The 72,089-nt window shown below is 45.3% G+C and overlaps 1 protein-coding gene across 1 annotated transcript; it reads right to left on the minus strand.

Moving 5' to 3' along the window:
* Positions 1-2,943: 2,943 nt before the first annotated feature.
* LOC117368888 (BPI fold-containing family B member 4-like) lies at positions 2,944-58,608 on the minus strand. Its single transcript, XM_033962629.1, has 14 exons — positions 58,497-58,608; positions 55,586-55,897; positions 55,330-55,489; positions 49,622-49,726; positions 47,647-47,790; positions 47,236-47,299; positions 43,150-43,210; positions 36,943-37,034; positions 33,077-33,262; positions 24,728-24,781; positions 21,165-21,335; positions 17,170-17,237; positions 12,153-12,195; positions 2,944-3,096 (listed from the first exon to the last, which is right to left on the minus strand). The coding sequence occupies exons 1-14, from the start codon at positions 58,606-58,608 to the stop codon at positions 2,944-2,946; spliced, it is 1,725 nt and encodes a 574-aa protein (XP_033818520.1).
* Positions 58,609-72,089: the final 13,481 nt, after the last annotated feature.

The raw sequence follows: 72,089 nt of genomic DNA on the forward strand, positions 1-72,089 counted from the left end.
GCAGGCACCATAGAAAACAGCACCTACCGAATGTCAATCAAATTAAGGCATCCAGTGGAATGGTAAGGGGGGTGTTGTCCACCCTGAGCGCCAAGATGATGCGGGCGCTGGCACCTCTCCGCCCCGCCCTGCCTCACCATGCCGCCCTCGCGCCATTCCTCCCCCGCCCCATACGTCCGTATTATCTTCGCTAGCACGAGCAACTTCTGCCTGTTGCTCGCGCCAGCCTGGTTTACCCTCTGAATCACTTCCGGGTCATGGGGCCAGAAAGTGACGTCAGAGGGGAAAATCCAACGGTGGTGCGAGGAGCATGCTTACGGAAGCCAATTGCGCTGGCGAAGATTAAGAGGTACAGAGGGGAGGGAAAGTGCAAGTGTGGAATGGGGGGCGGGAAGGAGTAGGAGCGCGGGGGTGCAGGGGGGAGCCAGAGGGCACCACCCCCTCCGGGCGCCTCCTACCCTTACTATGCCACTGAAGGCACCGTTTATAGAACTGCGCCTAGCGGTATCTAACTTGACTTAGGTATCAGTAGGCATCATTATAAGGTCCTTTTACTAAGGTGTGTTAACTGATTTAGCGTGCACACGTCTTACTAAAAGGACCCCTATGTTTGATGCCGGTATATTAGACCAAGATTTTCATGGCCTAATTTATCAGTGCCTAACCCAGATGCCTACCTGCACTTAAGTCATTCCATGCCCAAACTCTGTCCCTAATCCTGCCCACTTTTCACGTAGGCATGGGTAGGCACCTCATTGTAGGCATGCTGTGGTATTCAGCCTTTGCTTGCTAGGTGTGTCCCCAGAGCAGTGCAGAAACCTGGAGCAAAGGCACTAGAAATAGCTCATTTTAAACCCCAAACTAACCATTTGGGGGACTTTTCTTTTTTGGACTCTAGAGGGAGCAAGAGAGCAGATTTGCCTGTTCCACAACTCCCACACAGCTCTAGTTTAGTTCCCAGCAGTCACATGCAGGCTGGAGGCAGAACCAGCCAGAAAGCCTTTTTACCTGAGAGTTTGGGGCGTGGCTGCAGGCTATTACATCAGAGAGCAAAACTGCTAGAGAGGCAGAAGGAAAAGCAGGAGGAACAAAGAAGGCAGGGAGGCTCAGGACCGAGAGCTCTGGATGGCAGTGAACAGCCTGAATGTATGGAGCTGACAGAGGCTGATCTGGAGCCACCAAACTTAATGCCCCAGGATTTTCAAACCATGGAGCTGGAGCTGAACTGCTGTACTGAAGGCAAGTGAATTAAACTGCCTAAATGTTTGACTAGGATACTGTTTGGTTAAGCTTACTAAATGCCTTTTGTTGAGTAACCCTGAAGAAGGTGTGGTGCTTGGGGGTACCTGTAAGAACTTTAAAGAACTGTTTTTGGATTTGGGGGGTTCTTTCCCTCTGGGTGGGGGAAGAGCTGTTACCAGTCCCAGGAAGTAGGGACTGCTCTGTGTCTTCTGTGGTGGGTTTGAGGGCATATCATTTGCAAATTGTGACCATACAGAGCACACTCCCTGGCCAGCAAGTCAGATGCTGGGGCCTAGTGCCATAGCACTAGCACAGGCTGAGGTAGTGATATCAGCCCAAAACACTGTTTTTTTAATATTTGAAAGTTTTGAATCATTAATCTGCTGGAGAACCAGTGGCAGCTTTGAAATCCTGAATTGTGAGTTTTTCAATTTGATTATGTTCCCAATACTGAGGGAAAGGGTTTCCAAGAACTTTATTGACTGGCACTAATCGAGGGACTGTTTGGAATTAGTTTGTTTGCTTTGGACTATACTATATATTTTTGAACATCCTGACAAGATTGATTTTCTTTCTTCCAATGTGGAACTGTTGAACTTTAGGCAAGTTGGTTGGTTTGAATGGGTTTGGGGGTTTTTTGTGAATAAACCCAGACCTTGCTTGAGGCTACACACTTACCTGGTGTTTTGGTATTCTCTTTTCGTGGCCTATTTTTTCCTTGTGCATCCCATAGCAGGTCACGGGAGTTTTCTTTTGTTACTAGTGCCCTAGGACCCATTGCCCTGAGGCTGCCGGTGACAAAGTGGAACTTAAATTAATCATTTTTAATTGGCTTTTAATGGCGTTTTCAATTAGCACCAAGAGTAGAGCTGCACAAAATCCCCAAAATTGAATAATCGTATTTGCTATGCAAATAATGTCAATAAACTGTATAATGTTCACTGTACAACCTGGCAGTGGATTTATGCATGAAAAGAGAGAAAAAGACCTCAGATGCCATATTACTTGAGTGGAACTGTCAATGAAATATCAGACGCTCTATCAAATCAATCATCATAACTTCAAAACCTCTAGAACAGTGTCTCGCAAACTTTGCTGAGCCGCAGCACACTAAACATAGTGGTTGCAGCTCGAGACATCCAGAAGTGCGCGGATGCCAATGAGATGACGTCACACGAATGCAGGACATCGTCATGTCAACATCCGCGCAAAGGCCCTCCAGACAAACCTGAGCCACCAATGGGGGGAGTGCCGACAGGGAAGACGGAGAGGCGCTGACGCCAGCTGATTGCTTACAGGATGTGCATCTTGTGGCGAAAGGCACGATCAATCAGCAGTCAGCTGGCACCGGTGCCTATCCTCCTCCCTGGTGGCTCACGGCACACAGTTTGTGACAGTGGCGTAGTAAGCGAGGGGGGCGGTCCTCCCTAGGCGACATGTTGTGCACCCTTCTTCCCTTCCCCCAATACCTCTAGTTGTTCACCGTCACAAGTAATAACATCAACACATTCCTTGTGACTGCGTCAGCTCTCCTGCTGATGTCACATCCAGGTGCCACGCATAGAAAGGTGGCATCAGAGCGAGAGCCTCTGGGGTCGCGAGGGGCACAGTGGTTTGCGATGCACTGTTCTAGAGGAGGGCGGAAATGAAGGGGGGAAAGGGCGTTACCACCCCGGACACCACATACCCTCACTTTACTTTCTAAAAGGTAGTGCTGTTCTCTGAAATTCCACTAATAGCAGAAAACTCATGATCTGTTTCGTAGACTGATAATAAGAAATGTTCCTTACTATTTATTGAGGTTACCAAGCCCGCCTTCGCAATAGTTTGAACCAGTTGCTGTAAAATCGAGGTCTGGGTGGAAGAAAAAAAACGAATCAAAGAATTCTGCTTTTCTCACAGCTATGAAAGATCACCCTGCCTGTTTCTGTGCACAGTAGACTCTCAGTTAACCGGCTCACTCAACCAACCAGAAGAAAAAATGTTTTCCCGTGTTCCTCAGACAACATCCAAAGTCGTGCTCCTGACCAAACCCCCCCCATTCCCCCTCCCTCCAGCCCCAGAAGCAGCAGCAGCAGACAGGAAAGGCCCTGCCGGGGTTGGCCAGGAGCCGCCTGTATACTGGTGCTTCCTCTGCTCGCCGGCTGCTGCTACTTGCTTCAGGTAGGTGTGAGAGGGAGGGGGAGGGAGTTTGTCAGGACCATCTCTGCTGCTTCAGAAACGGAGGGAGGGGGGATTGTCAGGGCTGGCTCTGCTGCTTCGGGAATGGAGAAGGGGGAAGAGAAAGTAAGAGGGAAGGGTAGCGAGAAAGTGGGATAGAAAGTGACCTATATTTCAATCACTAAAGGGAAAGGGATTGGGTCTTTTTGCAGTTATACGACCACACTCAAAGCGGTTTCCATGCAGGTAATTCAAGCATTTCCCTCTCTGTTCTGGTGGGCTCACAATCTCTCTAATGTACCTGGGGCAGTGGAAGATTAAGTGACTTGCCCAGGGTCACAGGGAGCAGCGTGGGGTTTGAACCCACAACCTCAGGGTGCTGAGACTGTAGCTCTAACCACCGCGCCACACTCTCCATTGATTTGGCCCCAAACTCTCAGCTTATATTCAAGTTTGATTTTGGTTTTGTATTTTAAGACTACATATCGTGACCTTAGAATTACAGGGTTCTAAGTGACAATTTTCAGTATTTTTAACTCCGATCACTTCCGGATTCTATCTGACATGTAGATGTTACAACACTCACGAGGATTTATTGGAGAAACTCTGTTCTGGTGTTAAATCCTATATAATAAAATCTTACCTGCGCATGCGCTTTTAAAACTGCGTGATCCCTGCCGCTGTGATTTCTGATCCGTGGCCGTGTTCCATTTTAGAACGCGGCGGCAGGGATCACTCTAGCCACTCCCCTCGAACATAGAGATACAGCACAGCTGGCGACTCCCCCCTCCCGCCCTCACTCACCGCCAAAACCAGCTACTTTTAAGCCTCCTCCTTCTCGCCGGCTCACCTGAGTTTAAATTCAGAGAAAAGTGCTGCACCACACTACCGCTGGCCGTGCCATCTTCTGTCCACTGTGGCCCGCCCTCTCTGACTACTTCCTGTTTCCGCTAGGGTTGGCCACAGTGGATAGAAGACGCCAAAGCCAGCGGTAGCGCGGTGCAGCGCTTTTTTCTGAATTTAAATGCGGCAGCTGGGAAGGGGGTGGCGGGAAATGCTGCTGCACAGGGAAGGCCGGGAAATGCTGCTGCTGCACAGGAAAGGCCAGGAAATGCTGCTGCTGCACAGGGAAGTGTGTGTGTGGGGGGGGGAATGCTGCTGCACAGGGACAGGGCCGCCATCAGGGCAGTACTACCAGTCCTGCATTCAGGGGCCCGGAGCTAACAGGGGGCCCGGGCCAGTAGCGTACCTAGGGGGTGCGGTGCGCCCCGGATGCACGCCCCAAGGGGGTGCGCAGGAGAGAGAGCTGAACGGGGACGATGGGGGACCCGCGGGGTTAAATATAACTCAAGCCGCGAGGCTCGTCTTCTACTCCGACTGCCCTGCCGCTCACACAGCCAATCGGAAGTATTCCCCGATGTCAGCGCTGACGTCGGAGGGAGGGCTTAAGCAAAGCCCGCCCTCCGACAGCGCTGAAGTCGGGGAAGACTTCTGGTCGGCTATGTGTGCGCGGCGGGACAGGCAGGAAATAGAAGACAAGCCTACAAGGCTCGAGCTACATTTTGCTGAGAAAGTTGCTAAGATGGGCTGGGAGGCAAACGGGAAACACAAAAGGGGGAGGGAGTGCGTTTTGGACACAAGGCATGAACTTGGGAGAGAGGAAGGGAGGGAAAGAGATGCTGAGGTGGGGGAGGGAATGCATTTTTGGACACAGAAGGCATGGACTTGGGAGAGAGGAAGGGAGGGAAAGAGATGCTGAGGTGGAGGAGGGAATGGGTTTTTGGACACAGAAGGCATGGACTTGGGAGAGAGGAAGGGAGGGAAAGAGATGCTGAGGTGGGGGAGGGAATGCATTTTTGGACACAGAAGGCATGAACTTGGGAGAGAGGAAGGGAGGGAAAGAGATGCTGAGGTGGGGGAGGGAATGGGTTTTTGGACACAGAAGGCATGGACTTGGGAGAGAGGAAGGGAGGGAAAGAGATGCTGAGGTGGGGGAGGGAATGTGTTTTTGGACACAGAAGGCATGAACTTGGGAGAGAGGAAGGGAGGGAAAGAGATGGTTGTGTACACGGGGAATAGAAGAAAGAATTTTTGTTCATAGCGAGGGAGTGAGGTACAGACAGTGGCATACCAAGGTGGGGGTGGGGGCGGTCTGCCCCGGGTTTACACCCCAAGGGGGTGCACAGCTGGCCACCCTCCAGTGTTCTCCCTAGGCTGGCAAACTGCGTCTCTTTAGCCACTTGAGTGCCACCGCCGCCTTTGGGAACAGGCCGGTGCCAAGTTCTCCCTGCTTTTCCCTGTGGGGCCGACCAACTCTCGCCACCCGCATCAATTCTGACATCGGAGAGGACGTTCTGGGCCAGCCAATCGCTGCCTGGCTGGCCCAGAACGTCCTCTCCGATGTTAGAATTGACATCGAGTGGCGAGAGTTGGTCGGCCCTGCGGGGAAGAGAAGCAAGGCGAACTCGGCGCCGGCCTGTTCCCGATAGCGGCAGTGGCAGCCTATTCCCCAGTGGCGGTGGCAGCATTTTCCCAATGATGGTGGAATAGGGGAGGGCAAGGAGAAAGAAAGAAAGGGGGGGACAGGGAGCCAGAAAAAAAGAAAGAGGGCTGGGTGAAACAAAGAAAAATGGGGCACGGAGAGAGAGAGAAAGACAGACAAACAGAATGAAAGGGGGTATGGAGAGAGAGAAAAAGAAAGAAGGGGGCAGGGTGAAACAAAGAAAAAGTTTGGGGAGGGAATGAGGTCTGGAGGAGAGGAAGCATACAGGAGGCTGAAAAAAGGGAAGAAATATTGGATGCATAGTCAGAAGAATAAAGTGCAACCAGAGAGTGATGAAATTACCAAAGGTAGGAAAATGATTTTATTTTCAATTTAGTGATCAAAATGTGTCCGTTTTGAGAATTTATATATGCTGTCTATATTTTACACTATGGCCCCCTTTTACTAAATCGCAATAGCGTTTTTTAGCGCAGGGAGCCTATGAGCTTCAAGAGCAGCGTGGGGCATTCAGTGCAGGTCCCTGCGCTAAAAACCACTATCGCGGTTTAGTAAAAAGGGAGGGGGAATATTTGTCTATTTTTGTATAGTTGTTACTGAGGTGACATTGCATAAAGTCATCTGCCTTGACCTCTTTGAAAACCCGCGGAATATAAATGATAATTAACATTTTCTCTGCGTACAGCGTGCTTTGTGTTTTTTAAATTTTATTGTTGGTAGATCATTTTGACTTGGCCACAAAGGTAAGGGGGAGGGAGGGGAGCTGCTGAAAGAGTCTAACTTGACGTGGTTGCAGGCTTACAAATCTTTTGGTCAAAGAGTGCGGCGACAGAGAAAAGTATGTGTGTATTCGGCCCATGGAAGAAGGGGGGGTCGGGGGGCTGGGAAAGGTGTGCTTGGGGGGCCCAATAGGATTGCTCTGTAAGGGGCCCAGAAATTTCTGATGGCGGCCCTGCACAAGGAAGTGTGTGTGGGGGAAATGCTGCTGCTGTACAGGGAAGGCTGGGAAATGCTGCTGCTGCACAGGGAAGTGTGTGTGTGTGGGGGGGGGGAAATGCTGCTGCTGCACAGGGAAGAGCGGGAAATGCTGCTGCTGCACAGGGAAGGGTGGGAGGGAAATGCTGCTGCTGTGCACAGGGAAGTGGAGGGGACGGAGAGGGAAAGAGAGCCTGGAAGCAATCTTGGTATGCTTTGGGGGAGGGGGCCATGAAGAGACAGAAAGACAGGCAAGGAGGCAGCGCATTAAAACGAAAGACAGACACACAGAAAGACAGCGGGCAGGGAGAGAGACAGAAAGAAAGAAAGACAGACAGATAGGGTGCTAGAGAGAGAACTAGAAAGAAAGAAGGACAGACAGCGGGAGGGAGAAAGACAGAAAGAAAGGAAGAGAGAGACAGGGGCAGGGAGAGACACAGAAAGAAAGAAAGACAGACAGACATATATTCTAGCACCCGTTAATGTAACGGACTTAAACACTAGTTAATAAATAAATCCGCACATGTCATTGAACACCAAATTGCCCCACAAACCTCCACTTCAAATTACTGAGAATGACGGTACGGTTAGAACCATGTAATTCTAAGGTCGCGATATGTTTAATATCTGAGGGGTCACTGAAAAGTTCTCAGCCCAACCAACAAAGTTGGGGTTGTGTCCATCGAGGGTTACATGTAATTGGTCCAGTGATTTTTTCCACTTTTTTTGTTCTGTATTTGTCCAACGGAATGAGAAAAAGTGGAAAATCACTGGACTAAGGCCCCTTTTATCTAGCCATGTTAAGGTGTTTATATCGCCAGCTGCTGCGGTAAAATTTCTGACATTCATAGAGATTCTATGAGCGTTGGGGCGTGTACTGTAGAAGCTGGTGATAAACCCTAACGCGGCTTGATAAAAGGAGGCCTAAGTGAATAGCCCTCGATGGAGACTGACTCAACTTTGTTGGTTGGGCTGAGAACTTTCCAGTGACCCCCTCGTAGTACTATTGGACAGAGTGGTTTATCAATATTTTAAATAAAACATATATCTGAGAATCACAGCTAAATTAGCAGTAATACATAATAAACATTATTTTTAAAGGACCATCATATATAAATTGAACAGAAGGCAATTAGCATCTCTAATTAACTCATCATATTATTTATAATCATCAGTCTATAACATTTAGAGGGGCATAATCGAAAGGAATGTCTAAGTCCGTTTTCGTCTAATCCGCAAGTCGTCCAAAGTAAAAAAAAAAACAGCTTAGGACACATTTTCGAAAAGTACATACAAGTTTTTTTTTTCGTTTTGAAATCGTCTAAGTTTACGTCTTGCCAATCTGATCGTCCAAGTCGCTAAATCGTCCATCTTTATACCACATTTTCGTCCAACTTTTCGTCCAAGTCAAAAACGTCTAGAACAAGCCCTCTTGGACGTGGGAGGGGTCTGCAAAGTGATGGACTGAACACCCAGACATGGCACCTAAATAGTGGGGTACCTTACAGGGCATTGCTGTGAACATCACAAAAACGGTGCCATGTCTTCTTCTCACTACAGCTCCCTTATAGGTCATGGTGAACCCCCAAATCACCTCCAAAATCCCCTAAACCAACCTTGCTACTACCCCAATAGCCCTTATGGCTGCAGAAGCAACTTATAGGGCAGTACAAAAGGGTTTGGGGTTTTTTTAGGGGAGTGCACATGTTTATCCAGCAATGCAGTGGTTACAGGGGCTTATGGGCATGGGTCCTCCTCTTCTTGGGTTCCTAACCCACCCCCAAGACGGCTTAAGACGCCTCTGTGCAGCACGACTAGTCTTTCCTATACCAGGCTGCCAGGTATATGGAGGCACATTTTTCAAGTTGTGATTAATATTTTTATGGGGGTGGAGAGGGTCGGTGATCACTGGGGTAGTGTGTGGGGGTCTGTACTATGTGTGTGCAGTGCTTAACTGGTCATTTTTTTGTGACTTAGACCATGTTTTAAATTGCCTAAGTCACAACATCCAAGTTCTGTCTAGGCTGTGTTGTAAAACTTTCGGTTATACATTCAGTACGACTAAGTCTAGCATGGCCCGCCCAAATCCCGCCCTCAACACTCCCCCTGAAATGCCCCGTTTAGCTCTGGTCGTTCAGTGGCACTGGGAAGGCCTAGGTCATTTGTAAACACATCCAAAACCCATTTCGATTATCGGCACTTGGACGTCTTTCGTGTATGATCGTCCAAGTGCCAACTTAGGCCGGTTTTTAGACGTTTTTCTCTTTCGATTATGAGCCCCTTAGGGTCTGGTTCTGGAAGTAGCACCTGTCACGTGTCAATCACTGGCAGATGCCATCTCCAGAATCGCCTCATTTTTATAAACATAGGCGCCGTAAATGTAGTCCAGCGTTTTAAAGGCCTACATTTAAGGTGCCGGTGTCGTGCCTATGGAGGTGCATAGGAACGCCTATGGAAGTCTAACGCCAGTTCCGGCGCAAACCGTGCCCACGCCGGCCTTAGGCGTCCATAAGCCATCCCTCCAAAGGTACGAAGCAGGCGTCTAAAAACAGTGCCACAGAGGGTGCAGTCAATACTGAACTGGTTAAATATTTGGACAAGTTTTAATATCTGGTTTTCGGTCAGGTTTTAGTACCGAAACGGTAATGGCTTCGTTCTTGGATTATCTACACTCACTATTTAGTCAGGGTATAAATGCTCTGATTCTGCAGCTTGATCTAAGCAGTGCATTCGATCTGGTGGATTGGACTATTCTTTTGGATTGTTTAGAATCCATTGGAATCTCGGGGAAACATCCTGAACTGGTTCCAAGGCTTTCTGGGCAAAAGATCGTATCAGGTGTTTAAGGATGACATCTCCTTTTGTTGGAAAAATTCTTGCGGGGTTCCACGGGGTTTCCCTCTTTCCCCTACCTTGTTCAATATTTATCTAGCTTCGTTCTTAAAGTTTAAGTTTTTTTTATCTATGCAGACGATATTACTATAGTCATCCCACTTACTAGTCTGTCTCCTGAATTTATTATTCTCCCTACATCTACTGTAAATCAGATTGAGCTTTGGATGACAGCTTTTAAACTGAAATTAAATAAGGAAAAAACTATTTTTTTTTTTTTCTAGCAACACCTAACGACAAGCTCAAAGAAACAATGATACAGGTGAATGGGTTAGATTACAATAAAAATATTGGGGGCAACGTTGGATAAACATCTTACATTGGAAAATCATACTAACTTACTGACTAAGAAATGTTTCTCGGTGCTCTGGAAGCTCTGTACCATTATGAAATACTTTGACGAAATCTCTTTTCGGCTGTTGGTGCAATCTTCCATATTAAGTATCCTCGATTACTGTAATGTCGTATATTTTAGGGGCCCCTATGAAAATCTTAGAGATCGAGAGTAGTTCAAAATACTGCGGTCTACCTCATTTGCGGTTTAAAAAAAATGGGAACATGTCACTCCTTTCTACCTGAAACTACACTGGTTGCCAGTGGAGCTTAGAGTGCTGTTCAAGTTTTCATGCATCTGCTAGAAAGTAGAGTTCGGTCTGTCCTTTCTCACTTTTCTTGAAGTCACTTTAATAAGAACACACAGAGAGTGCAGTTATTTCCACATCCCTCTGTAAAATCTTGGCACTACAAGAAGTTTCTTGATAGAACTTTTTCCGTTCAGGCCGCCAAATTGAATACAGGGCTCGGTAAAATGATATAAGCTTCTTATGGATATAAGCTTCTTATGGAGAGGGTGGTGGATGCCTGGAATGCGCTCCCGAGAGAGGTGGTGGAGAGTAAAACTGTGACTGAGTTCAAAGAAGCGTGGGATGAACACAGAAGATTTAGAATCAGAAAATAATATTAAAGATTGAACTAGGCCAGTTACTGGGCAGACTTGTACGGTCTGTGTCTGTGCATGGCCGTTTGGAGGAGGATGGGCAGGGGAGGGCTTCAATGGCTGGGAGGGTGTAGATGGGCTGGAGTAAGTCTTAACAGAGATTTCGGCAGTTGGAACCCAAGCACAGTACCGGGAAAAGCTTTGGATTCTCGCCCAGAAATAGCTAAGAAGAAAAAAAAAAAAAAAAAATTTAAATTGAATCAGGTTGGGCAGACTGGATGGACCATTCGGGTCTTTATCTGCCGTCATCTACTATGTTACTATGTTTCTTATTTAGATTTTAGGAAATTACTAAAGACCTATTTATTTAATAAGTTGATATCTTAGACATGTCTTTCCAGCAATGTAATATGTTTTTAAGGGCTAGAAATATCACTATGTTGAGCAGTGATGACCTAGTATAATAATGCGTAAACTCAGAGGTTCTGACATGTTTAAGATTTTAGAAATAGTTTCCCAGACTTTATTCCAATAACCTACTCAGTGTGCACAATCCCAGTGTTCCTGTAGGTGTATGGCTCCGGTGTCTCTCTGTGCTCTCTGTTTTGGATATCACATGTACTTTTGGCTGCATGTTGTGCTGCTACTTTCCTCCTTATAGATAGGCATAGGTCTGCCTGCTGTATTACATTATGTAGATAATATTTTGTGAATCTTTGCATTGGTATGGCATGCATGTTTCTTGACTTGTTAACATTTATTGTACTTTCTATACTAAACTCAATAAAATTTTTGAACTAAAAAATAAGTTGATATCTTAACATTTTTCTTTTAACTTAATTATGCTTTTTTAAATCATTTTTTATTACTTGCATTTTTATCTATGTGGCATGCTTTTTATTCGGATGCATTATTATATTATTGTATTTCACTAGGATATTTTGATGGAACTGTATGTATTGTTTCCTATGTTGTGAACCTCTTAGAACCTTGCCGGTATGGTGGCATACAAATAAATTATTATTATTAATAAAAACAAAAATTTGTATCCCGCTGCCTAATTTCAGGATTCCATTTGGAGAATTTGGCCTTTAGTAAAAAAAAAACTGACAAATAAATTCCCAGTGAAAACCAGAAAATATTACTTCACTATCATGTAAGCTTGAAATCTCTGTCTTGTTCACCTTGGATTGCAAAATTAGCACAGATAGTATAAACTTTAATATGACATCATGTTTCGAACGTATGTAAAATATATGCTATTTCTCAATGGAAACAACAAGATTGTCCAATAAGAACAGCAAATATGCACTTCTCTGCAAAAACTTTCCTGTCGTCTCGGTATTACTGCTGATTTACTTGTGATTATTGGAAATACTTTTTGGATTCTCCTCTATATCTGAACCAAAGAATTTGTGACACATGTTGGAAAAACAGGGATCTTACGTTAATGTCTCCTACTTCAGAAGACATCAGGGAGACCTTGGTGCTGTAGAAAATGAGAAAAATCGTGTTAAGAAAAAAGAAACTGGTACCTGAATCTGATTTCACCATCTAAAGACTTGATAGGAGGAAGAGGCAATAAGAAATGATCAAATAACAAGGAGCACATTTTAGAATTCATAGGCCATAGATTATTTGCACTTGGAAATGGGATTTCTATGTAGGAGCATCCAAAATTTGCAATGTATTTTATAAAATCTCACTTAATGCAAAATTTAGTATTCACAAAAATGAAATGCAACATAGAAACATACAGGCAGATAAAGGCCAAATGGCCCATCTGCAGCATCCACTATCTCCTCCTCTCCCTATTGGCTACGGCTCTTAACACTTGCATCTCCTCTTCCTATAGGCTAAGACTCTTTACACCTGCATTTTGAGGTCATAGAACTTTATAGTTATAGAAACATTGTAACATGATGGCAGATAAAGGCCAAATGGACCATCCAGTCTGCCCATCTGCAGCATCCACTATCTCCTCCTCTTCCTATTGGCTAAGGCTCTTTACACCTGCATTGTGATGTCATGTTGGCAGATAAAGACCAAATGGCCCATTCAATCTACTTATCCACAGCATCCCCTATCTCCTCTTCTCTCTAAGTCCACATGCCTGTCACACGCTTTCTTGATTTCTGACATAGTCTTTGTCCCCACCATTTTTTTCGGGAGACTATTCAATGCATCTACCGCCCTTTTTGTAAGAAAGTATTTCTTAGATTGCTCCTGAGTCTATCACCTCTTAACTTTATCCTATGCCCTCTCATTCTAGAGCTTCCTCTCAAACGAAAGAGGTCTTACCTCAAGTGCATTTATGCCATGTAGGTATTTAAACATCTCTATCGTATCTCCCCTCTTCCGCCTTCCTCCAAAGTATCTAATCTAATCTTTGGGGATCGCTTAATGCGTATAAAGGATCAAGGCCATTTAAAATGTTATGAATCTGGCAAATCAAAGGGAGATTACAGAAAACAAAAGCTATCAGAAAACAATGAACATTCAAATTCAAATGAGAACTCGGATAACTTTACAGATATTAGCATATTCTGTAAATGCTACAGAATAGCATTTGCAGAATATGATTTAACCCAGGGTTGCTCACACTTTTTTGGCTTGCGAGCTACTTTTAAAATGACCAAGCCAAAATGATCTACCAACAATAAAATAAAAAATAAAACCCCCACAAAGCATACTGTATGCAGAGAAAATGTTAATTATCATTTATATTCGGGGGCGGGGGTTCAAAGAGGTCAAGGCAGATGACTTTAAAATATGCAATGTCACCTCAGTAACAACTATACAAAAATAGACAAATATACCCCCTCCCCTTTTACTAAACCGCGATAGCGTTTTTTAGCACAGGGAGCTACGCTGAATGCCCCGCACTGCTCCCGACGCTTATAGGCTCCCTACACTAATAACCACTATCGCAGTTTAGTAAAGGGGGGCCATAGTGCAAAATATAGACAGCAGATATAAATTCTCAAAATGGACACATTTTGATCACTAAATTGAAAATAAAATCACTTTTCCTACATTTTCCTGGTGATTTCATGAGTCTCTGGTTGCACTTCCTTCTTCTGACTGTAAATCCAATATTCCTTTCTTTCTGCCTCTTGCATTCTTCCTCTCCTCCAGATCTCATTCCATTCCCCAATCAACATCTCTCTCTGTTCCTCCAGGATTCCAACTTTTTCTTCTTCTCTCCCTGCCCCTTCCCCTTTCTTTCTCTCTCTCCCTCCCTGCCCACTTTCTTTCTGTATATCTCTCCCTGCTCCCCCCCACCGCTGATTTCTCCCTGCTTCCCCAACAAGGACAGGTGCATTCAAGCACCAGGCCCACAAGCCTTCCCCAACGATGTCAATTCTGACATTGGAGAGGAAGTTACGGCCCAGCCAGGCAGTGATTGGCTGGACCGGAACTTCCTCCCCGATATCAGAATTGATGTCAAGGAGGGGGGGGAGGCTGTGGGCCCGGTGCTTGTACGTGCCTGGCTTGGCGTCAGGAAAGCAGGGAGAACAGAACGCAAAGGCAATGTGAGTCAATCGCGGAGCCTGGGATGGGCTCCGCGATCAACTCATGTTGCCTTTGCAATCTACTGGTCGATCGCGATCGACCTTTTGGGCACCCCTGATTCAACCTATTCATATAATCGTGCCTGAACTAATGGAAAGGCAATTGTTCTATACACTCAGCTATGAGAGTCTGATCTGGCTTGTTTGCTTATCATATAGAAATGTTTTTAGTTTTCTTCTACATTTTCCATTCTAGTGTCCTGTGGCGGGCTATTCCATGTTTTGATGACAACATAGTTAAACAACAAATTGAAGATGCATTTATACTTGGTTCCTTTGGGTAAGGGAAGGATCACCTGCAATCTTAGTGATTCGAGTTGATGTGAAGTACAGCTTTGAGAACAATTGGATTAACTCCTTTGACGAATAATTGTTGCGAATGTGAAATATAATGTATGATGCTTTGAAGGAGATCCGAGAGGTCATGGGTAACCAGTGGAGCCGTCTGTTGCAGAGTCAAGCTTCTTGAACCTGAATATTAGTCTAATTGCAGTATTTTGAATGAATTGTAGTCTTTATAGTTGTTTGTCACTTAGACCTGTGTATAAGCAGTTGCAATAGTCTAGTTGGGAAAGAATGAGCATTTGAGTTAATATACTGTAGCAAAGTGGTATTAATAGAAGAAGTGTCTGATCAGACAAATGTTTCATGATAAAGATGGGGTTTTTTCAGAGATTTGAGATTTGTGGGGTGTATGAAAGAGTAGCATCCAGGATAACACCAAGGATTTTGGATAAGTTTTGCACATTGAGAATAGCTCCAGATGGTAGGATGATAAGAGTTATGGGTGATATAGAACCAGAGTAAATTAGTCTTGGCGGTGTTTAATTTGAGTTTGTTATTGTTGACCCAGATAGAAATTTTGCTTATTCTTTCTGAGATTTTTTATGAGATGTTCAGAGCAGTTAAGTCAACTTGTATTAGTAGGAAGATGCCATCTACATAGGTTAGGAGTTGTTCTCTATTTATGAAATTGATTTCCCCAAGAGGCCACATGAATAAGTTGAATAAGACTAGTGATAGAAGGGAACAGAATGCTTGGAATGATTAAGAAGAGGATCACGAACAGATCGGAGAAGGTTATCATGCCGCTGTACCGGGCCATGGTGCGACCCCCACCTGGAATACTGCATTCAGCACTGGTCACCGTACTTGAAGAAGGACACTCAAAAGGGTCCAGAGAAGAGTGACTAAAATGGTTAAGGGGCTGGAGGAGTTCTCGTACAGTGAGAGATTAGAGAAACTGGGCCTCTTTTCCCTTGAAAAGAGGAGACTGAGAGGTGACATGATCGAAACATTCAAAATAATGAAGGGAATAGACTTAGTAGATAAAGACAGGTTGTTCACCCTCTCCAAGGTAGGGAGAATGAGAGGGCACTCTCTAAAGTTAAAAGGGGATAGATTCTGTAGATTTTTTACCCAGAGAGTGGTAGAAAACTGGAACGCTCTTCCGGAGGCTGTCAATGGGGAAAACACCCTCCAGGGATTCAAGACAAAGTTAGATGAGTTCCTGCTGAACTGGAGCGTATGCAGGTAGGGCTGGTCTCGGTTGGGGCACTGGTCTTTGACCTAGGGGCCACCGCGGGAGAGGACTGCTGGGCACGATGAACCACTGGCCTGACCCAGCAGCGGCAATTCTTATGTTCTTATAGAACCCCGAGATACACCACAAAAAGATCTCCAGCTTTCAGAGAAGGTGTTGTCTTTCCACACTATTGGTTAGGAATGAGATAAACCAATCAAGAACTGGACCTCCTATTCCAATTTCACTACGTTTCAACCACAGGAGGTTATGATCCACAAAGTCAAAGGCTGCTGATGTGTCAAATTGTAATAGGATGGCTTGTTTTCCTTTGCATAGAGATTGCTTAATGTTGGTTGTTAATGTGAGAAACCCTGGGTTGTGCCCTGAATCTGTATTCTGTTGGATGTAGGCAAAAGTGTTTCTCGATATATTTTTTGAGTTGTTTGCAAACTACAGTTCCAAGTAGTTTAGTCAATGTAGGGATTCCTATATGTAGTTGGAAGGAATAGGTAAGTCTGCACTCTGGGTTTTGGGAATAGGAGTCAAAGCTATGCAGCCCATTTGGCGTGATAAGTTTCCATCATGGGACAAGGTGTTGAGAAATCTGGTTAGCCATTGGTTAATGGCATACATATTAAAGTCTCTAAGTCTGTCCCCAAACGATTTATGACAAAGACCACTAACCAACTTTGTAGCAGCCCTCTGGACCAACTCCTTCCTATTTATATCTTTTTGAAGGTGTGGTCTCCATAATTGCGCACAGTGTTCCAAATGGGGCCTCACCAGAGACTTAAACATCGGCACTATCCCTTCCCTTTTACTACTGGTCATTCCTCTCCTTATGGACTTGAGCATCTTCCTGGCTTTGAATGTCGCTTTTTGTATTTGTTCTGCCACCCTGAGATCATCAGGCACAATTAACCCAAAGTGACATAAATTTTAAAAAAATAAATGACATGTATCTTACCTACTTGCATACATCTCTATACATTAAGGGTCTGATTCTCAAAACCACGCTATAACTTAATTAGTTTATATGGCAATAAATGGTGTGGCAATTGACAGTGTTATTTAAAACCAATTAAAAAGTAATTAAAAAAAATATAGGCACCTTCAAGTTCGGTCTATAGAGGCGCCTACGTGAAAAGTAGGTGTGGTTTGCAGCTGAAGTAGACGTAGTCCTGTAAAGCCCTGGCCTACTTTTCTAGCGCCTACTTTTGACGTGGCCGCAATTCTACAAATGGCGCTGTAGCATGATTAACATGCGAAGGCGGCTGTCGATAATGGCGCTGTTTGCAGAATTGGGCCCTCGTTACCTTCTGTTTGAATAAAAAGTATTGAAAAATATCATAATTATTAGTACCTATCCAGAGACACTTCGATCTTCAATCTCTCATTCACCATGGAAAATGCAGCATCTAAAACAATAATCTGAAATAAGATAATTTAAAATGAGTCTTTTTGTGTCTTAGCTCCTTAAGTTGGTATATAGGCTTATAAGTCAAAAATATTTATAGAAGAATACGTGCTGTAACAACCTTAGGGGAAGGATGGACTGTAAACCTCCCCACAATATCTTCTATATCACAATTGTTAAATAACAAAGTCTTCAGGCCCTCAGAGGTGCCACCAGATGCTCAATAATACTTCATAGCAACTGGCTTTATGCCCCCTATCGTCATCGGGTCTCTTTGGTTTTTTTAGGTTTTTTTATGCATTGCTAAATAATCCTATGTTTGTGTTTTTTTTATGTTTTTTCAATAAATAGTTCATAAAGTTATAAACTTATCTTGGGTGGTTCAGCCAAGAGGGACAGAGTACTGCCAACATGTTTCACCCTGTTCGGGTTTCCTCAGGGCACAATCCCTACAATAAAACATAACTTAAATGTTCAATGCTTAATAAAATCACACTGCATCAACCAAATTAGCAAATGTACTAGCTTACCTCAAAACTGTCTTACTCTACACGACGTTTCCACCCGAATAATGATCTAAGATGGCCGCGGCGTGCGTTATGGCTCATTAAGTACTCCACAACTCAGCTGGGACTGACGTCATCAAGACAGCTCGGGAGTGCGGGAATAACCGCAAAACCAATAAACCCCAAGCTGGGCATGCTTTAAACGAAAGTAAACACTCCTATAAATTCAATACTTTAAGACTTTAAGAAGCTGTGGAGATTAAGCATTGAACATTTAAGTTGTGTTTTATTGTAGGGATTGTGCCCTGAGGAAACCCGAACAGGATGAAACATGTTGGCAGTACTCTGTCCCTCTTGGCTGAACCACCCAAGATAAGTTTATAACTTTATGAACTATTTATTGAAAAAACATAAAAAAACACAAATATAGGATTATTTAACAATGCATAAAAAAACCTAAAAAAACCTAAAAAAACCAAAGAGACCCGATGACGATAGGGGGCATAAAGCCAGTTGCTATGAAGTATTATTGAGCATCTGGTGGCACCTCTGAGGGCCTGAAGACTTTGTTATTTAACAATTGTGATATAGAAGATATTGTGGGGAGGTTTACAGTCCATCCTACCCCTAAGGTTGTTAGCTCCTTAAGTGACACAATGCTGAGGAAGTCAAATGAAATAAGCCACTGGACAGATGTTTCTCTGGAGGAATGAATAACTGAAACAGATTTCCCCAAAGCTGATATTCTAACAACCTTTGCAAATTTCCCTTATGCCAGATTTTCCAAATGGGAAATCCGGACTCCCCGGATCCGCCATCAGGCCCCCCCCCCAATCCTGCCCCAGCCATGCCCCCTCTGCCTGCTCTCGTCAGACAGGAAGTCATCTGCGCGCACATGATGTCATTGCATGGCATGCGCGGATGCCCGACGGCGATTTGTTGGAAGCTTTTCAAAACCCGGACATGTCCTCAAAAGGAAGATGTCTCCAGGGAAATCCTACCCTTAACCCTCTGCTGAGTCCCTTGACAACAGATTTTCCTGGAAAGGATGGTTCTTATCCAAATTCTAAGCCTCCATAACTCCTGCTGCTTCCCCTAGCTAAAGGTCATTTTTTGAGAGGAGGTTCTTTATTAGGAATGCATCAATTTTATTTGTTGGTGACCATGAGCAAAATTATACACAGGTTCAGGTATGCCTTCACAGACAGACTATATGTGAGATATTGGGTTAATTTTATAACAGGGGACCTAGGTTAAGCGAGCTACAAATTATACAAAATACAGCAATAAAATTATTACTAATTCCAAAAAATATGATCATGTCACACCTCTTCTACGAAAAGCACGCTGGTTTCCAATTTTGCACAGAATAATCTATAAAATTGCACTGATAACCTTCAAAATCCAACAGACCAATGCACCAATATTTCTAGATCTTTTCTTGATACCACACTCTCCAGCCAGGACACTTAGATCAACGGAACGGCATTTGCTGACTATCCCGTCTCTAAAAATAATAGGTGCCAGAAGAGCTACCATTTTTTCAGTCATAGCATCCCAGCTTTGGAACGACTTACCAATCTGTTTGCGTGGAGAAACCTCATTAGAAAAATTTAAAAGCACATCAAAATGCCACCTGTACAAAGACGCATTTGAATCATAGATAAGATAATTCTTCTATCATCAATCCCAGGCACAAATACCTAAATTTAACCAGACCTTATGTATAGGTCACAACCTCCCCATATCCTCTTTTTAGGCTTAGCCATATTTTTTTAAAACATTCTTCATCACCCTCCTGATGTTGTTTTTTCCTTAAATGTATTTTTACTTTCCTTAAAAGATTTTAGTTCACCCCTCTTCCCTTTTGTATCGCTAATTACTTGTGTACATACATTGTATGTCTAATTGTACAAATTGTTTTATTTTGTCTCCCAATTTCAAATTGTCATACGCATTGAAGTATTTGATATTGCGTGTACAACAAACTTTTAATAAACTTGAAGCAGGAAAGAGTTTATTTCAGTTGTATAGCCCAAAATTCTGTCTTAAGAGCCTAATGTTGTATGCGTACAGCGGTGGGCATAGCCGATGCACGTGTCCAACTTACGCCCTTTTTTACAAAACCGTAGCGTGGTTTATAGCGCCGGCCGTTGGCGGTAACAGCTCTGACGCTCATTGGAATTCTATGAGTGTTGGAGCTGTTGCCGTCACGTCTGGAGCTAAAAAACCGCCCTACTGTTTTATTAAAGGGGGGCAGGGGGGTTAATTAATAAGCCTAATCAGTGCTGATAATTGCCAAGCACTCGGAACACTTCACAAGTGCCGGGTTTTGAAAAGCTGTCCTCAAAAGGAGGGAACTCCGGTCCTCGAGAGCCGTATTCCAGTCGGGTTTTCAGGATTTCCCCAATGAATATGCATTGAAAGCAGTGCATGCACATAGGTCTCATGCATATTCATTGGGGAAATCCTGAAAACCCGACTGGATTTCGGCCCTTAAGGAGGGACTTTGAGATCCCTGAGTTAGGGGGTGGTGAGGTGCCTTCAGCTGCGTAACCTATGGTGCCCTTATCAGAATTTGGGACAGATGAGGAAACTACTTTGGGTGAATCTCATCATGAAGGCAGTTAATTAAAAAAAATAAATCTAAATAAATAAAGGTCCAGTACAATAGGTGAGACATTTTAGACACAAACCAAATGCAGAAGGAATCCATTCTGGATTTTTTTCATTGACTCTCTTATACTCTACTGGGAGCGCCAGCATCAACTGTAGTCTCTCAGTCTTGAGGGTCAGTGCAGTCGGCCCACCTTAGATTTTTGGAACTGCTTTTGTATGTCCCACATGTCTAGATTGTCTCGCCTATTGCACTGGAAAAAGAGATTGCCCATACCTTGATAATATATTTTCCAGGAGATAGGTGAGACATTCTAGACTCCCGCCCTGTCCTTCCTGCACCTGCCTACTGTCTCATTTTGTGTATGCTTATCCAAGTTTGCTTCTTGGATGCCTGCCAGCCAGCCAGCCCTTTGGGGCCTTGAAGAATTTGGTGCGCATGCAGAAGTACTTCCTGCATTTCTTTGATGCCGCGGTTGGCTACCAGCTGTTTGTTATTCTAATGTTCTGTATTTGAGCAGAACAGTTGAGTCTTGGGAATGTTCCCATTGGTGACCCCCACTTCACGTTCTGTGTTGGAGCTCTTAGTGCATGGGTACTAACTACAGGTGGCGCTAGAGCTCCCAGTGAAGTAGAGGAGAGTCGCAGAAAAAAAATCCGGAGTTGATTCCTTTTGCGTATGGCATGCGGCCATTGGGAGATAACTCGCATGTCTATAATGTGGAAAAGATATTATGAAGGCAAGGACATAATCTCTTTTTATAACTTCGTGGCCTAAATCCTAGGTGCTTTTGCCAGCCTTGCACACTTCACACTTACAGCTTTCAAAGAGCAAATCGAGCGGGTGGATGAGTCAGGCATGGAAACAAGTATTTCTGCCTTTGTAACCATCGTTACAATGCCTTGATCTTTTTGCAAAGTCACTGTTGGAGGTGTAGAGGTGGTTATCCTCAGTATCAGTGGCAATGAATCAGGAAACATCTTAGATACCTGCGAACAAATTATGTATGGTGCAATTAGGTGTGAAAATAATAGCTTCAAGATGGCTAATGGTGAGTAGGCGTTATTATTATCTTCCAAAATAGTACACAGAAAATCCCTTATATCCCCTAGTATAACCAAGTATCCAAACTAAGAAAACCAGAGAAAGCAAGGTCGTCATAAGGAGCAGAGTGGGGCATAGTGGTAAGAGCCTAAATTATATAAAACCCTTCACTTTTGAGACGCTTTACAGCAGTTGGCGATTCTCGGTGAACTAGACATTTTGTTGACATTTTTTGTGACATATTTCTTAATCCTTTTTTACCATGGACCCCTGACGAAGGTTTGTCCGAAACACGGATCGTGTTGGGTCCCTTGATTGGTGAAAGGGTTTTATATAATTTAGGTTTTTAATTTGTCACAGATAAATTTTGCCTGCATCTTGTACACATCTGCAGCTTGTTTTTTGTTTGTTTCCGGTTGGTGTTTTTTCTGCAGATAAGGTTGGACCTTCCCCTTTTTTTGTTTTTGTTCCATAGTGGTAAGAGCTATAGTCTCAGCACCCTGAGGTTGTGGGTTCTAAACTTGCACTGTTCCTTGTGGCCCCAGGCAAGTCACTGAACCCTCCACTGCCCTAGATACATTAGATAGAATGTGAGCCTGCCAAGACAGAGAGTGAAAATGCTTTGAGTACCTGGTTGTAAACCACTTAATACACTTTGTCCAAGCAGTATATCGGATCCAATAAATAGTAATAAATTGTGAAAAAGGAGGAGACTGAGAGGGGACATGATCGAAACATTCAAGATAATGAAGTTAGTTTTATTATTGAAATTTGTATTTTTTTACTGTATAGCATTTCGCTGATTGTCCAGCTCTTTTTAGTGTACATCGCCTAGAACTTTTGGTTATGGCGGTATCTATAATAATAAAATGGTAAGCGCGCATGCGCACTCTAAAGCCGTGTTCCCTGTTCCGTCGGGATGTGGCCACAAGAGTGCGCATGCGCGCTTACTATGTCACCAGCCGCCGGGACCGCAGCCAGCCTCCGATCTTCGCTCCTCCAGCGGAGGGGGGGGGGTCTCGGAGGAGAGGGATCGTGGCCGCTCAGCGCCCCCACTGAGGAGCCCAGCAACTTTCCGCCCCGGCTCTTAAACTGACCCCGCTGACCGGGACCTGAGTCCTTTGCCGCCGCCCCCCCTTCCCTTCCCGCGGGCCCGACTACGAACCAGGCGATTCAAGCAGCGTGTGCAGCAGTCTTCACATGCTGCTTCGGGCCCTTCTACTGCCCTGATTTGCTCTGCCGCGTCTCTGATGATGTCATCAGGGACGTGCCAGAGTAAATCAGGGCAGTAGAAGGACCCGAAGCAGCATGTAGAGACTGCTGCACACACTGCTGGAATCACCAGGTTTGGGACCGCGGGAAGAGAAAGGGGGTAGAGGAAACGCTAATGCTGCTGCACAGGGAACTGGTGTAAGGGAGGGAATACTGCTTTGGACAGACAGACATACAGAGGGAGGAAGGGAGTCAGAAAGAAAAGAAGAAAGACACAGGTGCAGGGAGATACACAGAAAGAAAGACAGACAGACAAAGGGGGACAAAGATAGACAGAAAGAAAGACAGCGGGAGTCGCGTCAGGAGGGGTGCGGGATGCGGCAGAGGGAACTTTTCCAATGGGTGCAACTGAGCGGCTGTCGGGAACCTCTGATCAGGGGCACAGCAAAGTAAGTATATCATAGGGATACGAAGGAGGAGGGGGTGAGAAAAAGGAAGGGACACCTACTGCTGGACAGGGGGAGAAGGAAAGAGGTGCTGATGGACAGAGGGGGTGAAGAAAAAGGAACGGAGGCCTAATGTTGGACAGGGGGAGAAGGAAAGAGGTGCTGCTGGACAGGGGGGAGGTAAAACAAAGGGAGAAGGGCTGCTGCTGCATAAGGAGAGCAGTGAAGGGGTGGTGGTGGACACAGGAGAGGTAAAAGAAAGGGAGAAATGACAGGGGGAGCAGGCAAGGGATGGTGATGGACAGCCAAGGAATAAGAAAGAAAGAAAGAAAATGGCTAAGGAGAGAGAGAGAGAGAGAGAAAGAAATAAAGACAGACACACACACATATATTCTAGCACCCGTTAATGTAATGGGCTATAAGACTAGTAAAAGAATAAAGTTATACCGTATTTTCGCGGATATAACGCGCGCGTTATACGCGTTTTTACCTATCGCGCATACCCCTCGCGCGTTATACGCGTGAGCGCGGTATACAAAAGTTTTTCTACATAGTTCCCACCCCGCCCGACGCCCGATTCACCCCCCCCCAGCAGGACCGCTCGCACCCCCACCCCGAACGACCGCTCGCACGCGCTCCCACCCGCACCCGCGATCGGAGCAAGAGGGAGCCCAAGCCCTCTTGCCCGGCCGACTCCCCGACAATATCGGGCCAGGAGGGAGCCCAAACCCTCCTGGCCACGGCGACCCCCTACCCCCACCCCGCACTACATTACGGGCAGGAGGGATCCCAGGCCCTCCTGCCCTCGACGCAAACCCCCCTCCCTCCCTCCAACAACCGCCCCCCCCCAAGAACCTCTGACCGCCCCCCCAGCCGACCCGCGACCCCCCTGGCCGACCCCCACGACACCCCCACCCCCCTTCCCCGTACCTTTGCTAGTTGGGGGCGTAGGAAGATCCTGCCCCGAAAGCCCTCTAGACCACCAGGTAAGGCCGGGAAGGCGGCAGGGAGGTGGGGGTGGGTCAGAGCCGGATAATCGCGGTTTTTCGGCATTCCCGGTCCGGCTCTGCCCGTATCCCCCGCGAATGACGAGGGAGAAGTGTACATTATACGAGGTTTATTGATTTATATCCCACTCCAAAACGAACATACATAATATTATCACATCGCACACAATTAACAAATCTAACAAACAAAGCATTTCAGCGACCAGTGCCTACAAATATATTATTTTATTGATTGGTTTATTCAATTTTCTATATCTTCTCCCAGGGGAGCTCAGAACATGAACTTATTCAGGTACTTGAGCATAAAAGCTTCAATTCCCATATTTCGTCTTACAGAACAAACACCTTTTTTTACAGTCATTTCTTAAAATTGCATACATTTCCCTGCTCCCGGATGTATAGAGGGATCTCATTCCATGCCTGTGGAAACAAAACGAAAACACGAAAACAAACGTGCCCTCGACACCTGCAAACGCAAATGTTTAACAGGCGGAACAAACAAATTGCCACGGTCCACAGAACGGAGATTTGGAAGGGGAGCATGTGGCAGAATACTATCCACCAGATACCTTGGTGGTAGCCCACGGACACACAAGTATACATTACTACTGAACCACTGATCAAGCTCTAGATTAATGTTAGCAGAGCACCATGAGAATATATTTCACTTACCCCGGGGATCAGGCCAGCAAGAATAGCTGTATTTAGGGGTGGAAGACTTGTAATCTAGAAAAATAAACACATTAACAGGAAATCCTGCAGTGATTAGGGGTGCAGTAAAAAAAAAAACACACAAAAAAAACACATTACAATATAATCTTTACTTTACAATCACACGCAGCTATAACTTGCCCTTAAACCAACGGCCATTTTCTATAAATGGTGCCCACATTAGGCGTTGCATGGCACCCTAATTGCAGCTGCGTAGCGATGCCTAAAAGTTCGGGATCTACGCCTAACTTTTATTTAATTGACACCATGGAACTTTCTGTCTATAGTGATTATACCACAGTACCGAAGCACCACCCCCTACTGGTAGCAATGCAGTTGGATGACTCTCATTGAGCTCAGAGGGAGCAGTGATGGAAATAGAGAATGACCCGGGGACAAATTTTTTTTTCCCTGTCCCCGCAGGAACTCATTTTCCCGTTCCGGTGAGTTCTTTTCCTGTCCCTGCCCCATTCCTGCAAGCTCATATTCAAACTGAAAAGATAACGACTCGGTCTCCGCTTACCTCAAAGAACTTCACTGGCTACACATCCCATCCTGAATAAAATTCAAAATATCATACAGCGCATACTCTACGGAAACGCGGCTGAACCACTTATTCGCTTTTTCTCCACGACCTGGCCCGCCTCAGGCAGACATCTCAACAGGATACAACTTAACTTCCCCTCAACAACAAAAAAATCTCAAGTGCAAACAACATTCTACTCCATGCTCACCTTCTTGGGAGTGAAAGCCTGGAACAACCTCACAGAAACCGTCAGAACAGAACCTAACTGCACCACATTTCGGAAGAAAATTAAAACTCTTCTTTTTGATACCTGAACTCTTCCTCTCCCCCATCCAAGTCGCTTCTCGTCAAGTAAATGAGATCTCAACGAGAACATGCTTCCATCTCCTTCCAAATCCTTGACCCAAGTAACTCTACCCTTCTTACTAATACTAAGGATTTTAACACTGATGTTGTTATCCATCTGGGAACAAATGACCTGGCCAACAACACCACACTTGCAGCACAGAAAGCTTTTCGGGAGCTTGGTGAGGGCTTGAAACCTTTTGTAAAGACTTTAGCTTTTTCTGAAATACTGCCTGCATATGGAAAGGGAGAGCAAAGAGTGAAAAACACAGAGGACTTTAATAGATGTCTCAAAGCCTGGTGTCATCAAGAAGGCTTCAGGTACATAGGAGGATGGGGAAATACATGGAAGGACATGAAGCTATATTGCACTGATGGGCTACATATTACTACAGCAGGAAAAAGAAACCTTGCAGAGAAATTTAGACAATATTTTTCTAGGCATTTAAACTAGAAGGTGTGGGGGTGGTGTATGTACGAAGGACAATTATAGAGACCACCCCCGGCAAAAGAAAAGATGTGATAGTAGTAAAGACTGCAACATAAACAATATCAGCAACTCATTTCTTAGTATTGCAACGGAAAGTTAAACGAAACAAAAATCCATACGAAAAAGGAGATTATCGCTGAAAAATAGCTGGAAAGCGATGACCACAAACGCTCGCAGTCTAAGCAACAAAGTTCATGATCTGCAAGCCCTGAGGTTAGAGGCAGATCTAGATATTGTCGCTATCACAGAGACATGGTTCAGTGAATCACATGGATGGGATGCAAACATACCGGGATATAATCTTTTTAGGAAGGACAGAGATGGTCAAAAAGGTGGAGGAGTAGCTCTCTATGTAAAGACCGAAATGCAAGGGACCTGGGGAGAGGAAGAAGCGATATGGATTGCTCTGAAAAGAGAAGATGGAACTTCTATCTACGTGGGTGTAGTCTACAGACCTCCGACTCAATCGCAGCAAATTGATAAGGATCTGATTGTGGATATCCAAAAGTTTGGAAGGAAAGAGGAGGTTCTACTGTTGGGAGATTTAAACCTGCCGGATGTGGACTGGAATGTTCCGTCTGCGGAATAGGAAAGAAGTAGGGAGATTGTGGATGCCTTTCAAGAGGCTCTGCTCAGACAAATGGTGACGGAACCCACAAGGGAAAAAGCGATATTGGATCTGGTCCTCACAAATGGAGAGAGTATCTCTAATGTTCGAGTGGGTGCTCACCTGGGTAGTAGCGATCATCAAACGGTTTGGTTTGATATAACGGCTAAAGTGGAGAGCGGCCGCACGATACTTAAAGTCCTAGATTTCAAACGTACGGACTTTAATGCAATGGGAAATTACCTGAAGAAAGAGCTGTTAGGATGGGAGGACATAAGAGAAGTGGTCTAAGCTGAAAGGAGCGATAAAAATGGCTACGGACCTTTATGTGAAGAAAATCAATAAAAACAAGAGAAAAAGGAAGCCGATATGTTTCTCCAACCTAGTGGCTGAGAAAATAAAGGCGACAGAGTTGGCGTTCGTGAAATATAAAAAAGCCCAAGAAGAGGAGAGCAGAAAGCACTACAGGGTGAAACTGAAAGAAGCCAAGAGAGAGATACGTCTGGCGAAAGCATAGACGGAAGAACAAATGGCTAAAAATGTAAAAAAGGGAGACAAAAATTTTTTCAGATATATTAGTGAAAGGAGAAAGATGAAAAATGGAATTGCTAGGCTAAAAGATGCTGGGAACCAATATATGGAGAGTGATGAGGAGAAAGCAAATGTGCTAAATAAATACTTCAGTTCTGAGTTCACAGAAGAAAATCCTAGAGAAGGACCGAGATTGTCTGGCAAAGTTACATGAGAAAATGGAGTAGATTCTGTGCCGTTCACGGAGGAGGGTGTTTATGAGCAATTTGAAAAACTGAAGGTGGACAAAGCGATGGGACCAGACGGGATCCATCCCAGGATACTAAGGGAGCTCAGAGAGGTTCTGGCGAGTCTTATTAAAGACTTGTTCAACAAATCTCTGGAGACGGGAGTGATTCCTGGGGATTGGAGGAGAGCGGTTGTGGTCTCTATTCATAAAAGTGGTCACGGGGATGAAGAAGGAAACTACAGGCCGGTGAGCCTCACTTCAGTTGTTGGAAAAATAATGGAAGTGTTGCTGAAAGAAAGGATAGTGTACTTCCTTGAATCTAATGGGTTACAGGATCCAAGGCAACATGGCTTTACAAAAGGTAAATCATGACAAACGAACCTGATTGAATTTTTTGATTGGGTGACCAGAGAGCTGGATCGAGGACATATGCTAAATGTAATTTACTTGGATTTCAGCAAAGCCTTTGATACAGTTCCTCATAGGAGGCTGTTGAACAAATTTGAAGGGCTGAAGTTAGGACCCAAAGTGGTGAACTGGGTCAGAAACTGGCTGTCGGACAGATGCCAGAGGGTGGTGGTTAATGGAAGTCCCTCAAAGGAAGGAAAGGTGAGTAGTGGAGTCCCTCAGGGTTCGGTGCTGGGGCCAATCCTGTTCAATATGTTTGTGAGTGACATTGCTGAAGGGTTAGAAGGAAAAGTGTGCCTTTTTGCAGATGATACCATGCTTGTAACAGAGTAGACACAGAAGAGGGAGTGGAAAATATGAAAAATGATCTGCAAAAGTTAGAGGAATGGTCTAATGCCTGGCAACTAAAATTCAATGCAAAGAAATGCAGAGTAATGCATTTGGAGATTAATAATAGGAAGGAACTGTATATGCTGGGAGGAGAGAAGCTGATATGCACGGACGGGGAGAGGGACCTTGGGGTGATAGTGTCCGAAGATCTAAAGGTAAAAAAACAGTGTGACAAGGCATTGGCTGCTGCCAGAAGGATGCTGGCATAGTCAGTAGAAGGAAGAAGGTGTTGATGCCCCTGTACAGGTCATTGGTGAGGCCCCACTTGGAGTATTGTGTTCAGTTTTAGAGACCGTATCTGGCGAAGGACGTAAGAAGACTTGAGGCGGTCCAGAGGAGGGCGACGAAAATGATAGGAGGCTTGCGCCAGAAGACGTATAAGGAAAGACTGGAAGCCCTGAATATGTATATCCTAGAGGAAAGGAGAGACAGGGGAGATATGATTCAGACGGTCAAATACTTGAAGGGTATTAACGTAGAACAAAATCTTTTCCAGAGAAAGGAAAATGGTAAAACCAGAGGACATAATTTGAGGTTGAGGGGTGGTAGATTCAGGGGCAATGTTAGGAAATTCTACTTTATGGAGAGGGTAGTGGATGCCTGGAATGCGCTCCCGAGAGAGGTGGTGGAGAGTAAAACTGTGACTGAGTTCAAAGAAGCGTGGGATGAACACAGAAGATTTAGAATCAGAAAATAATTTTAAAGATTGAACTAGGCCAGTTACTGGGCAGACTTGCACGGTCTGTGTCTGTGTATGGCCGTTTGGTGGAGGATGGGCTGGGGAGGGCTTCAATGGCTGGGAGGGTGTAGATGGGCTGGAGTAAGTCTTAACAGAGATTTCGGCAGTTGGAACCCAAGCACAGTACCGGGTAAAGCTTTGGATTCTTGCCCAGAAATAGCTAAGAAGAAAAAATTTAAAAATTTAAATTGAATCAAGTTGGGCAGACTGGATGGACCATTCGGGTCTTTATCTGCCGTCATCTACTATGTTACTACGTTACTATGTTAATAGTTCCCTAATATTAATAATTCTCATTCTATCTCCCGCTAAATCCCCTCTTACCCTCCCTGTTCTTATGTTTGTCTTAAGTTTTTCCTTTTCTCGCTGTGTCGACTTGGGCCTATATAGGTGTTGCCAGATGTTTTTAAGTGTTCAAGGTTTGTGCGGTTAAGGCAGAGCTTACAGGAATGGGACTGGGACAAGGACAGCGACAAAAGTCGTGGGGATGGGACAGGGAAGTTGAGTTCCTGCGGGGAGGAAGAAAACTTTGTTCCTGTGCCATTCTCTAACTGGAAACTGCACACATAGAGCAGAGAATGGTGGGCCAAAGCTAGCAGATGTCCAGATAGGGTTACCAGATTTTACTTACATAAAATCCGTTCCCATAGACCCGCCCCCATCCCTGCCCCGTTTCACCCATGTCATGCCCCAGCCTCACCCCTAACCCCACCCCCCCCCTCATCGGTCAAGAGGGCGACCGCGCATGCGCGGATATGACGCAATGACATCATGAGCGCACGCGCATGTGTCGTCGTTGCATTGAATCGGCACATGCCTCTCCCAATGCGAGCTGCTTTTCAAAACCCGGACAAAGAGCCGGGTTTTGAAAAGCCGCCCGGACGTTCCCGGATAAATCTGTAACCCTCTGCCCAGACAAAGCGAAAACGTTAGTTAGAGAATGACACGGGGACAAATTTTTCCCCATCCCCGCGGGAACTCATTTTCCCGTCCCGTTCCCGCGAGTTCTTTCCCTGTCCCTGCCCCGTTCCTGAAAGCTCCGTCCTCATCTGCACGAGCCTCAAACACTTTAAAATCCTAAGTGGCAACATTCTAGAGCTCAGATTGTGATGTCATAATGCCTCATTCCACTAATGCCTAAGCTCCGTCCTCATCTGCACGAGCCTCAAACCCTTTAAAATCCTAAGTGGCAACATTCTAGAGCTCAGATTGTGATGTCATAATGCCTCATTCCACCAATGCCTAAGCTCCGTCCTCATCTGCACGAGCCTCAAACACTTTAACATCCTAAGTAGCAACATTCTAGAGCTCAGATTGTGATGTCATAATGCCTCATTCCACCAATGCCTAAGCTCCGTCCTCATCTGCACGAGCCTCAAACCCTTTAAAATCCTAAGTGGCAACATTCTAGAGCTCAGATTGTGATGTCATAATGCCTCATTCCACCAATGCCTAAGCTCCGTCCTCCTCTGCATAAGCCTCAAACACTTTAAAATCATAAGCGTCTGAGGCTTGTGCGGTTAAGGCAGAGCTTACAAGAATGGAGCAGGGACAGGAACAGCGACAAAACTCACGGGGACGGGATGGGGAGATTGAGTTCCTGCGGGGACGGGGACAAATTTGTCCCCGTGTCATTCTCTATTCTCAGTAGCTGGCGCGAAAATGTGGCATGCACGAACAGGGAACTTGCGACTCGGCGCTGATCGTGTAAATTTCAAGAAGTTGCTGAAAACATAGGGCTCCTTTTACAAAGCCTTGCTAGCGGCCCTGAAGCCCTTAGAGATTTAAAGGGCTTCGAGGCTGTTGCCGCGTGGCTTTGTGAAAGAGGCAGATAGTCATGTGTTAATGCATTTATGTCATATTTCTTAACAGTTAGAGGTCCTTTAACTAAGGCGCGGTAGCCGTTTTGCTAACAGAGCTAGCGCACCCTTAGTAAAGAATCGTCATTGGTCTATAATCGTAACATGAGTTTTATAAGCTCAAATTTATCCGGATATCTTCAGGACAAATAGCATTATTAATAGAAACATAGAAATTGACGGCAGAAAAGGGCTATAGCCCATCGAGTCTGCCCATACCAATGACCCACTCCCCGACTTTTACTCCCCTATAGATCCCACGTGAATATCCCATTTTCTCTTAAAATCTGACACGCTGCTGGCCTCAATCACCCTCTGAGGCAGCTCGTTCCAATGATCGACCACCCTTTCGGTGAAGAAGTACTTCCTAGCATCACCCCGAAACTTCCCTCCTCTGATTTTCAGCGAGTGTCCTCTGGTTACTGAGGGCCCTGTAAGACTGAAGATATCATCTTTCACCTCTATACGCCCAGTAATATACTTAAAGGTCTCAATCATGTCCCCTCTCTCTCTTCGCTCCTCCAGTGAGTACATCCGCAGTTTTTTTTAACCTTTCTTCATACGTGAGATCCTTGAGCCCCAAGACCATCTTGGTAGCCATTCGCTGAACCGACTCAATTCTCAACACATCTTTTCGGTAGTGTGGTCTCCAGAATTGAACACAATACTCGAGATGAGGTCTCACCATGGATCTGTACAGTGGCATTAAGACTTCAGGTTTTCTGCTGACAAAACCCCTACGGATACAGCCCATCATTTGTCTTGCCTTGGACGAAGCCTTCTCCACTTGATTGGCAGCCTTCATGTCGTCGCTAATGATCACTCCTAAATCCCGTTCCACCGTGGTCCTGGACAAGGTTTCACCATTTAGTGTGTAAGTTCTGTGTAAGTTCTGTGTATACTCCCTCGACAGAATAATGTTTGGCCTAAAGAAGAACCCAAAACACAGAAGATGCCAGGCGAAGGTTATAGGACACATCGCAAGAAAATAAGATGCATTTCTTGTTGCTTACTCCCAGTTTGTAAAGCTCTGACGATTTTTTGGGAGAGGTGGGGGCAGGGCAGGATTAATTCTTCCAGGGCTCCTAGGCACGCAAGTACACTGGGCCCCCTGACCCCGCCCATGTTCCACCCTTAGTAATGAAGATGTAAAGTAAGAGGTTCTTGTCTTTATAATGATATTGATATGTATGTTTAATCTCAAACTGTCACTCTAGACAAACTTCTATCGCTAGAAAATCACACCGATCTTACTGTCAAGAAATGCTTCTCGGTGCTCTGGAAACTGCGCACCATAAAAAAAATACTTTGACGACTCCTCTTTCCGCCTTTTTGGTACAGTCCTCCATTCTCAGTGTACTAGACTATTGCAATGTCATTTATTTGAGCTCCACGAAGAAAACCATGAGGAGACTAAAATTGATCCAGAACACTGCCGTCCGCCTCATATTCGGCCTGAACAAATGGGACCACATCACGCCTTTCTACCACCAACTGCATTGGCTCCCTTTCGAATCCAGAGTCCTATTCAAATTCGCCTGCTTCTGCTACAAAACAGTTTTGGGCCTATTACCAAGTTACCATTTCACTCTGAATCTCACCAACAAGAAATCCGGCAGAATCCAGCTGTTCGTCTTCCCATCCCTAAAATTATGTCACTTCAATAGATTTCTCGACAAAACCTTTGCGTACCAGGCGGCTAAGCTGAACCCTTGGCTTGCCCAAATGATACTCGAGGCCCCCCTCTTACCTTTAGTTTTAGAAAACTTCTCAAAACGCACCTCTTCCGCGAACAGGGCTTTTAATCCCCCTTGCCCCCTGCTTCTCCCCTTTCCCACTCTCCCCCCGTTCCTTCTGCTCCCCCCCCCCCCCCCCCCCCCTCTCCCCACTAGGTCTCTCTCTCGTTTTCGCTTACCTTCCAACCCTACCTTCTGTCTTACCGTTACTTCTGCTAAAGAGTTCCCTCGCCCCCCTCTTCATTGCCTGTAATTTTGTTAAAATTTTGTAAATCCGTGTGTCACCGCGGACCTTAATTAATGGATGTGAACTGCCTAGAACTTTTTTGGGTATGGCGGTATACAAGAATAAAATTATTATTATTATATACATTTTTAAAATAAATAGTAATAAATACCAATAGATATCTAGAAAGACTGGTGAACTATACTTCAGATTAGATTACTTACATCTCCATCTTTGATGTCCACATCGAGCAAATTTTCTTTATGCATTGCAGCTAACACACACTCAAGAAATTCTGTTGACAATCCAAGCTGGACGCTCGAGGTCTCCTTCATTGGTGGCATGGAGATGGACGTCTCCCCTCCCATGTGATAATTAATAAGATTACCTGCGACCCCACGAACCACAGTCTGAAAGGATAGGGATAATCAGAGGCTTAGTGTTACAGAAATAATACTTCAGAAAGTAAAATATTTGTCACAGTTCCCACAGAGGTCATTGAAAGCAAACAAAATTTCTTGTATCTGACAGATGGTAAAAGAACTTTCAAAATTTAAATAACAAAGTGCAATACTGTAAATGTAAAATTGGAATTTTAAATATCATTTCTGTTCTGCCTTGTAACTAAAGATGTTCTTGGTAAAATGTTCACAGATGCTTATCAATGATCTGCCAGCAAGTCCATTCAAGCAAAAAAATTGGGAACCAGTGACTTAAAACCTAAGAACATAAGATTTGCCATACTGGGACAGACCAGAGGTCCATCAAGCCCAGCATCCAGTTTCCAAAAGGTCCCAAGTACCCAGCTAGATCCCAAGTAGCTAAACACATGCTGCTTATCCTAGGAATAAGCATTGGATTTCCCCAAGCCATCTCAAAAATGGCCTATGGACTCCTCTCTTAGGAAATTATCCAAACCTTTTTTAAACCCCGCTAAGCTAACTGATTTCACAAGTTTCAAGTTTTATTATTATTTGATGAATCGCCTATACAAAACATTCTAAGCGATGGACAATTTTATAAAACAACTTTTTAGAGGACAAACAATTTTAAGACACAAGTGAAAAGTTAATATACTTATAACACATTATAAATTTCTTTATACATGTGGCTTAGTGACGAACATGATATAGACGGAAAGGAGGATAAAGTTACAATTCTCTCAGGCAGAAAAACATAAAAGAGGAAAGAACACGGGGAAGGGGGAAAAAAAAAAAAAATGAAATCCAGAGTTTAATTACACGTTGTGTGAAAAAACGTTTTCTCCTCTTTCTTTTAAATCTACTACTTAGTAGCTTCATCGCATGTCCCCCTAGTCCTAGTATTTGTGGAAAGAGTGAACAAGCGATTCACATCTACCCTTTCCACTCCACTCATTATTATATAGACCTCTATCATATCGCCCCTGCGTCATCTCTTCTCCAAGCTGAAGAGCCCTTGCCGCTTTAGCCTGTCCTCTGCCCTTTGCAGGCTTTACAGAGAAAAATCTTTTGAAAATGTAGGCAACTAGGAGCTCCTTTTACTAAGGTGCGCTAAGAGTTTTAGCGCGCGCTAACCACACGGTAAACGCTAATGCATGCATGTTAGTCTATGGACGCGTTAGCGGTTGGCACGGGCGTAGATTTAGCGCACGCTAAAACGCTTAGCGCACCTTAGTAAAACAGGGGGTAGGTGTCTTGAAAATAGGGGCGTGCTTGCTAAAGTGCGCTGAATCGTTTACACGGGTTTTAGGGCTTGCTGTTCACAGTAACTTGCGCTGACGTCTAGTGCATCTTAAAACAGTCCGTGAAATATGTGACTTCCGCTAAATGCTTAGTGTGGGACCGGGGAAAGAACTGGGCATGGTGTAGGCAGAAAGTGGACATGGAGTGAACATTTGCAGTCAGTACATATTGGGTAGCGGGTTCTAACTGGTCACGTGTACGGCTAAGCTGGGTTTACCTAACACCGCTTCAATAGATGGCATTAGGGGCATCAATTCATTGAGACTGAAAGTAAAGAATGACACGGTGAAAAAATTCATCACCGTCCCCGTCCCCGCGGATAACCGCGGGAAATAATCCCATGTCATTTTTTAGTGTCTATTTCAGCCTCAGTCCTTCTACACCAGCATTCTTCAAAGCAGAGCTTGAGGGTCAGTGGTTGTGGCCATTCATACTCTGATTCTGATGGGAGCCAAGGATAATGAAGCCATTGTGACATCACTGATGTGATTGGCTCTTAGGCATTATGACATCACAATATCTGCTCTGGATACCAGAGACTGTCATTCTGTAGTGTCTGTTTCAACCTCAGTCCTTCTACACCAGCATTCTTCAAAGCAAAGCTTGCGGGTCAGTGGTTGTGGCCATTCATACTCTGATTCTTATGGGAGCCAAGGATAATGAAGCCATTGTGACATCACTGATGTGATTGGCTCTTAGGCACTGATGGAATAAGGCATTATGACATCACAATATCTGCTCTGGATACCAGAGACTGTCATTCTGTAGTGTCTGTTTCAACCTCAGTCCTTCTACACCAGCATTCTTCAAAGCAAAGCTTGCGGGTCAGTGGTTGTGGCCATTCATACTCTGATTCTTATGTGAGCCAAGGATAATGAAGCCATTGTGACATCACTGATGCGATTGGCTCTTAGGCATTATGACATCACAATATCTGCTCTGGATACCAGAGACTGTCATTCTGTAGAGTCTGTTTCAACCTCAGTCCTTCTACACCAGCATTCTTCAAAGCAAAGCTTGCGGGTCAGTGGTTGTGGCCATTCATACTCTGATTCTTATGGGAGTCAAGGATAATGAAGCCATTGTGACATCACTGATGTGATTGGCTCTTAGGCACTGGTGGAATGAGGCATTATGACATCACAATATCTGCTCTGGATACCAGAGACTGTCGTTCTGTAGTGTCCGTTTCAACCTCAGTCCTTCTACACCAGCATTCTTCAAAGCAAAGCTTGCGGGTCAGTGGTTGTGGCCATTCATACTCTGATTCTTCCCTCTCTCCTTAAAGAATGACATGAAGATGGTTTCCTGCGGTTATCCACGGGGACGGTGATGAATTTTGTCACCGTGTCATTCTCTATCTGAAAGTAAATCAGGTTGGATAATTTATCGGTATGGAAACTGCAGAGGGCATGCTGGACTGAATGTTACCTTGGGCTTTTTAGTAAACATGCCCTCTGGTGCCTTTTAAATGCTCGACTTTACATAGACAATGTTAAATTATCTGGCATCTTTTTAATTATTCAGAGCTTAATTCAAAACCCTTTATAACATATACGGTAAAATACGGTCAAACCTTGGTTGGCGAGCATAATTCATTCCGGAAACATGCTTCTAATCCAAAGCACTCGTACATCAAAACGAATTTCCCCATAAGAAATAATGGAAACTCAGACGATTCGTTCCACAACTTTCATAGAAAATACTGTACTGGAGTACGTACGTGCACTGCAAGACCTCGCAGCGTCGGAGAGAGAAGAACCATCGGCTCAGTTGCGAGGCGCGTATACCGTGTACACTTGCATTGTAAGAACTCACAGCGTCTTTGGCTCGGTTGCGATGACATACCCGTGATCGGATTGCAAGACGTTGCTCATTTATCAAGTTAACATTTAATTTAAAAAAAAAAAACATTTTTGCTCATCTTGTAAAACACTCGCTCACCAAGTTACTCGCAATCCAAGGTTTTACTGTACTCTGAATGAAACATCTAAAGACCTTGGCATGTACATTCAGAATCGTCATTGGTCTATAATCGTAACATGAGTTTTATAAGCTCAAATTTATCCGGATATCTTCAGGACAAATAACATCATTATTCTCCCTCGACAGAATAATATTTGGCCTAAAGAAGAACCCAAAACACAGAAGATGCCAGGTGAAGGTTATAGGACACATCGCAAGAAAATAAGATGCATTTCTTGTTGCTTACTTCCAGTTTTTAAAGCTCTGACGATTTTTTTGGGACAGGTGGGGGTGAGGGAGATGTACTTGAAGTTACTTTAGGGTGCACTGGCAGTCTTCCGCTAAGATCAGGAGAGTATATTTGTTTACATTATGCAGCAAAATATAAAATCAGCACTTACGTTTACATCCAGCTCAATGAACTTGCCAGACACTATTGGAAGGGCTGAGACAGTGTATTGGATACTTCCGATTAATTCAAGTGGCATAATTGCTGAATGGGAACAGAAATAAGTGTTTATTGCACATAAGAGCATAAGAAAGGCCATACTTAAACATAGAAACATAGAGTATGATGTCAGAAAAGGGCCGTCGGCCCAACAAGTCTGCCCACTCGAATAACCCACCCCCCTAAGCATTTCCTCGAAGTGAACCCACATGTTTATCCCTTTTATTCTTAAAATCGAGCCCGTTGTTGGCCTCTACTACCTGAAGTCACACCTATCTTCAAGAAGGGATCGAAGGGTGACCCCGGGAACTACAGGCCGGTGAGCCTGACTTCAATTATAGGGAAGATGGTGGAAGCTATGATCAAGGATGGTATTTGCGAGCACATCTAGAGAAATGGCCTACTGAGAACAAGCCAGCACGGATTCTGTAAGGGAAGGTCGTGCTTAACGAACCTTTTGTACTTCTTTGAGGGAATAAGCAGTCGGGTGGACAATGGGGAACCCATAGACATCATTTACCTCGATTTTCAAAAGGCTTTCGACAAGGTGCCACATGAAAGGCTGCTTAGGAAGCTGTGGAACCACGGGGTGGGAGGGGATGTGCACAGATGGATCAAGCACTGGTTGTCGGGTAGACTGCAGAGGGTCGGAGTAAAGGGACAATATTCTGACTGGCGGGGAGTCACGAGCGGTGTGCCACAGGGATCGGTGCTGGGGCTGTTACTCTTCAACATATTTATCAATGACCTGGAAAAGGAGGCAAAGTGCGAGGTTATAAAATTTGCAGACGATACCAAACTGTGCGGCAGAGTTAGATCCAGGGAGGAGTGTGAGGACCTGCAAAGGGACCTGGACAAGCTGGAAGACTGGGCAAACAAATGGCAAATGCGCTTTAACGTGGAAAAATGCAAGGTCATGCATATAGGGAAAAAGAACCCGTTGGTCAACTACAAATTGGGGGGGGGCATTGCTGGGAGACAGCAGTCTAGAGAGAGACTTGGGTGTGCTGGTGGATGCATCACTGAAGCCATCTGCGCAGTGCGCAGCAGCCTTGAAAAAAGCCAACAGGATGCTGGGCATCATAAAGAGGGGCATAACAACCAGGATGCGGGAAGTCATCATGCCATTGTATCGAGCGATGGTGCGTCCACATCTGGAATACTGCGTTCAATATTGGTCGCCGTACCTCAAGAAGGACATGGCAGTACTTGAGAGAGTCCAAAGGAGAGCAACGAAACTGGTAAGAGGGCTGGAACACTGCCCATACGCCGAGAGGTTGGATAGGCTGGGGCTCTTCTCTCTGGAAAAAAGGAGGCTCAGGGGAGATATGATAGAGACCTTCAAGATCATGAGGGGCATAGAGAGGGTGGATAGGGACAGATTCTTCAGGCTGAAGGGGTCAACAGGCACGAGGGGGCATTCGGAGAAACTGAAGGGAGATAGGTTCAGAACAAATGCAAGGAAGTTTTTTTTCACCCAAAGGGTCGTGGACACTTGGAATGTGCTACCGGAGGAAGTGATCAGGCAGAGTACGGTACAAGGATTCAAACAGGGATTGGACGGATTCCTGAGGGATAAAGGGATCGTGGGATACTGAGAGAGGTGCTGGGATGTAACACAGGTATAGAAAGCTAACCAGGTAATAAGTATAGAAACCCAACTAGGTCGTGCATGTGCAAGACCGGAGGGTTAGGACTTCGATGGGAAGTTAGGACTTCGATGGGAAGATAGGACTCAATGGGAAACCAAGGTGGCAAGGGGGCCCCTTCTGGTGATTCAGACAGGTCGTGACCTGTTTGGGCCGCCGCGGGAGCGGACTGCCGGGCAGGATGGACCTATGGTCTGACCCGGCGGAGGCACTGCTTATGTTCTTATGTTCTTAAGTTGAAGATCATTCCAACGATCAACCACCCTTTCGGTGAAGAAATACTTCCTAATGTCACCATGAAATCTCCCACCCCTGATTTTTAGCAAATGCCCTCTTGTCACCGTAGGTCCTGTAAGGAAAAAGATGTTTTCTTCCATCTCCATACGGCCAGTAACATATTTGAACATCTCTATCGTGTCTCTCTTCTCTCTGCGTTCCTCAAGAGTGTATAGCTGCAACTTACCTTTTGGCCTCACTAATCTCTAAGGTTCAACAACTTCATTCTCATAATAAATTCACTGTTCTCCTTCAATTCGACCTTTTTGCAGCTTTCGACATTGTCCATCATGATATTCTAGTCTTCCAACTCTCCGAGATAGACATTAGCTCTACAGTCCTTGACTGGTTCTCGAACTTCTTACGTTCCTGTTCTTACACCGTTACCAAGAATGGCACCTCATCCTCCCCATGGAAACCGACATGTGGAGTCCCGCAAGGTTCCCCCCTATCTCCTATTCCTTTCAACATTTATATGTCCTCCCTGAAACTCCTCCACCTATCCCCCCTAGAAATACTTTACATCCTGGTCCTCCTCGAGACCGACTCAAACCTCACTAATCTCGCAGCGAACATCTCCTCATGCATAACGAACCTCCAATCTTGGGCCCTCACTGTACAAATGAAACTGAACGAGTCCAAAACAAAACTACTTTAACTCGGCCCTAAATTAGACCAACTACCCACCTCCATCCCATTGTCCTCAGGCTCCTCACTACAGTTGGAGTTCTCAAGCAAAGTTCTGGGCATCACCATTGATTCCTCACTATCCTTCAATGACCACCTCAATTCCTTGATAAAAAAAATGCTTTTTTAGCCTTCACATGCTGAGGAAAGTGAGGTCCTGCTTCCATCAAAATCACTTTGCCATCTTCGTACAATCCACCATCCTTTCCAGATTGGACTATTGCAACTCTATCTACTTAAGCCTAACAAAGAAAAGCCTCCATAGACTCCAACTAATCCAGAATACCGCGGCTAAGCTTATCTTCTCAAAAAGCAAATTTGATCATGTCTCACCACTCCTGTCCAAGCTCCACTGGCTTCCTAGAATCTCCAGGGTCCACTTTAAATGTGCCTGCCTAACCTTCAAGATCCTACACGGCATCCTTCCTCCTTTTATTCCATTATCCTGGAATTCCTCAAATCCAAATTCCACCAGATCCGCCCCAAAACTAAAATTATCCTTCCCCTCTTTAAAAGGCATATCCCATGTTGGTAACTAGGGTCTTCCCTCCCCTTCAGAATCACTGAGCTCTGGAATAATCTTACCTCCCCACTTCGTAACTTGAGCTCCCTTCAACTATTCCGTAAGCATCTGAAAACTTGGCTATTCTCTAAAATGTAACTTTTCTTTCCCTCTCTGGTACACTAATCCCTCTAACCTCTCTTTATACTTACTTCTATAATTCCATTGGAGTTCTGTTCTATCCTAACTCCTGTAAACTATGCCGAGCTCCACGTTGTGGAGAAGATGCGGTATATAAACCCAAGGTTTAGTTTAGTTAGTTTACCTAGACGTTCTTCATATGGGAGATCCTTGGTCCAAGTTTCTAAGTTTATCAAAAAGTTTGATATACCACTTAACCCCCTCTTGTTTCTTTGGCTGCCAATGAAACAAAAGGTCCATCGAGCCATCATCCTGTTTCTGACATCATCCTGTTCCAATTCAGCTTTCAGGTTCCTAGGAGGATCCTAAAGAATCAGTCCTTTCCTTGTTACCAGTGGTGTAATAAAGGGGGGAGGGGGGGGAGGACCGCCCCGGGCACCGTCTTGGTGGGGGCGCCGGCAACTCTATGCTCCCCACATTTGCGTCCTCCCTTCCCCGCCCCCTATACATCTTTAAAATCATCACCAGTACAACCAATTACTCTAGCCTGCTGTTTGTGACGGCCCGGCACCCTCTGAAATCACTTCTGGGTCGTGGGGGCCAGGAAGTGACGTCAAAGAGAAAGCCAGCGCGAGCAGCAGGGTGGAGAAGCCGCTCGCGCTGGTGAAGATTTTTAAAGGTATGGGGGTGGGAAGGCAGAGCCCAAGTGTGACACGAGGTGTGTGTGTGTGTATGGTAGGGAGAGGGTAGGGGAGGCACCACTGCCCCAAGCACCTCCTATCCTTGCTACGCCACTGCTTGTTACATCACCCAATGGTAAGCAATACTTTTCAGAAATATACCTGGCTAATACAGGGTTCCCCTGCGAATTTGCGGTTCGCGAACCGCAGATTTGCTCATTCGCTGTCTTCTCTGACCGCCTCTTCCTGTACTAAATTAAGGCTACACCAATCAGGAGCTGCGAGTCAAAGCAGCTCCTGATTGGTGTAGCCCAACTTTTCTACAGGAAGTGGCGGTCGGAGCAGACCGCGAGTGATTTTCTTCACCCGCCGGCGCTCCATCTGCCCTCTCCTGCCTCCCCTGACTTTTGGCAGGCGAAAAACTGCATTCGCGGTTTATTGAAATTTACGGGGGGTTCCTGGAACAGAACCCCCGTGAATTTCGGGAGACTACTGTACTAGCGTGGCATGGATGATTATCCCCAGTATGCACATTCGTTTTACAGGCTGGAACATCTAACGCAAATGGGGCATTAACAGGGAGGAGGACATCTTTTGGGGCGCAGCTGTTCTGAAGATGGGAGAAAACTGTCAACGTTGCACAGGGACTCCTTCTTTTTCCTGCGAGTGTATGATTCTTTCTCTCTTTTTTTGCCAGCACAGAATTATCTACGTGTAACAGCAGAGTTTGTGACTGGCGGGGGGGGGGGGGAAGGGGGAGCGGATCTAGGGGTCCGGATTTTCCATTTGGAAAATCTGGTAACCCTACTTGGAGCTCCATTTAATTTGATCTGGTTCTATATCTTCCCTTGTTTTGGGGAAAAACCCAAATTCTTTGTTCATTAATACTTTTCACGTAATTAAACCTTTGTATTATATCTCCTCTATATGTCCTCTAGGACAGTGTTTTTCAACCTTTTTACACCTGTGGACTGGCAGAAATAAAATAATTATTCTGTGGACCGGCATCGGTCCGTGGACCGGCGGTTGAAGAACACTGGGCTAAGTCGTGGGTCAGACCCCGCCCATCTCTACCCAATCTCCACCCCAGACCCCGCCCCCATAATAGTACTAATTGCACCTTGCACATCTCGTGCCTCATCTGGAAGCCTTCCCTCTGATGTTGCAATGTCAGAAAGAAGGCTTCCGGTTCAGGCACAGGATGGCCGTAGGAGTCACTGCCCATGGCTTTGTGCATTGAATCAGTTAGGAAGAGGGAGCTGGCTCGAAGATAACGCCGCATTGATCGCACTGTGGACCGGCGGTTGAAGAACACTGGGCTAAGTTGTGGGCCAGACCCCGCCCATCTCTACCCAATCTCCACCCCAGACCCCGCCCCCATAATAGTACTAATTGCACCTTGCACGTCCCGTGCCTCATCTGGAAGCCTTCCCTCTGACGTTGCAACGTCAGAGAGAAGGCTTCCGGTTCAGGCGCAGGACGCCCGTAGGAGCCGCTGCCCGTGGCTTTGTGCACTGAATCAGTGAGGAAGAGGGAGCTGGCTCGAAGATAACGCCGCATCGATCGCACCGTGGACCGGCGGTTGGAGAACACTGTTTTGGGCCTGATGCACGTGCTGGCCCTGTGGACCGGCAGGAAATTTCTGTGGACCGGCACTGGTCCATGGACCGGTGGTTGAAGAACACTGTTCTAGGATATACGTATTCATGTCCTCAAGTCTCTTCTCATATGTCATCTGGTGCAGAGCCCATGCTATTTTGGCTGTATTCTTGTTTACTGCTTCAAGTCTCTTTATAACCTCCCGCCCCCCCTCCCCTTTTATAAAACTGCGAAAGTGTTTTTTTAGCACAGGTCGGCATGATGGATGCTCTGCGCTGCTCCTGACGCTCGTAGGAATTCTATGAGCATCGGGAACAGCACAAAGCATTTAGCGCACCAGCCGGCACTAAAAACCGCTTTTGCGATTTTGTATAAGGGAGGTGTGTGTTTGTGTGTAGGGTGTTAGTGAGGTATGACCTCCAAAACTAAAAAACAGTACTCCAATTGAGGCTTCGCCAATGATTTGTGAAGGGGCACGATCACCTCCTCCTTTCTGCTGGGAATGCTTCTGCCTATGCACCTTAACGTCACCTTCTATTTTCTGGTTGCTCACTTAATAAAGAATTATTTGGGTGAAAATTACAGCGAGATTTAAAAAAAAAAAAGAAAGAAAGAAAGAAACTTACAGTCCACTGTAATTAGTAGGCCATCGACCAGGTCTAGCACGATGGTAACGAGAGGACACAACTGTAAGACACAAACCAAAAATGCTCAAATACATTGGCTATGGAAGGATCACCGCCTGCGGCTTCTGTCCCTCAGAGCGCAAGTGAATTCTCAAATCAGGGTTTCAACCCTTAAAACGCAGAAAGACTTTGAATATTAAGTTCAGCACAAAGCATTCTTTAGCACTGTATCTTAAAACGGAGGAGACTGCAGAAGAGCAGTTTTCCACATTTTCTTAAAAGTTAATCTTCCCAGCACAAAATCGTAATATACCAGGCAGGGCATTCCAAAGTTTCGCTCCAGCCACTGACATCATTAATGCTCCCATCCTAGCATGCACAATAGACATCCTACCCTCTAGACCAGGGGTGTCAAAGTCCCTCCTCGAGGGTCGCAATCCAGCCGGGTATTCAGGATTTCCCCAATGAATATGCATGAGATCTATTAGCATACAAAGAAAGTAGTGCATGCAAATAGATCTCGTGGATTGCGGCCCTCGAGGAGGGACTTTGACACCCCTGCTCTAGACTCAATTTCATTGTATTTTCAGATCTTAGGTTTCTCTCATTGATATGTTATGCACATACAGTGTTCCCCTGGTGGTTGGCGGTTGGCGGTTCGCGGTCCCAGTCATTCGTGGTATTTTCTGACCGCGAACCGCCGACAAGGAGAGGACAGTGGGAGAAGCAGGAGAGAGCAGCCGGAGCGCCGCGAGTGTAGGAAATCACTCGCGGTTCGCTCCGACCGCCTCTTCCAGCACTAAGTCAGGCCATATCCAACCAGGAGCTGCTTTGACACACAGCTCCTGATTGGATAAGGCCCGACTTAGTGCAGGAAGAGGCGGACGGAGCGCATCGCGAATGATTTCCTACACCCGCGGTGCTCCGGCTGCTCTCCTGCTGCCCTCTCAAGGCTCCCCCCATGAAAAACGGTATTCACGGTTTTTCGAGATTCGCGGGGGTTCTGCTTTTCTATTAAACCTCACAGAGTTTCTGGAATCTTCTTTTTAGAGGACTGTCCGGGTTAGGGTTACCAGATATTCCCGAAGGAAAATCCGGTCCAGTGGCCACGCCCCCAGGCCTGCCCAGTTCTACTCCGTTCCACCTGTGTCACGCCCTGTTCCGCCCACAAGCTCCGCCCCCGGACAGCATCCGCGCATGCACAGATGTGACGCAATGCATCATGTCCCATGCATTCATGTGTGTGACGTCATTACGTGTCAGCGCATGCGCCGGATGCCCCTCCCTGACGCAATTTTCACCGGAAGCTTTTCAAAACCCGGACGAAGTTCGGGGTTTTGAAAAGAAGTCCGCACCCCTGGATATGTTCTCAAAAAGGAGGACATGTCTGGGGAAATCCGGATGTCTGGTAACCCCGATCCGGGTGCCCGGAGGGATTTCTAAAACCTGGCAGTTTGTCCGGGTTTTGGAAAGCTCTGAGCTTGGGGCATTGCCCAGTTGTCCTCTGCGCAAGTGTGGACTTTGATGTGAACAAAGAACAGTACCGGGCAGAGCTTTGGATTCTTGCCCAGAAATATTTAAATTGAATCAGGTTGGGCAGACTGGATGGACCATTCGGGTCTTTATCTGCCGTCATCTACTATATGTTACTATGAAAGAGAGAAAGAAAGACAAAGAGAGAGAGAGAGAAAGAGAGAAAAGGAGAGAGAAAGAGAGAGAGAAAGACAAAGAAAGAGAGATAGAAAGACAAAGAAAGAGAGAGAGAGAGAGAAAGACAAAGAAAGAGAGAGAAAGACAAAGAAAGAGAGAGAGAGAGAGACAAAGAGAGAGAGAGAAAGACAAAGAAAGAGAGAGAGAGAAAAAGAAAGAAAGAGAGAGAGAGGTAGTGGAGAGTAAAATGGTGATGGAGTTCAAAGAAGCGTGGGATGAACACAGGATCTAGAATCAGAAAATAATATTAAATATTGAACTAAGGCCAGTACTGGGCAGACTTGCACGGTCTGTGTCTGTATATGGCCATTTGGTGGAAGATGGGCTGGGGAGGGCTTCAGTGCTGGGAGGGTGTAGATGGGCTGGAGTGAGCTTTTGACGGAGACTTCAGTAGTTGGAACCTAAGAACAGTACCGGGCAGAGCTTTGGATTCTTGCCCAGAAATAGCTAAGGAGAGGAAGAAAAAAACAAAACAAAACCCCCAACAAATTTTTAGATTGAATCGGGTTGGGCAGACTAGATGGACCATTCGGGTCTTTATCTGCTGTCATCTACTATGTTACTATGCATGTATGTTACATGCATAGAGGACATTCAGACACGGCCCTGGACTCGGGTAAGAAGACATGTGGTTTATGTGGAGGCGGGGGGGCAGAGTGGATCATGATTCGGGGTAGAAAGAGGTGGAGCCGGGTATTCTCTTTTTCTAAAGAGGAAATCTGGGAACCCTACCCAGAGGACCACCCAATTAGCTAACATTTGTCTGGAATTGGACTGAACTCTAGTTTCTAGCTCTTATTTCCAAATGATTGGTGAAAAGTTTTTCAGCTCAAAAATAGGAGCTTTTCCAGATTCATCTAGAATTACTCAGAAATACCATCAGGAAGTCTTGGCTTTGTGGTCCAGAATTCAGGCACTGAGACTGATGTTTATTTTGTGATTTTCTTGTACTTGTGTTATAGCTGTGGATAAATAAGTCATTGATGTTTTATGAACCAAAACAAATGATGGAATTCTTAATATCTGGGGAAGAGGCGAAGAGCCGAGTGTATTTGTTTCTTGGCCTACTGAGGTTGGCTAGAAGTAGCAACAGTGAGATTGCATCTTTATTATGAATTAAATATAATTGTCTTACTTTTTATTTTGGATCCTTATAATCGTGCTCAAATAATTAGACTTTTCTTCCCTTTTTTCTTTTATATAATTAAGGTTAAGGGGTTCTTTTAGTAAAGTGCCAATTTGTACACGCTAAAAATATTTTATGTTTTCTGGGAAAGGGTGTGTGTTTGGGTGGATAGCGGGTGGACAGAGCTAATCAGTTAGCGTGCAAGGCATGGGCGTCCCCCCCCCCCCCCCAAAATTGGTGGTCGCTGGTACTCTCCCACCCACCTCCCCCGGCGCTGTACTTTTCAATCTTTGGTCAGCCGCCCACAGCATCAATGAGCAGGCCTGCCCTAGAATCTTTCATTCTACTTCCGGGGGCAGGCCTGCTTGCTGACGCTGCGTGGCAACCGCCCGAAGATTTAAAAAGTGCGGCACCAGGAGGAGGTGGGAACTGGTGAGAGATCGTGCCACAGGATTCTGCTGGGGCTAGGACGGAGCTCCTGGGCCACCCCCAAACAAAAAAAGCGTTCTGCCTAAGGTGTGAGGCCGTTGCTGCGTTCTAATTGATTAGCACGGGATTAGCACAGGGTTGGCGGTAGGGGGCACAGGCTGTAATTTTTTAATGACGCCATGCTAATGGTGAAATTAGCGCGTGGCCATTAATTAGGAAAATGGGAAAACTGGCCTATTTCCGGCCACGGCAAAAGTGGCCTTAGCATGCAGCAAAGACCCTTAGTAAGGACACGCTAAAGCACAGGTGTCAAAGTCGGTCCTCGAGGGCCAGAATCCAGTCGGGTTTTCAGGATTTCCCCAATGAATCTGCATGAGATCTATTTGCATGCACTGCTTTCAATGCATAGTCATTGGGGAAATCCAGAAAACCCGACTGGATTCCGGCCCTCGAGGAGGGACTTTGAGATCCCTGGCCTAGACCAGACATGGGCAACTCCGGTCCTTGAGGGCCGCAATCCAGTCGGGTTTTCAGGATTTCCCCAATGAATCTGCATGAGATCTATTTGCATGCACTGCTTTCAATGCATATTCATTGGGGAAATCCAGAAAACCCGACTGGATTCCGGCCCTCGAGGAGGGACTTTGACACCCCTGCGCTAAAGCTACGTTTGCCCTGGCTTTAGTAAAAGGGCCTTTAAGTGTGGTATTTCCTTTGTCACAATTATGTATTTGTGCTTATATTATTGCAATAATCTTATCAATAATAATAAGAAAAACATTTTAAAAAAGAATATTTTGAATAACATCTTGCAGACTTACCGCTCCAGGTAAAATGTTACTCAGGACATTGCCCAATAATCCGTTTACAATATTTGATAGCAAGCTGAACAGAAAAAGAAAGATACAGTATTATAAATCCTAGGTGCAGACAATCAAAAAGGCAAGGGAGGTGTCTTTTCAACCAACGATCGAGTCTTTATTCTAAAACAAATGAGGATCCCTGTTTCGGCGTGTGGGTGATGCCTTCTTCAGGGGACACTATCGGAAATATGTAACACATAAAAATCCCAGTCCTGCGATTCCAAATTAAATTGATTTAAATGGAAAACGGACAGAGAATATAAGTAATCCTTTACATAAACAATGACGTTAAGAGAACAAGATAAATACTGCGACAGAAGTTCTTTTCATTACATATTTTCTGAAATGAGGGCTAAAACGGCCTCTTACCCATCCAGGAGTTTAATCTTTATACCCCCGAGCAATGTATTGCAGTCTTCAATGACCAGTCTGGGAATGCCTGACTTCTCTTGAGTAAGTCTGGCTGTAGCAGTGATATTCACTTCGACAGCGATGTCAAGAGGTCCTAAGATACTAGAAACAGAAGAACAAGGCTCAGGCGAAGACTTTTTAACTTCTGTGCGCTGAAAACATGATGTGTTTAGTTTGGAGAGGAACATAAGGCTCCCGCTATAAACACAAAGCAAGCCAATCGTGTGCCGCTCGGTTTGCGCTCAATGTCCGACCCCGGCTCGATTCACTAACCACCCTCCAGACCTCATCCGCACCCTATGCGATCGGCGCATGCAAACGAGTAAAAATGCATGTAAATTTCTTAACGCGTCAATTCGTGAAACCATTACCTCCAAACCGACTGGCCTTTCCGTTCCAAAAAGTTACGACTGCTGAGGACTATTTCTGCCTAGCAACTGACGCGTGCATGTTAAGAACCCCATCAAAAATATATATCTACCCCTCCAAAAATCATAAATATATCAAAACTTTTAAATACAGTGGTGCCTCACGCAACGAACTTAATTGGTTCCAGGAGCAAGTTTGTTATGCGAAAAGTTCGTTATGTGAAACGCGTTTTCCCATAACAATACATGTTAAAAAAAATAATTCGTTCTGCAGCATAAAATATGCTAAGATGACATAAAAAAAGATAAATTTTTTGTTATTATGTTTATTTAGATACATCTAAAAACATAATTGTTTTTTAAAACAACACACATTTTTTTAAATTTAAAGATAGACTAAGTAGAGTCTAATTTTACAGTGAGAGGGGGCAGAGTCTCAGCGGCAAAAACTGGGACTTAACTGTTCATTTTTTAAATGCCTGCATGGTTGAAAATGTTGTCCATTTCCTTGGGCAGATCATTCTGTCTATAATACTAGTTTATACTTATTACAAAATGGTCTTAATGGATAAGCTTTTGTTTTCCTGTTTCTTTCAATATGTAAACAGAATGCCAATGGTGAGAGAGAACAAAGCTGTTATTTTTCTAGCATCGGGGAAGCGGCGAGAGTAGCTCCGCCCCCCCCCCCAACGCATCAGCAGTAGGCGCCGGGCCCCTGCGAGCCGACGGTCCGCCACTGCACAGGGAGCCAGGCGGAGTGCCTGCGCGGAAGGATGCAGCTCGGGCGACTTCGTTGTGTGAAACGAAGTTCGTTGTAGGAAGCAAGACATGAAGTTCGTTGTGCGCAGCGTTCGCTGTGCGAGGCGTTCGTTATGCGAGGCACCACTGTATATGTAAACCTTCATGTACATAAGCATTAGAAATATTTTTTTTTTCTTTTTTGGAATGCGCATAGCGAGTGCGGGAGTGAATCTCGTATTTGTAACGCGCATTGCAAGAAAATCGCGGATTAACCCTGCGTTCTCCTTGCGCATTGTACATTTAAAATATATCCATTCCAAATAACCCCCAAAAAAACAAATATCAAATAAAACTTTTATGGGCCAGCTATCCCTCCCCCTTCCTTCCTGCTGGATTGTCGCGTGCATGTGACGTCAGGGTGTCGCTAGTGGTTGCTACGTGCTTCACGGCAGATACTTCCTTATTTATTGCCTTTTTTACGACAACAATGCTTTGCGGTAGGCGCATTCGGAGCCCGCTAATGATGTCCGCGATTAAACCATGCATGTAGATCTGCTTCGGAGTTCCCAGATCTGCCCGGAAAACTCTGACACAATTTCTCGGCGAATCTAGGAAAAAAAACAGTTTCTCCAATAAACTCGACCTTGAATTACTCCTATATCCTACTCCAGAAATGTTTTTGTACACCAGACTGGTCTGGCATTTAAAGAAATGTTCATAGCAATTCCATACAGATGTCAGAGGAGCCTCCTATAAAACGAGTGTGAAAATGTCTTTGCCAAAGAAGAAAAGTCCATAAAATGAGCAGATGACATCATACTCACCTTTTCCCGTCGATTTCTACTTTGGTATACACATTCACATAGACCCCAATTCCAGGCACAAGCTTCAGTACCACTTTAGGGAGGGTGAGGTCCAATATCTTTAATCTGCACGATAAAGCGATGAGTTAGAGAACTGCACACACTTAATTGTGCACCAATACCCTCACTCTATAATTTAGGACCTAAATCGAAGCGCCATTTGCATGCGGACATCTATAAGATGCTAAAACTGATGTGGGTAAGTCTCTACCCGTGTGTGAGTAGCAGGTGGGCGCTCAGCACTGTTCTATAAATGACACGTGGAAATTGTTCAGCGTGGAAGTGCATTGGGATATTTACAGGGGTGGGATCAACGTTTCCTATAGAACTTGCCCCCTTTTACAAAGGTGCGCTAAGCTTTATAGTGCGCGCTAAATGCTAACGCGTGCATGTTATCTTATGGACGCATTAGCGGTGAGTGCATGCGTTGATGTAGCACGCGCTAAATCTGTGCTAAAATGCTTGGCGTGCCTTTGTAAAAGAGGGCCTTAAAGTTGACGTGCTAAAGTACTCCATTTTTTTTTCCTGCTTGTAAGCCCCCTGTTGCCGATTTACATTTGGAATCTACAGCAGAGTTTTGGCACCCAAATGCTTTTCTAGAATGTTGAGAACCATAAGAATAGCTAGGGATACCAGAATTTACATATGCAAAATCCGGACCCGAAGCCCCGCCCCCCCCAAGCTTGCCCAGTTCTACCCACCCCCGCCCCGTTGTGTTCTATGCCACGTCCCAGCCTTGCCCCTAGCCCCGCTCCCATCAGCCTGCTCGTCGGCTGGTCGGGCATCGATCTGCTTTTCAAAATCCGGACAAAGTGCCGGGTTTTGAAAAGCCGTCCGGACGCCCAGACATGTCCCGGGCGCCATCTCTGAGCTTCCTGTCCCTTACAACTTCCATTCCTTCACTTTAAAATTAAGGATGCACGCTCTCCTCTCCATACTTGCGTGGGGCACCAGCACCTCACTGCCTCCCCATGCCACACTCGTGCCCTCCTTTCCCTGACCCCTCCCCTGGTACAATTTTAAAATCTTCAACGGTATGCTGCTCCTGCAGACCCGGCTCCCTCTAAAATCACTTCCGGGTCAGAGAGTGATGCCAGAGGGAAAGCCAGCACTAGCAGCAGGTCCGGAGATTCTGATGGCGTTGGCGAAGGTTTGAAGAGGTGCGGGATGGGAAGGGAGGGCGTGAGTGTGGTATGGAAGGAGCAGGGAGGTGGAGAGGAGGCTCCACTGCTGCTGCCCCCCCCCCCCCTCCTCTGAACTAGTGAATGTCAAACCATAGTTGCATTTCAGCTTCAACAGGCAATCCAACCCGCAATAATCCTAGACTGACTTTCCACCCATCACCATTCTTGGAAATGCAGTTACAATTCCATGGGTTCCTCAGTTATTCTCTTTTTAAGGATACAAGAGAAGGGAGACGGGATTTCTTGCTACAGTGCCACATTTTCATATTATAGAAGAGCTAATAAAGGGCATGGAGGACCTCTCATATACAGACAGACTGAAAAAGCTGGGGCTTTTCTCCCTGGAAAAGCGGAGACTTAGAGGAGACATGATAGAAACCTTCAAGATCATGAAGGGCATAGGAAAAATAGACAGGGACAGATTTTTCAAATTAAGGGGATCAATAAGTACAAGGGGGCACTCAGAGAAATTGAAAGGGGAGAGGTTTAGAACAAACGCCAGGAAGTTCTTTTTCACACAGAGGGTGGTGGATACATGGAACGCGCTACCGGAGGATGTGATAAACAGGAGCACGCTACAGGGGTTCAAAGAAGCTTTGGATAGGTATTTGGAGGACAAAGGGATTGAGGGGTACAGATAAGAGTAGAGGTATATTATAGGGATGGGATTAGAGGTAAGTTACAAAATTAATCAGGGACCACTGTTCAGGCACTAGGCCTGATGGGCCGCCGCGGGAGCAGACCGCTGAGCAAGATGGACCTCTGGTCTGACTCAGCGGGGGCAACTTCTTATGTTCTTATGTTCTTAAAACGGAAAGAGGGAGGCAATGAAGGGTATGTCATTAAATAATAAGGAAAAGGATCTATATATTAATTTTTTGTGGTTTTACATATAGGCATTGCAAGCATTTTCCCAATCTATCTAATGTATCTTGGGCATTGAAGGGTTAAGGAGCAGCGTGAGTTTGGAACCCACCACTTCAGGGTGCTAAGGTTGTATCTCTAACTACTACGCTACACTCTCCGCAGATATGGAGCACTAGCGCCCTCTTTTACTAAGGCGTGCTAGCCGATTTTGCACGCCCGCTAAATGCTAGTTATATTCTATGGGCGCATTAGCGTTTAGCACGTGCTAAATTGGCTAGGGCGCCTTAGTCAAAGAGGGGGGAGGGGGGATGTGTGTACTGTTGGAGCAATAGAGGATGGATGGCAGGACGGAAACAAAATGTGTGGGGTTTTCTTGTCATTTTGGTTAAAAGTATTGTGGATGCACTTTGTAACCCGTTCTAGGTTCCTTTGGGAGGAGGGGCCAAATAATTAAAATCATGAAACGCATTTACACTCCCCCTCCACGTTCGCTGGTTTGGCACTTGTGACTTCGGTTATTTGCGTTCTTTTTATCTCCCTCCCGGACCTCTCCACAACTTACTTTTTAAAGCCTAGTGGTCTAGCAGTGAAGTGGGGCAGGGGTGATCTTCCTACGCTCCTCCTGCTCCATGCTGTCGTGAGCTCCCATGGTCTCGTGAGACGACAGCAGGAACTCGCGGCAGCCATTTATGTTCACAGCTCTACAAGGGGCAGGAGCATAGGAAGAGCGCTCTCACCCGGGAGACGGGAGGGAGCCCTAAGTGAGTGGTGGAGGGATCCGTGAGATGGGAGGGAAGTGAGGGTGGGCCAGAGCTGGCTCTAAAGTTATTTGCGAGTCTTTTTTTATTCGCGAACTGGCTTTGCCCATAACCTTAGCAAATATGGAGAGGGGAATGTACATCCTTAATTTTAAAAGTGAAGGGATGGAAGTTGAAAGAATAGGAAGCTAAGAAGGATATCGGTCAAGATAGCAGCTTTTATATTTTGCCGACCAAGTTAAGAGGATAGGGATGAGATCCATAACAAAAGCTTTTTTTCCTCTTGTCTTTACCCTACCACTAACCCCAGACCTGTTCTGAATTTTTTTTTTTTTTTAATGTATAACAATTTTTATTGAAAGAATCAAATAATCAGTACAATAGGATAATACAAAAATACATTCAATACAATAAGAATCACAATAATAATATTTCATACAATTTAAATCATTCTTTCAAATTTAATTGCCCATATGAACTAATTCAATCTTATCTACACCCCCCTTTAATTCCATCCCCTACCCCCTATCTTCCCCTAAATGAAATCCCTCACCCTGGATGAAAGTTGACCAAAACAAAGAATTAAATTAAATAACTGGAATGTAATTATTAAACCTAATTTTCATAATACATCATTGATAACCAAACTTCGGATTTTAACAGCTAAATTTAGGCTCCTAATGAAATTGATCTGGGTAAATTTAGCTGGTTTGGTTTCTCAAAGGCTTTGATCTAGCCATCCTGGTCTTTTCTTGCTGGATAAATCCCTTTTAATATCACTCGTATACTTAGGGTTGCCGGATGTTCCAATCGGAACATCCGAACCCCCTAGGCCCGCCTCCAGGCCCACCCAGTTCTGCCCATCCCCGCCCTGTAACGCCCTAATCCCGCCCCCCTCCCCCCCCCACCGCTGCCTGCTCTTGTCGGGCAGGGAGGTAGTCCACGCGTGCGCGGGCTTCCTCTCTGCCCGACACGAATTGAGGAGGCTTTTCAAAACCTGGACAAAGTGCCGGGTTTTGGAAAGCCGTCCGGGGAAATCTGGATGTCTCGTAGCCACATATGGTTAGGAGTAATTTATACAAAGGTTACAAAATGTTAGATGCAAAGTTGGGTGCCCAGATTTCATGGAACAATATTTTGGCACATCCAGGTACAAATATGTGTGCCTAAAAACATTTTAGCGTGTAACTTATAGTATTCTGTGTTACGTGTATAATTGTTGGACATGCCTATACCCAGCCCATGTATCTCCTTCTTTGAACACACTCTTGCATTTGCAATTGATGCCCAGCCCCCACTTATTTGCGTAGCTGTAACCGTTGTGTACATAATTGTGAGCATTCTATAACTTACACGTCCTACTTGCTATAGAATGAGGAGGCATGACGACTCTTCATTGTGCATATTCTGAAATCAAGACTATGGGATCCTTTTATCAAATTGCGGTAGGGGGGATTAACACGCGTTAAACCGCCTGCCGTGCTAGCCGCTAACGCCTGCTTTGAGCAGGCGTTAGTTTTTTAGCCAGCCGCGGGGGTTAGCATGGCTTGATAAAAGGACCCCTATCTTATGACCTTGCTGGGAATCTTTGCCTACTTGATTCCGTTCCTTTTGGAAAGGCTCTGTGAATGCTGTGGATACCGTAGGTATATATATATATACACTAGTCTTTAAGCCCGTTACATTAACGGGTGCTAGAATATATGTCTGTCTGTCTTTCTTTTTTTCTGTCTCTCTCTCTCTCCCGCTGTCTCTCTCTCTCTCTCTCCTTGGCTCCCTTTTTCTGTCTGTCTTTCTGTCCCTCTCCCTGCCCCTGTGTCTTTCTTCCTTTCTGTCCGTCTCCCTCCCTCCTGCTGTCTGTCTGTCATTCTTTCCCTCCATTTCCCTGTGCAGTAGTATTTCCACCCCACTTCCCTGTGGAGCAGCAACAGCAACAGCATTTCCTTCCCCCCCCCCCCCCCGACTTCCCTGTGCAGCAGCAGCAGCGGTATTTGCCTTCCCCTCCAGGTCTCTGTGCAGCAGTTGCAGCATTTCCCCCACCCCTTCCCTTCTCTTACCGCGATCTGGCTGCTCCGTTCGGCTCCTCTCCCTTCCCTTCCCGTGGTCTAGCCTGCTCCATGGCCCCCCCTTTCCTTATAGCATTCCCAACAGGCAGGCAGGCCCAGCTTCTTCCTTGCGGCTCGCGGCTAGAGTCCTCTTCTTTGTCGGCCCCCCTTCCCTTCCCGCGGTCTTGAGCTTCGGTCTGGTCTGGCCTGCTCCCTGCTCGCCTTGACGTATTTTTTTTTTTAGTTGAAAGACGCGGCGGTGGCTCCTCTCTTGTTACCCACCTGCGTTGGAAGTCCGATGCAGGCGGGGATCGTGAGAGGAGCCACTGCTGCGTCTTTCAACTAAAAAATGCAATACGGCAATGAGCAGCAGGGAGCAGGCCAGACCGAAATAAAGAACCTTAAGCCGTGCATGCGCATTCCTACCTGCGGGTCGCTACAGCTCACGGAAAACCGACGCACGCAGAGGAAGTGCGCATGCGCGGCTTACCGTTTTATTATATTAGATATTTTAAACCTTGCAGGTGGCATATATTAGTATACTCATGAGCAGTTGTATAAAGTTAAGACAATCAGTTTTCTTAATAACCTGGAACATAATTATGGTATCTTGTACATTTAAAGTTTTAAGTCATTATATAATTTTGCAAATTCTGAGACACTAGTGCCTCCACAAGCTAGCTGTATAATAACCCATCATTCACATCACTTGTATTTTAAAGCATAAAAAACACATTTCTGAAAGAACTTTATCAATTTTTTGTAGAGTTAAGGCTGAGACTAGAAGAATTGAAATATTACATTGCCTGACTTACCCTGTAATTCCTTGAACTGTTTCAAGTACTCCTCCATTACCAAGTATGCCAAGCACACCTCCTTCACCAAGAATACCTCCAAGCAGGCCTCCGTTACCACCCCCACCGAGTAAACCTCCAAGAAGTCCTCCTCCAGCACCACCGCCACCTTCGTGGCCGCCTTCGTGGCCGCCTTCATGGCCGCCTTCGTGGCCACCTCCATGGCCGCCTTCGTGATTGCCTTCATGGCCGCCTTCGTGGCCACCTTCATGGCCACCTCCTCCACCGAGTAAACTTCCAAGAAGTCCACCTCCACCTCCATCACCGAGTAAACCTCCAAGAAGTCCACCTCCACCTCCACCACCAAGTATACCTCCAAGAAGACCACCACCATTACCACCACCAAGTAGATTTCCAAGAAGACCACCACCATTACCACCACCAAGTAGACCTCCAAGAAGACCACCACTTTCACCACCACCACCAAGTAGACCTCCAAGAAGACCACCACCACCACCACCAAGCAGACCTCCAAGAAGACCACCACCACCAGCTTGTGCTGTGCCGCCGTTCATTGAATTTGTAACATCTGAAAATATATCAAGAGAATATTGTTACAAGATGGTTGACATACATTAGAATCATCAACAATAATGAAGGCAATATGTCCCATTTCCTACAAAAGTTATTTCTAATTATGTGGTTGCATTTAAATGTTGATTGGTCATAACAGCTAATAAATCAGACAGATGATAAAACAACTGTACTAAATATTGATTTGGGGAAGAGGAAAAGATGTGACTAACTGACCTTTCAGTTTTTAGTAGGTCTAGGGCATGGTTGTGGTAGTGGGAGTCTCTTTGGAGGATGGGGATGTTCTGGGTGGGTGGGAGTGGGGAACTTTTCTACGGGGAGTTGAGAGGCTATTACAAAGAATGGAGGTAACCTCTTCAAGGAGTAGGAATTGTTTGAGTGGAGGAGCGGAAGAAGGGGGGGTTTCTCCAGGAAGGAAGGAGGAAGTGGTATGTCTTGGTGCTGGTGGGGGGATTGAACAGAGGACTCTGGCATAGTAAGGGTGGACATGGGGGTGATGGCCCACCGCAGATGTGGTATTGGTGAAGGGCATAGGCACCCATCCTCCTCTTTGCCCCTACCCCCACCCCCACTGCGCGTGTGTACCCCTTCTCTTTTACCTCTTTCATTTTTCCTGTGTGTGCAGCGTTATGAACTTGCTGCCTGCTTCGGTGTCGCCTCTCTCTGACGTCACTTCCGGGTCCCACACCTAGGAAGTGACATCAGAGAGATAGACAGTGCGTCGAGGGCAGCAAGTTTGTGCCATTGCTCTCACCTGGAAATTAAAAAGATATGGGAGAAGGGAAGGGGAAGGAAAGAGCGGGAGAAGTGGGCGAGGGAGGGGCGCCACCTACCCTTGCCATGCCACTTTGGAAGACCTTCACTCCCCCTCCAGGGCAAAGCAAAGGAGACTTAAAATAGGTGCTTGCAGATCCTGCTGATGCCAACTTGTTGCTGAAAGAGCTGCTAAAAGAAAACCAGCTTATCAACTCCAGTCCTCGAGGGCCGGAATCCAGTCGGGTTTTCAGGATTTTCCCCAATGAATATGCATGAGATCTATGTGCATGCACTGCTTTCAATGCATATTCATTGGGGAAATCCTGAAAACCCGACTGGATTATGGCCCTCAAGGACCGGAAATGCCCACCCTTGGTTTAGAGCCATTTCGGTGGTCTTTCAGGTTCTTTAAAGTTGTGTAATGATGTGACATCATTTTTAAAAAAAAATTGTTGAAAACTCATTTGTGGGGTTTTGGGGGGTTTTTTTTAAACATTTTGCCCTCCTTTTACAAAACTGTAGCGTGGTTTTTAGCGCCGGCCTCAACGGTAACAGCTCCGATGCTCAGAATTCCTATGCACGTCGGAGCTGTTACAGCAGGGATCTCAAAGTCCCTCCTTGAGGGCCGCAATCCAGTCGGGTTTTCAGGATTTCCCCAATGAATATGCATTGAAAGCAGTGCATGCACATAGATCTCATGCATATTCATTGGGGAAATCCTGAAAACCCGACTGGATTTGCGGCCCTCAAGGAGGGACTTTGAGATCCCTGTGTTACAGCCACGGCCAGCGCTAAAAACCACATTATGGTTTTGTAAAAAGAGGGGGGTATTAGAATGAGTGCCATCTGCAGCAGACACATTGAATTGTATATTTATCCTATAGTGTTTTAAAGCCGTGGTTTCCAACCCTGTCCTGGAGGACCACCAGGCCAATCGGGTTTTCAGGCTAGCCCTAATGAATATGCATGAGAGAGATTTGCATATGATGGAAGTGACAGGCATGCAAATCTGCTCTATGCATATTCATTAGAGCTATCCCGAAAACCCGATTAGCCTGGTGGTCCTCCAGGACAGGGTTGGGAGCCATTGTTTTAAAGGATGTTCTGGCAGCTAACACTTTTGTAATAGTTCTGTATTGTTGTGATGTATTGAGAATTTTTAAAATATTTTACGATAGGGGTGTTTTATTGTAATCCACTTAGGTTTAAGCAGAATAAATTTTTTTTTTTTTAAATCTTTATTAAGTTTCAATCATAGTACACAACAGCTATTTACACAAATAATGTTACAGCAAAAGCACTTTTAATTAATAAATGTACCTAATAATCACTTTACCCCCCACCCCCAAATTAATAATCCATTACACATAATCAGGTTAGAATTGTCCTGTGAATCCCCAACCCCCCACCCCCTGGATGTGTATAATGAAATCACAAAAAAAAAAAAAAAAATCCATCCTTACAATAATGTATCAATGGTTCCCAAATCTTCAAAAATTTTTTATAATTTCCTTGTTGTCCAGCTAACACCCGCTCCATTTAAAAAATATGACACAACGATTCCCACCAAAAACTGTGGGAAAATTTTTCCAATTTCTCAAAATCGGTTGCATAGCAACCCCTGTCATTATCAAAAGACGTTAATTGTGGTGAGAGGAAATTTGACTTTTAGCTCTTAACATTGTACCAAATAACACAGTGTCATATGTTAAAGCCACAGGATTCTCCAATAATTTGTTTATTTGATCCCAAATAGATTTCCAAAAAATTTTTTTTAAATAAATAAAACAGTAATTTGTGTTTGAAAAAATGAATATCATAAACGATATCAATCATACCTTCATTGATTTTATCTTGACTAACTCGAATGACTGCCTTTGCGCCATGAACACCTTGAGGTACAGCCAGCAAGCAAGAGATGAGGACAAGACGCCACGCCCTGAACATCATTGCTCCCAACACCTGCTGAGAACATTTCTGGTTAAACGTTGGTGATAATATTTGAAAAGCAGTCCGAACAGACATAAAGGGCAACGGGTGGATGTTCATGGAATGCAAAAGTTCACTTGACGGCTCAGTTTAAAAAAAATAAAAATTTATCTCAATGCGGTGAAGAAGGCACCGAGATTAGGGATCCTTTTATTAAGGAGTGCTAACCGATTTAGCACCCCATAAAGATTAGTGTGGCTAAATGTTAAGGTGCCCATAGAATATTATAATAATCTGTAATATAATAAAGAGCTAGCCGCGCATGCGCAGTCCTATTTGCGTGTTCCGTGCGCTGTAGGTCTGTGGCCGCAGGACTGCGCATGCGCGAGTTCCCCAGCTTTACTTCTCTCTGACTACGGACCCACAAAGCCACCGCCGCGACTCCTCTCTCATCTTCCGACGCAACTGCAGCTCATGAGAGGAGCCGCGGGGGCGCCTTTGAAAACAGCTCCCTTCTCCGAGTGCCCACCCCCTCCTCCTTTTTTTGCGATCCATCGAGCGGCTCCCCAGCCTTCTTCCACCACCTACCGAGCCCCCAGCCCTGTTTTCAGCTCCTCCTGCACGGGCCCAAAACAAAAAAAGGAACCGCGACTCTTCCCCCACCCGAAACACTATGCCGGCTCCTCACAAAACCAAAACTCCCACGCAGCCGAACTTGCAATATCGCACGGGAGCCCCAGCTCGATCCACTCCTCCAGACCGACGATGCGCACAACTTGAACCACATGCAGACTTACATTGCACGCCCGAACTCACAGCCAAACGGCGTATGCGCCAGTTAGCTGCATCGCGCGACAGGAGCGACTCTGGCAGCGGATGGCGGGAGGAGGGCTCATGGTCCTCCCCCCCTCCCGCAACAACCGCTACCGCTCCTGTTCTTCCCCTCCCTCCAGTCACCGCTGCCATTCCTATTTAAAACGGCCTGCTGAGGTTCACCGCCGGCTGTAGCGAACCTCTCAGGCCGCTCTCCACGTGGTAGCACGTTCCCTCTGACGCGATCGCGTCAGAGGGAACATGCTACTGAGGTGAACAGCGGCCTGCGAGGTTCGCTACAGCCGGCCGCGAACCTCAGCAGGCCGTTTTAAATAGGAATGGCAGCGGTGACTGGAGGGAGGGGAAGAGGAAAAAGAAGGGCCATGGAGCAGGCAAGAAAGGGGGCTGTTTTGGTGGGAGGGTTGTGCAGATAGCAATCATGGGGGGGGGGGGGGCGGAACAGAAAGGGGCCATGGAGCAGGCATTGCAGAACAGGGGGAGAGGGAAAGGAGGCTGCTTTGGGGGGAGGGGTGTGCTGGGGGCCACGGAGCAGTTAGGCATTGCAGAACAGGGGGAGATGGAAAGGGGGCTGCTTTGGCAAGCAGGGGGGCCAGGGAGACAGACAGAAAGAAAGACGGACAGACAGGGGACCAGGGAGAGACACAGACACAAATAATGACAGACAGACAGCGTCCAAGGAGAGAGAGACAAATTAAAAAAAACCCAGACATACAGACATCTATTCTGGGCGGCGGGAGGAAGGCAGTATGGAGTGCTGCTGGGAGGAGGGCTTCGAGCCGCACAAGACTGTCCCCAAAGCCCCTGCGGAGAGTTGGGCCAACCTCTCCTTCCTCACCGACGCCGAAGAAGCTGCAGGCCCCGCTCCCTGTGGCACTCTGAGCACTCACGATTGGCTGAAGGGTGTCATGCCAATGCTGCAGGTACAGGGGGATGCTTTTGTTGCAGAGGTGTGCTGGGGGGGTAGACAGCTTTGCTCGCAGGGGGAGGGGGAAGACACAAGGGGGTTAGGGAGAGGGAAAGGGGTATGCTGGGGGCAGACAGCTTTGCTCTGGGGGGGCGGGGGAATGACACAAGGACACAGACACAAAGAATGACACACACGGGGCCAGAGAGACAGCCAGTGTCCAAGGAGAGAAAAACAAATAAACATAGACAGCGGCCAAGGGGAGAGAGAGAAAGAAAGAAAGACAGACACACACATCTATTCTAGCACCCGTTAATGTAACGGGCTTAAAGACTAGTAATAATAATAATAACTTTATTTTTGTATACCGCCATACCCCGAAGAGTTCTAGGTGGTTCACATTAGTTAAACAGAGATTACAAGTGGTTACATATCCAGTTGATCATAGAGTTGCAAACAGTAAGGAGAGAGTAGTTACAAAAGGTTACATATCAAATTGAACGTAGAGTTGCGAACCGCAGGGAGAGAAGTAGGGGGAAGAGGAGGGGGACGGGGAGGGGAGAAGATCAGAAGGGGGGAGGAGGAGGGTAGAAAAGGGGCATTAAGGGTCTTGGTCTCGAAAAAGGTGAGTTTTGAGTAGTTTTCTAAAGTCGAGGTTGTTGTAGGCCTTGAGGACCATTTGGGCTAGCCAGGGGTTTAGTTTGGCGGCTTGGAAGGCGTAGATTTTGGATGCTCACACTCACTTATACCTATAAATAAAACACCTATAAATAAAACAGTAATTTGTGTTACTAATTCCTCCCCCCCCCTCCAATTTCATTATGGAAGTGGACGAAACTAACATGGGGTAGCAGAGAATGTCTTCCTGAAATGAACACGTTTTAAAAACACTGTAGGCTCCTTTTACTATGCTGCGATAACGGTTTTAGCGCCTGCAGGTTTAGCGTGCGCGTCAATTCTGCGCGCGCTAAAAAAACGCTTTCGCGGCTTAGTAAAAGGAGCCCTATGTTGTAGCCTCCAGAATTATTCTCAAGGTCGTGCTCAAGTAATCTCCTCGTAACCACGAAAAGTCCTTGAACGTTTGCAACAGTTGTATCATGAGTCACTTTTCCCGAACCTCGGCGACGCCCCCTCGAGGCTCGACAAACTTTCACTGACTCCAATGCATTATGCGTCTTTTCCTTATTTGACGTTTTATATAATATATAGCTCTCCTTATTAAACAAACATTTACCTTTCCATGCTGTTGACGCCATCCAAACCCCAGCTCTCTTACCGTATCGAGGTGGCGCCCGCTTAAACTCCACCCCTTATCACACCAATAAACATCTCAACTGACTTTCCTTCTCCCAATCTAAATGTTTATCTAATAGGAAGAGATATGTATTATACATAAGGACCAAGCATAAACTTGGAGGCAGTGAAAGTTTGTTGCGCCTCGAGTGGATGCACATCTTCATGCAAAGCACATTGAGGGATACGGGTGAACAAGGTGTCCATTAGAGAACACCTAGCTTGGCCTCCGCGTGTGCGGGTCGCCGGACTAGATGGACCTAGGGTCTGATCCGGTGAAGGCATTTCTTATGTTCTTATGAGTGATGTTGCTGAGGTCCAGGAAAAGGGATTGATGGCATAATTGTTGCAAACACTCACAAACTTTGTTGTTATGAGCGAGACTTTTTAATAACGTGCAGGCAGTCAGGTATGAGCTGCCAAGGATTTTTTAGATTGTGCAGGCTAGAAGTCTTAGTTGATAACATTTTATTGAAAGAATTAAATAAATATACAATAATATGATGCAATGAGATATTCATTACAAATAAATTCACAATAATAATATTTCATACATATTTTATCATTCCTCCAAAATATATTTCCATATACCTAACCCATTCCTTTCCATATCCCCCTTGATCCCTTCCCCTTTACCCTCCCCCCTTTATTCTTAGTTTATAACAATTTATTGAAGGAATCATACAAATATACAAGTATACAAAAATATAATACATATTAATCTCATAACAATTAAATTCATAAAAATATTTGTAAAAACATAGTTCTATTATTCCTCCAAAATATATTTCTATATAATCTCAATACATTCTCATATTCAAACCCCTTTTTCGAGTCCTCAAATCCCTCATTCTCCCTAACCCCTTAAATTATGTATAAAAACCTTTTATTAAAGAAATAAAATAACCCAAAAAAACTAACCCCCCCCAAACCAAATGAAAGTTGACAAAAATAAAGAATAATAAAACTAACCCCCCCCCCCAAACCAAATGAAAGTTGACAAAAATAAAGAATAATAAAAATAAAGAACTGGAAATTGAAATAAATAATCATAGCTTCAATGTAAATCATTAAGAACTAAACTTCTAGAAATTTTTTAAATTAAATGAAATAATTAAAATGCACCACTCGGCAGATCTTTGAGCTTTCTGCCTCACACTTGTCCGCTCCTAGCCCAGTCCCGCCCAAATCATGCCCTTAGAAATCTTTACATACTGCGCATTTCCGTACGCGAATAGCAACTTTCAGACACCAAGGGGTCCTTTGACGAAGGCGCGCTAGCGTTTTTAGCGCACGTGCAAAATTAGCACGCGCTGTAGCGTGTGCTAGCTGGAAAACTACTGCCTGCTCAAGAGGAGGCGGCGGCGGCTAGCGCGAGCGGCATTTTAGTGCACGCTATTGCGTGCATTAAGGCCCTAGGGCGCCTTTATAAAAGGAGCCCCAAATTTTAAATGTGCGTGTGTGTGATATATGCATGCAACTGCCGGTATTTCCATGCAGAAATTGGAAATTGGGCTCCTAAAATAACCCCCCGAGTTTGTAATAGCATTCGTAAATGTATCCCTAAGAATAGGGTTTCATTATCTTCTACAAATTGCTGTTTTCTGGCCGGTCTCTAGTTAATATCAGCAATAATAAAAACCTAAGCGCGCATGCGCACTCTTACCTGCGTGATCCGTAGCTCCGTGGCCAGCAGAGAAATGTGGAAGGGTATGGTGTGTGCGGAATGCGTGCGCATGTTTGGAGCTGACACCCGGGGAGAGAAGGAGGCGGCGGCGACCGAGCTACGGAGCTAGGAGAGGGAAGGCCACAACCAGTGCCGCTCCCTGGTCGCACGGTCTTCTCCTCTGCCTCCACTCTGGGTCAGAGCACCGTTGCAGCTCGCAGGAGCCATGCTCTCTGCCCGCTCGGCGGGGAACCAACACCCCTTACCTCTGAATTTGAATTTGTTGGGTGGGTCGAGGAGGAGGATCTGTTTATTCGCTGCCATGGTGCTGGAGGCTGGTGGTGCTGCCGCAGAGAGGGGGTGGGCTGGGCTGGAGGAGGGGGGAGAGCAAAGGAAAGGGAGCGGGGCGCAAGTGGGGAACTGGAGGGAGGGAAAGAGACAGAAAGGCAGACATACAGACAGCGGCCAAGGAGAGAGAGACAGACAGAAAGACACAGACAGCGGTCAAGGAAAGAGACAGAAAGACAGACAGACACACAGAGAACGAGAGAGAGACAGAAAGACAGACAGACAGCGGCCAAGGAGAGAGACAGACAGAAAGGCAGACAGACACACAGACAGTGGTCAAGGAGAGACACAGAAAGAAAGAAAGACAGACTGACAGCGGCCAAAGAGAGAGAGAGAGAGACAGAAAGAAAGACAGCGGCCAAGGGAGAGAGAGACAGAAAGAAAGACAGACAGACACATCTAGTCTAGCACCATTTAATGTAACGGGCTTAAACACTAGTAGCTTTATAAAAGAATAGATGGTATTTTATTTTGGTTTCTCATCCTGTAATAAATGGTCCGCTTGAAATTCAGCTATGTAGAATTAAATAGCATTTCTAACTAAAAATATCTCTGCAACAGCAACTTTCCCCAAATATATATTTAAAAAAAAATTTTTAGCTGGTAGGGAAGGGTCCTGGCAGACTGCATGGTTATAGGGTCTCTATCTGGGATCCCCCACCGCACAACTGGATTTGATATGTTGGTCTATGAATGAATGGGAGCCCACAAAGGAGACAATCACCTCTGCAGAACTAGCCAGAAGGTCCAATAGAAATATAACCAGAAATCACTTTATGATATAAGAGAGCATATATACTCATATATTATTTATCAAACAGTTGCATGGTGTTGCATCAAAACCACTGAGGACAACGGCACGCCGACAATCTCGCACACCACCTCTTTGACCGCTTTCAGGCCTTCCCTTTTACACTCTAAGGGGCGGAGAACCCCCACACACCCTATACTTAGAAGTATTCACGCTCCCGTTGGGGGGGGGGGACCCCCATGACCCTGAAAACTCCCGAAGACCAGAAGTTTTCAGTATACTGGGACGGTTCCTCCCAAACCCCCCGCCCCATGGAAGCGCAAAGAGTTCTAACTTTAGTCGTGGGGGGGGGGGGGTCCCCCACACCCCCTCAGAGCATAAAACGTAAGGCCTCAAAGCGGCGGAAGTGGTGGCACGCATTTGTCCTGCGCTCAGATGCCAGCATGGGATTGTCGGCATGCCGTTGTCCTCCGCGCTTTTGACAGTGTACCGATATATAGAGACAGCGAGAGAAAGGTATTAACACATAATTTAGGGAATAGTTGACATAACACACACACACACACATACTCATTGATATATTAATTGGCGCACTTAGGGGTAATATCAGGGACAGGGGTTTGTAGATTTTATATGGTTACAGGCATTATATGGATATATTTTGCCAGAATATGTTAGGGCTAGCTTGCTAAAATTTGTTGATTTATATGGTGATTCACTGATTAGGGGATTAAGGTAATCGGAGGTAATGAACTTGCATATGCTTAGTGGATTGCAAAGATAGGAAGCATCTTTATTCTTAAGAGCTTGAAAAGAAGAAAGAAAATGTGCTTTCTTTACTTTTTTAACATTACAGTAAAACCTTGGATTGCAAGTGTTTGGCAAGACAAGCAAAACATTTGATTAAATTTTAACTTGATATACAAGCAAAGTCTTGCAATACAAGTGCATACAGTATACCCGCGTCACATCATCACAGCTGAGCTGCTGGTTCTTCTCTCTCTGACGCTGCGAGAGTGTAGCGACTGTTCTAAACGAGCGAGGTCTTGCAATACGAGTACATACAGTATACACGCATCACATCATCACAGCTGAGCCGCTGGTTCTTCTCTCTCTGACGCTGCGAGAGTGTGGTGACTGTTCTAAACGAGCAAGGTCTTGCAATACGAGTACATACAGTATACACGCATCACATCATCACAGCTGAGCCGCTGGTTCTTCTCTCTCTGACACTGCGAGAGTGTAGCGACTGTTCTAAACGAGCGAGGTCTTGCAATACGAGTGCTTACATTATACCCGCGTCACATCATCACAACTGAGCCGATGGTTCTTCTCTCTCTGACGCTGCGAGAGTGTAGTGACTGTTCTAAACGAGCGAGGTCTTGCAATACGAGTACATACAGTATACACGCATCACATCATCACAGCTGAGCCGCTGGTTCTTCTCTCTCTGACGCTGCGAGAGTGTGGTGACTGTTCTAAACGAGCAAGGTCTTGCAATACGAGTACATACAGTATACCCGCGTCACATCATCACAGCTGAGCCGATGGTTCTTCTCTCTCTGACGCTGCGAGAGTGTGGCGACTGTTCTAAACGAGCGAGGTCTTGCAATACGAGTACATACAGTATACACGCATCACATCATCACAGCTGAGCCGCTGGTTCTTCTCTCTCTGACGCTGCGAGAGTGTGGTGACTGTTCTAAACGAGCAAGGTCTTGCAATACGAGTACATACAGTATACACGCATCACATCATCACAGCTGAGCCGCTGGTTCTTCTCTCTCTGACACTGCGAGAGTGTAGCGACTGTTCTAAACGAGCGAGGTCTTGCAATACGAGTGCTTACATTATACCCGCGTCACATCATCACAACTGAGCCGATGGTTCTTCTCTCTCTGACGCTGCGAGAGTGTAGTGACTGTTCTAAACGAGCGAGGTCTTGCAATACGAGTACATACAGTATCCATGCGTCACATCATCACAACTGAACCGATGATACTTCTCTCTCTGATGCTGCGGGAGTGTAGCAACTATTCTAAATGAGCGAGGTCTTGCAATACAAGTACGTATAGTATTTTGTATTAAAGTTTTTGGGTGGTAGAACGAATCGTCTGAGTTTCCATTATTTCTTACGGGGAAATTCGCTTTCATATACGAGTGCTTTGGATGACAAGCATGCTTCCGGAACGAATTATGCTCGCAAACCAAGGTTTTACTGTATACTGTAACGTGAAAATGGGTTGCTGGCAGTTGAATTATGAGACAGCAAGTTGCTGATAGTGGACAGAAGGGAGGAGGTGAGGGGCTGCAGAACAAAGATAGGGGAGTTGAGCATCTGGGCATCGGGGCTGTTGAAAGGGGAGGGGGGCTTGCTAAAAATTGTAAACAGGAGTGGGGGTCCTTAGGGGTACTTGGGTTGAGGGGATAGGTTGTGAGCCACTTTTGTCTTCCCCAATGAGACAAGTGGACACCTGTGAGGCACTGGGACACGGTCCGCAGTTGAAGGCAACACAAAGCACAGAAGACCCGTTTCAGAATTTTGAGTTCACACCAGGTGAAGTTTACAGTGAACTGGCAAGACTCAAGGTGAACAAAGCCATGGGACCAGACAATTTGCACCCAAGAGTGCTCAGAGAATTGAGCGATGTCCTGGCGAAACCGTTGGCTGAGCTATTCAATCTCTCCCTAAGTAAGGGGAAAGTTCCCCTGGACTGGAAATTAGCTAATGTCGTTCCTCTGCATAAAAAGGGTTGCAGGGCAGAGGCTGCGAATTATAGACCGGTGAGTCTCACATCAATAGTGTGCAAACTCATGGAAACACTAATTAAAAGCAAATTGGACAAGATCTTGAATGAAGGGAATCTTCGGGATCCCAGTCAGCATGGATTCACCAAGGGTAGGTCCTGCCAATCCAATCTCATCAGCTTCTTTGACTGGGTAACAAGAAAGTTGGACTTGGGAGAGTCTTTGGACGTCATGTACCTGGACTTCAGTAAAGCTTTTGACAGTGTCCCACACCGCAGGCTGCTAAGCAAGATGGAATCGATGGGGTTAGGAGAGACACTAACTGCATGGGTCAATGATTGGCTGAGTGGCAGACTTCAAAGGGTGGTGGTTAATGGTACCCTCTCTAAAACATCGGAGGTGACCAGTGGAGTGCCGCAGGGCTCGGTCCTGGGTCTACTCCTTTTCAACATATTCATAGGGGATCTGACTCAAGGGCTTCAAGGTAAAATAACACTATTCGCCGATGACACCAAACTATGTAATATAGTAAGTGAATGCAGTTTACAAAATTATATGACGCAGGACCTGCTTACATTGAAAAGTTAGTCCTCAACCTGGCAGCTAGGCTTCAATGCTAAGAAATGTAAGGTCATGCACCTCGGAAGCGGAAATCCATGCAGGATGTATTTCTTGAACGGAGAAACTTTAACTAGGACTTCAGCAGAACGAGATTTAGAAGTAATCATCAGTGCAGACATGAAAACTGCCAATCAAGAGGAGAATGCTTCATCTAAGGCAAGGCAGATATTGGGTTGTATCAATAGAAGTTTCGTCAGCCGAAAGCCTGAAGTTATAATGCCATTGTACAGGGCCATGGTGAGACCTCATCTGGAGTACTGTGTGCAATTCTGGAGGCCACATTACAGTAAAGATGTGCGCAGAATTGAATCGGTTCAGCGGACGGCCACCAGGATGATCTCGGGGCTCAAGGGTCTCTCGTACGAAGAGAGACTGAAAAAATTGCAGCTCTACACTCTCGAGGGACGTAGGGAGAGGGGAGACATGATAGAAACATTTAAGTACCTCACGGGACGTGTCGAAGTGGAAGATGATATTTTCTTTCTCAAGGGACCCTCGGCCACAAGAGGGCACCCGCTCAAACTCAGGGGCGGAAAATTTCATAGCGACACCAGAAAGTATTTCTTCACAGAGAGAGTGGTTGATCATTGGAACAAGCTTCCAGTGCAGGTGATCAAGGCAGACAGCGTGCCAGACTTTAAGAATAAATGGGATACCCATGTGGGATCCCTACGAGGGTCAAGATAAGGAAACTGGGTCATTAGGGCATAGACAGGGGGTGGGTAAGCAGAGTGGGCAGACTTGATGGGCTGTAGCCCTTTTCTGCCGTCATCTTCTATGTTTCTATGATTTGATGGACAGGGAAATTATATTCAGAAAATATTTAAGCTGATGCTGAAAAAGGGAAGGATGTGCCCACCTTTGTTGGACTCCCTTCTTGCAAGAAGCATGACAATAAACTCCTTTGCTGCTTCATTGGGGTGTCTAACATGGTTTTCAGAACCCATTTTATTAGCAACCAAATGTTAAAACAAACAGCAAATCATGAAAGCATAGGGTGTGTGACACAGTGGTTAAAGCTACAGCCTCAGCACCCTGGGGTTGTGGGTTCAAAGCCATGCCGCTCCTTGTGACCCTGGGCAAGTCACTTAATCCCCCCATTGCCCCAGGTACATTAGATAGATTGTGAGCCCGCCAGGACAGACAGGGAAAAATGCTTGAGTGCCTGAATAAATTCATGTAAACCATTCTGAGCTCTCCTGGGAGAACGGTAGAGAAAATTGAATAAATAAATAAATAAGATCAAGGACTCGACACGGACCACGTTTCGACCACATCGCCTGCCTCGGGAGTCCAAAACAGGTAAATGACGAACAAAATCTGAGAAGATACAATGTAATAAGCACTGTAACGCTTAGAGTGCCACTAGGTAAGGAAGTCTATCGTTTGGTTGCTAATAAAGTGGGTTTTGAAGACCGGGCCCACTCTACTCTCTTCTATTGGCCTATGAATGAATCGCATTGAATTGACTTTCAAAGCAGTTGCTTCATTTTAATTGGAGGATCATTTTAAGCAGAAAATACTGAAAGATTTTTAAAATGAAAAACAAAAGATATCTGAACTCCTAAAACTTAATAGGTAATTTCTTTCTCTTTCTATCCTTCCTTCTTCCTCTTTTTACACTTTCTCCATTCTCTCTTTCTTCCTCTTTTTACTTTCTCCATTCTCTCTTTCTTCCTTCTTTCTCTTTTTTACTTTCTCCATTCTCTTTCTTCCTCTTTTTTTTCTCCATTCTCTCTTCTTCCTTCTTCCTCTTTCTTTACTTTCTCCATTCTCTCTTTCTTCCGCTTTTTTTACTTTCTCCATTCTCTTTCTTCCTCTTTTTTTTACTTTCTCCATTCTCTCTTTTTTTACTTTCTCCGTTCCCTCTTTTTTTACTTTCTCCATTCTCTCTTTTTTACTTTCTCCATTCTCTCTTTCTTCCTCTTTTTTTACTTTCTCCATTCTCTCTTTCTTCCTCTTTTTTTACTTTCTCCATTCTCTCTTTTTTTACTTTCTCCATTCTCTCTTTCTTCCTCTTTTTTTACTTTCTCCGTTCCCTCTTTTTTTACTTTCTCCATTCTCTCTTTTTTACTTTCTCCATTCTCTCTTTCTTCCTCTTTTTTTACTTTCTCCATTCCCTCTTTCTTCCTCTTTTTTTACTTTCTCCATTCTCTCTATTCTTTTACTTGAGAATTTTCTTCTGTTGGCATTTTTCTGCTCAGACTTCACAATAGTATCTAGAAACCTTACCTTGAGCGGATCCCGCTGAGTGAGTGGATTTTAGCTACGTTGTTACCACTCCACCCCTTTCTCTAAAGCCGATAGCTCCTTATATATTCAACGTCTCATGAGCGAATGAGGAAAGCAAAAACATTACTAAAGCCTTGAATAACTTAGAGGGTATCAAATATTACTTTGTGGTTTGCAATGTCATCCAGTGTAAATAATGAAGAAACCATAGATCTGTAGGGGAGATATTAAAAAAAAAAAGTGCAACTTTGACAGAGAACAATAAACCTCTCATTAGATTGTTCCAGAGATCATTAACAGTTTAAATGTGCAAAATGGGTTATCAATCAAGTCAGAATGCATTTTAATTGATTTCAGAATTATGAGGTCTTACTGTAATACTGTATCTCTATACTTATGCTTTAGTTACATATGTTAGATTTTAAGCTCTTCTGCGTTTTTTTTTGTTTTTTTTTGCTGCTCTTAGAGGTTGCTGAGGCTGCCATGTTTTGTAAGGGAGCATTGTCTATCATTATGCAGTGTTGAAGGTTTACGGAGAGAAAGCTATTGCAGTTGTGCGGCCTTTTATACCTCAATGGTACGTTCTAAATCAGACATGTCAAACTTTGGCCCCCGGGCCAGCGTAATAAAATTAGGCCCTCCAGACAATTTCGAAATTTCACGTAAACTGGCCCGCCAGCAGACAGGTACAAGCACTGCATCAGCTGTAAGTTCACTCAGCTTCCTGGTCTCACATTAAAGCAGCCTGCAGAGGATCGCCGGTCGGCTGTAACGACCCTGGCAGGCTGCCGTAGCCTCAGCAGCACATTCCCTCTGCCGCGGTTCCGTACGTCGGAGGAGGGGCGGAACCGCGGCAGAGGGAACATGCTGCGGAGGCCGACGGCAGCCTGCTAGGATCGCTACAGCTGACCGGCGGTCCTCTGCAGGCTGCTTTAATGTGAGACCGGGAAGCCTAGAAATGATGCCAACAGCAAAATAGTTAGGTATAAGTTTGCAGGAAGGCAGAACAGGACAACTTTCAAAATGGTATCACTAAGGAAAGATGCCAGACCTCCAGGGAAGGGGAGGGAAACGGAAAGGAAGGGAAGAAGAAAGAAGGAGACCCTGGCAAGGCGTTATCAGAAGACAACCAGAGCGTGGGACCACAGCATGATTTGAATAATGACCAGACAACAAAGAAAAAATAATTGTATTTTCTGTTTTATGATTACAATATGTCAGATTTGAAATGTGTATCCTGCCAGAGCTGGTGTTTGACAGTGAGCATGAACTAGGACCTAAAAGAGACAGGAAAAGTCTTTTTGAATTTATTTTGTTTACATCACAGAGCTGGCGTGAGATTGGAGAGGTTGTAACCCTAGACTTCTACTAAGAGTAAGGGGTACTTTTATTAAGGTGCACATTTAGCGCATCTTAATAAAAGGACCCATAAGTATCTTAATAAAAAATTTGGCCCGCAACTTAGCCTATGTGTTGAGTTTGACACCCCTGTTCTAAATAACCATATAAGAATGGTTATAACTATTGGCCTCAAATGGGAGGGAGAGATGGGGGAGAGGCAATTCGATAACTGTGTGCTTTAATTTGGGAGCTTAGGGGGCGGAGCCTATAAATGGCACTCAAAATTAGGCACCAGAAAAGAATCGCCTTTTACGGAATAACGCTTAAGCGCGGATCATATGCCAAACGCTGGGTGCCTCCTGAAACCCGGTGCAAATGCTGACGCTCAGGTGAGGTGCATTTACCAAGTATTCTGTAGCTACGCATGCAAATTTTTGGAATGTCCCTGACGTGCCTAAGCTCCTCCCGTGGTCACGCCTCCTTTCGGGAATTAAGGTGTGCTGACCTATAGAATAACAGGAAGTCGGATGGTTGTTAACGCCTAGTTATTTATATCATCAAGCAATTAATTGATGCAGATATCTTGGGCGCATTCGGGTATGTAAATATGGACACCATATAGAGAATCCAGAATTAGGGGGTGCCTAAATAGTTCCTGTTCTATATAGGAAAGTAAGATTCTATTTTACAGAATACTATTACAGTAATTTAGGAGTGAGCACCATTGACAGACCTAGTATATAGGCTCATGCCTAAATAACAAA

Source organism: Geotrypetes seraphini, chromosome 11 (genome assembly GCF_902459505.1).
Source record: "Geotrypetes seraphini chromosome 11, aGeoSer1.1, whole genome shotgun sequence".
In the NCBI taxonomy this organism is placed as follows: domain Eukaryota; kingdom Metazoa; phylum Chordata; class Amphibia; order Gymnophiona; family Dermophiidae; genus Geotrypetes; species Geotrypetes seraphini.

Coding starts and splice junctions, on each gene's coding strand:
- LOC117368888 (XM_033962629.1), bottom strand. CDS start 58,608: ATGATGTTCAGGGCGTGGCGTCTTGTCCTCATCTCTTGCTTGCTGGCT. Junction 55,898..58,496: donor TCAAGATAAAATCAATGAAG/GTATGATTGATA, acceptor ATATATTTTCAG/ATGTTACAAATTCAATGAAC. Junction 47,791..49,621: donor GTAGAAATCGACGGGAAAAG/GTGAGTATGATG, acceptor TTCTGTTTCTAG/TATCTTAGGACCTCTTGACA.